Genomic DNA, 72089 nt, shown 5'->3' with positions numbered 1-72089 from the left:
TATATTGTCTGTAGATTGTAAGCTAAAGTCAAGCATGTGTCTGCTGACACTTTTTAAACTGACCTGCCTTTATACTTAGAAATATCTCTTAATAGTGAGCTTCCCTGGTGGCTCAGATGGTAAAGAATCTACCTGCAATTCAGGAGACTCAAGTTCAACCCCTGGGTCAGGAAGATCCCGTGGAGAAGGAAATGGCAATCCTGTCCAGTATTCTTCCCTGAAGAATTCCATGGACAGAGGAGCCTGGTGGGCTATAGGCCATGGGGTCACAAAGAGTCGGGCACGACTGAGCGACTATCACTCACATTAACGTCATTGAACCCTACACTTAAAATGATTAAGATGGGAAATGTTATGCTCTGTGTATTTTATAACAATAAAAAGATTGAAGAAAAGCAATAATAACAAAAGGAAAACCATCTGTATGTCTAGCAATGATGGAAGCATTACAGGATTCTCATCATAACTGACCCACTTCTGCTTGACCAGGAAGGATTCCTACACAAAGCGCATCTGGGATCTGGGGAGGAAGCCAAGTCACACAGCTCTTTCTCCTCACTGCACTGTGGAATGATCACTTCCTGGGGACAGCTGAAAGGATCAGCGGATCAGGTTTGAATGATTGTATCTGGTTCTCCCGTGAGTACATGCTATTTCAGACCCTGCTCCTTTCATTTCTCCTGACTTAGGCATTGCCTCAGAGGCTGTTTCGAAGCTTTCAGAGCATCTAGGGCACCAGTGGCTTATGCTCAATACCTGGCCAGCACGTGTGGGTGCAGCTGCCAACGCCTTTGCTCCAATTGCTCAGGTGCAGAGCCACCAGCCCCCTGGGGAGGAGGGGTGTGATCCATCACACACCACAGCAGAGCCTGTTAGATGACCTCTGATTCCATCACAGACGATTGAACTATGGCTACAGCCCCAGAGGAAAGCGACTTGGCCAACTGCCGTGAAGTGGTTGCAAAGCAGAGAACAGCAGAATCTGTGTCCTCCAATCTCTAATTCAGGGCTCTCCCCCCACTTTCAAGGCAGAGTGGAGTCACACTATGCTGGAGAGGACGGAAGTCAGCGGTCAGGACTCGCTGGCCCTGAAGATGCTCCAATGCCTGTAAGGGGGTGGCATCTGTATGAGCAGAGGGCATCTCTAATGCCTCCACTTGTATTCATCCAGCCTGCCATTTTACTTTTTATTGCCACATAGCAAACCACCCCAAATCTGTCAGCTTGGAGCACTCCTATTTGTTGTTGTTCAGTAGCTAAGTCATGTCCGACTCTGCGACCCCATGGACTGCAGCACGCCAGGCTTCCCTGTCCTTCACTATCTCCCAGAGTTTGCTCAAATTCATGTCCATTGAGTCGGTGATGCCATCCAACCATCTCATCCTCTGCCACCCCTTCTTCTCCCGCCTTCAATCTTTCCCAGCATCAGGGTCTTTTCCAATGGGTTGGCTCTTCGCATCAGGTGGCCAAAGTATTGGTGCTTCAGCTTCAGCATCAGTCCTTCCAATGAATATTCAGTTGATCTCCTTTAGGATTAACTGGTTTGATCTCCTCATAGTCTAAGGGACTTTCAAGAGTCTTCTTCAGCACCATGATTTTTTTTTCCATTTATTTTTATTAGTTGGAGGCTAATTACTTTACATCATTGCAGTGGCTTTTGTCATACATTGAAATGAATTAGCCATGGATTTACATGTATTCCCCATCCCGGTCCCCCCTCCCACCTCCCTCTCCACCCGATCCCTCTGGGTCTTCCCAGTGCACCAGGCCCGAGCACTTGTCTCATGCATCCAACCTGGGCTGGTGATCTGTTTCACCCTAGATAATATACATGTTTCGATGCTGTTCTCTTGAAACATCCCACCCTCGCCTTCTCCAGAGTCCACAAGTCTGTTCTATACATCTGAGTCTCTTTTTCTGTTTTGCATATAGGGTTATCGTTACCATCTTTCTAAATTCCATATATATGTGTTAGTATACTGTAATGGTCTTTATCTTTCTGGCTTACTTCGCTCTGTATAATGGGCTCCAGTTTCATCCATCTTATTAGAACTGATTCAAATGAATTCTTTTTAATGGCTGAGTAATATTTCATGGTGTATATGTACCACAGCTTCCTCATCCATTTGTCTGCTGATGGGCATCTGGGTTGCTTCCATGTCCTGGCTATTATAAACAGTGCTGCAATGAACATTGGGGTGCACGTGTCTCTTTCAGATCTGGTTTCCTCGGTGTGTATGCCCAGAAGTGGGATTGCTGGGTCATATGGCAGTTCTATTTCCAGCTTTTTAAGAAATCTCCACACTGTTTTCCATAGTGGCTGTACTAGTTTGCATTCCCACCAACAGTGTAAGAGGGTTCCCTTTTCTCCACCCCCGTTCCAGCATTTATTGCTTGTAGACTTTTGGATAGCAGCCATCCTGACTGGCGTGTAATGGTACCTCATTGTGGTTTTGATTTGCATTTCTCTGATAATGAGTGATGTTGAGCATCTTTTCATGTGTTTTTTTTTTGCCATCTGGTATGTCTTCCTTGGAGAAATGTCTGTTTAGTTCTTTGGCCCATTTTTTGATTGGGTCATTTATTTTTCTGGAGTTGAGCTGGAGGAGTTGCTTGTATATTTTTGAGATTAATCCTTTGTCTGTTTCAGCACCATGATTGAAACACATCAGTTCAGCGCTCAGCTTACTTTAGGGTCCAGCTATCACATCTGTATGTGACTACTGGAAAAACCATAGCTTTGATTAAATGGACTTTTGTTGGCAAAATGATGTCTCTCTTTTTAATACACTGTCTAGGTTTGTTATAGCTTTCCCTCTAAGGAGCAAGAATCTTAATTTCCAGGCTGCAGTCACCATCAGTAGTGATTTTGGAGACCAAGGAAAGAAAATCTGTCACTCCTTCCACTCCCCCCGCACCCATTTATTTACTGTGAAGTGATGGGACCGAATGCCATGATCTTAGTGTTTTGAATGTTGAGTTTTAAGCCAGCTTTTTCATTTTCCTCTTTCACTTTCATCAAGAGGCTCTTTACTTCCTCTTCAATTTCTGCCTTTAGGATGGGGTATCATCTGCATATCTGAGGTTGTTGATATTTCTCCTGGCAATCTTGATTCCAGCTTGTGATTCATCCAGCCTGGCATTTCACATGATGTACTCTGCATATAAGTTAAATAAGCAGAGTGACAATATACAGCCTTGTCATACTCCTTTCCCAATTTGGAACCAGTCTGTTGTTCCATGTCCAGTTCTAACTGTTGCTTCTTGACCTGCATACAGATTTCTCAGGAGACAGGTAAAGTGGTCTGGTACTCCCATCTCTTTAAGAACTTTGACAGTTTGTTGTGATCCACAAACTTCTGTTTACTAGCTCACATTCTGTACATGAGAGGTCCAGGCATACCATGACTGGGAATCCAGGCACTGGCTGGGCTGTGTTCTCATCTGGAGGCTCCATTAGGGAAGAACTCACTCCTGAGCTCGTTCAGGCTGCTGGCAGAATTCAGCTCCTTGTGACTGTAGGTTGAGGCCCCTGCTTTCTCACTGGCTGTCTTCCAGGAGCAGCTGCCCGTCCTGAAGGCAGACCACATCCTTTGCAACGTGGTGCCTTCCAGCATATATGGAATTCCTCTCATGTTTCAATGCTCTGACTTATATCTCTGACCTCTAGAAACTTCAGAGTCTTGTGGCTAGGTCAGGTCCACACAGTAGTATCTCCTTCTTAAAGTCAACTGTGCCTTTAACAGCCTAATCACAGGAGTGAAACCCTTTATATTCACATATTACAAAAAGGAGATCCAACCACTACATCCTAAAGGAAATCAACCCTCAATATTCATTGGAAGGACTGATGCTGAAGCTGAAGCTCCAATACTTTGGCCACCTGATATGAAGAGCCAATTCATTGGAAAAGACCCTGATGCTGGGAAAGACTGAAGGCAGAAGGAAGAAGAGGGTGACAGAGGATGAGATGGTTGGATGGCATCACTGACTCAATGGACATGAACTTGGGCAAACTCCTGGGAGATGGTGAGGGACAGGGTCTCAAAGAGTCAGACAAGACTTGGGGGCTGAACAACACCACCGTTACACAGGGTGTGTATGTCGGGATGTGATTCGGGGACTATCTTAGGTGTCCGCCTAAGGTGCTATCCCAAAGTCCTGGAAAGCCAAAACACTAGTCCATAGATATCACACCTCATAGCTACAGACATTGTTAGTCTGGAAAGGCCTGGGAAGTCAGACCTGAGGCCAGCCCCGCAGGTCTCCCCATCATGGTGAGTTTGACCTTGAATCTAGCTAAGGAAAGCAGCTCTAGCTCAGTCACAACATAACCAACTCCCTGCTCTGCCTTCTTGTTTGGACTCAATTTTTTAACATTTCAGCCTTTTCCCCCACCTGCAAGAACCCTGTGGAAATTATTCCTAACGGTCCATGAAAAGATCAAGGACCAACCAGACTCAGATGTCTTCAATTGCCATGTTCTAATTTATTGGCAATATGTTCACTAATGCTTTCCTGATTATTTCCTGGGTAGGCTTCTTTACCAGATGAAAAATGGCCAGAGACAGTTATTAATTAAATGAAAATGCAGCAACCAAATGTGAAGATCTCAAACTCTTTTATTATAAAGTATCTTTTTTCTTTTTTTCAAAAGAAGCCCTAGGTAGAAGAAAAGTTTGTCATACCTTTTAGCTTATAAATTTATGTTCAACATCCATATGCAACTAACTTCTGGTTTCATTTCCTATCAAATGAGTCTTTGAACTAGTTTTCGTTCTAAAATCATCCCAAATAAACTTGAATTAACTAGTGAGTCAGGCTGCTTTTGCTAAAGAAACCCTGTGGAAAGAAAATTGAGTCCATTTTCAAAGCTGAAGAGGAAACAGTGGTGAAAAAATATTTTCTAAAGTGCATGGTGCTGCTGAATTGCTGAGTTTGTCTTGTCTTTTTGAGACAATGCTTTGCAGAGGCGTAAAGAGACCAGAGGACGTTCTGATACACCCTCTTTGTCTTGCAGATAAAGAAATTGAGACAGCAGGATGAGGTGACCTTCTCAAATTCCCACAGAGGGCTAGCGGCTAGCCCCAAGAGTCCAGATTCTCAGAGGCTCTTCCTACGGCTAGGTCATCTCCCTGATTCCTGAAACAAGGTCAAGGAGCCACCCTAACATGTCTCCAACACACTATGGTTCCTTGCAGAGGATGTTGCTAACAGAAATGCAAAATGACGTAAATTAGGCAGATTCTCATGTGTTACTGTTTTGAACAAAGACAGAACATCTGTCTTCACTTTGCCCCTTGCAGGAGAATCTTCTGCGTGAGCTGCTTTGGATCCATCCTGATGGGCCTTTGAGGGTGGGCCAGGCAGTGAGAGTGGGGGATGAAGCAGCACATCCCACAGTCAGCAGCCGGCTCCTAGAGCCCTCAGTCCAGACTTCAATGACCATCACTTTGGGGAAGGTCTGATGGATGTCCAAAATGACTTCCCATTTCACTTCATGCCATTTCATACCTTTTATCCTTAAAACTTGTGATCTCTCTTATCAAAGATTCAGTAGTAGTTTAATAAGTTATTCAAAGCTATTTTTCTTATTAATAAAGGACATATTTTGAAGCTTAAAGATGATTTGCAAAAAATCCATTTAGGTGTGATGGATGTATTGGCATAAAGCACAGATAGTACTTTTATGTACAAAAAAAATGAAAAACTATTTTAAAAGCTGATGAGTTTTGGAATCAAGAACTTTTTAGATTGAAGTATAGTTAATTTACAATGCGTTAGCTTCAAGTGCACAGTAAAGTGATTCACACACACACACACACACACACACACACACATATATATGTATTTACATATTCTTTTCCAGATTATTTTCCATTACAAGATATTGAGTATAGTTTCCTGTGCTATTCAGTAGGTCCTTGTTGGAAATAAGAACTTTAAATACAGAGCCTGTCAGTCTTGGCACCACTGACATTTGAAGCCAGATAGATTTGTGTATCTGTCCGTCTTGTGCCTGGACAAAGTTTGGCATCTTCCCTGGCCTCCATCCACTACAGGCCAGTAGCACACTCTCTCCCCCTAGTTGTGACAACCAACCATGTTTCCAGACGTTGCCAAACGTCCCCTGGGAGCCAGAATGGCACTGGTCAGTATCTAGTAGGACTCTGGAGTGCATTTCAGATTTGAGTGGGCATGGCACCTGTTCTACAGACTCAGGGAGCCCTCAAAGGTAGATTTACAATAAAATCAATACTCAATATCACCAACACATGGCTAAATTCATTTAAAGAACTTTTAACAGGCAGTGCTGCCCAAGGAAATCAAGCATCACTTGTCAATAGAATATCAGGAAACTCTGGTCCAGACTGAGGTGGAGAGAGGCCGCAGAGAGCAGGTGGAAGTGGGCCAGGAGGGCACTCAGCCATCTCACTGAGTAGACAGGCATCAGCGTGTTTAAAAAGGTACTTATCTGCAAGACGCTTACTTCTTCAAGCTCAACTTTCCATCACCTAACTTTTTTAGATTGATTAAAGTGATAGCGTCCCATTGTGGAAAATTTGGAAAGCACATAAAAAGTACTAAAAGACACAAAGCAATCACCCTCAATCTGACCAAAAGAACCTGCTGTTAGTACATACGGGTATTTCTGCCCAGACGGTATTCTATGCATATTTTTTTCATTTTTGAACTCATTTGTTTTGCTTTGAAATTCTGTATGCAGGAGTTTTCTTCCTATCAAGAAAAATCTTTGGAAGAAAGTATATCATAATTTAACTATCCTCCCATTGTCGGGATATTATAAACATCACTAAAATAAAGCAATTTTTATTCTTGATAAGTGTGTCTCGCATTTGTCACATAATTAGTTCAACACCTAGCTCAATTCATAGTAAGTGCTCAGGGAACAAGCCCTTGTCACTGTATTGTTAAATTGCTTCCCTGAAAAACTAAACTCTCACCAGCAGTGTCTCATAAAAGCTTCACCAGCATTAAATGTTACCATCTCTTCATTTTTCTGCAATTTATTTGGTGAAAATTAAACTCTTCATTATCTTAGTTTGCATTTCCTGATTACCAATGAGGTTGAATACTTAGGTTGTTTATTAAATATTTTCATATTAGATGATCTGCTTATGATCTTGTTTTGAATTTAGTTCTTATTTGGAACTTAGTTCTTATTTACTTGCATGAGCCCTTCTCTTAATAAGGATTTTAGACATTAACCATTGACTTTTATGGATATCTATTTCCTTATTTTTTTGATTACACAATTAAACACAAATTTGCATGAGAGGAAACTCCCAAGTTAGGTGAAATTTTTAATAAAAAGAATAAAACATTTGACAATATCTACTGCCATAAGACACAGTTACCAGAACCAAATGATGGCAGAATTCATACCTAATGAAATGAGGGAATGAAACAATTTGAAAAGGACTTTAAAATTATATTGCTAGAATTGTTAAATTTTTATAATTTACAGAAATAGAATGAATAACAACTATTAAGTGAGAATAGAAATCTTAGGATTCAGAAGGATCATTTGGAAAACATGGAACTGAAAAACACTGAAATAAAAAATCACTAAATGGCTTACATTACTTTGATAGATAGAACAAAACAGAGGATCAGTGAATTAGAAAACAGAACTAAATATCACTCAGAATGAAGTACAGAGAGATAAAAAGTCAAATCAGTGATAGGAAGCATTGGTTAAATCAAAGTTACATCTAACAGAAGTTCCAGAAGCAGAAGAAAATTGGTGAATCAAACACTTCAGCAGGTAACAGCACAGAATTATCCATAATTGAAGACATATATAAGTCCTCAAGTTGAGGTTCACTGAGAGATGAGGATTAAATGTTTACAAAGGATTTCAATCACAGATATGTATAAGAAACATCAGGGAAAAATAAAATACTTAAAACATCAGAAAAAATTGACAGATGAGCAGCAGAATTTTCATCAACATAAATAGGCATGAAAGCCTTGAAGTAATAGTTTCAAGGGCTAAGGAAAAATAACCACCAACCTAGAATTCAAAGAAACTGTATGAATATATTTAGGCACAACCGTAATTATACTTGGCTTCCCTGGTAGCTCAGCTGGTAAAGAATCTGTCTGTAAGGCAGGAGACCCTGGTTTAATTCCTGGGTATTATTATGACTATTATACTCATACCAATGGTTTCCAAATTTGTCTACATATTGAAATCACCTTGGAAGTTCCATAGAAGCTTAGGTCCATGTCCCACTCCTAGGAATCATGAATTAGTTGAGCTAGGGTTTAGCCTGGGTTTGGGGATTTTTCTAATGTGCATGTTTTTCTAATGTGCCAGCAATTGTCAAACTCTGAAAATCACTGGTATAGACTCTCAAATTAAGTACTAAAGTATGACCTTTAACAAAAGTGAACCCCCCAAAAAAAAAACAATAAAAACAAGTGTAATAAAATACAGTCAGCAAAGAAATCAGCAAAATGTGATAGCCAGTTAAATACTGAATTTTAAATAATACAGTAAGCAATCTAAGGGCTTCCCTGGTGGCTTAGATGTTAAAGAATCTGCCTGCAATACAGGAGACCTGGGTTCAATCCCTGAGTTGGGAGGATCCCCTAGAGAAGTAGAGTGGAAATACCCACTCCAATCTTCTGGCCTGGAGAATCCATGGACAGAGGAACCTGGCAGACTACAGTCTAAGGGGTAGCAAAGAGTCAGACGTGACTAAGCAACTTTCACTTAAACAATCCAAATTGGATCTTTGTTATAAAATATAGTAATAATAGTGAAAATCATATTTATTTGAAATATACCAGGAACTAAAATTCTAAGTAATAAGTGGGAAAGAAAGTAGCAAGTTCAGAGGGAAGTTAATGTATTTCTAGATTCTTCTCTTCTTTGTGAAGAGGGTTTAGAGTTAATTATCAAATTCATTTGAAAATATAAAACTAAATCACTTGTTTAAAAGTTCCAGGTGACCATTTAAAGAACAGACACAATGTGTTTTAACTTTTAAATGGTGGAACAGGGAAATAAAGAAAATGTTCAGTTTAACAAAATCACTCAAGAGGAAAAAAAAAAGGAAAATAATGTTGAATAACAAACAGAGCAACAATTTTGGAAAGAATTTCAACTGAATCAGTAACCACAGTAAATGCAAATAAATTAGAAATCACCTTTCTAAAAACAGATTTTTTTTAACCAGATAGACCCTAAAACTGAAGTTTAAAGTAGATACCAAGATAGGACGTGAAATCCTAAATAAAGCATCAGATTCACAAAAGAAATGTCTGTGAACCAGTCCCCTGCCTTTGAGTTCACACACACCCTCAGGAACGTTGTGAGAACTGGATGACCAAGAGAGCTGGATTTGTGGAGCGCGGTGTTGGTGAAAGTGGTACTTTTACCTCAGGCCTTCCTGAACCCATAGCATGGGCTTGACTGTCACCCTTGGAGAGCCTGATGCATGTATGATGCTGTGAGAAGTCACCCTGGACCAGAGGCTTCCTCCTGCCCCAGAGGTTCTGGTCAGCTGCTTCAGCAGGTGTGTGCAGAGAGGGCCGCTATGTGGTGACTGCGTATGCAACCAGATGTCGCTAGGACAAAGCGTTCTCCTGTGCCAGCTGTGGGCCGTGTGAAACAGGGTGGGGGGAAGCTGTGATGGGGGAGGCAGACCGGAAACAGACACAGACACACACGTGTGCACATATGCACACACAGACAAGTTCAGGTTCTGCCCCAGAGGACCACCTGAAGCATCTGAGGATCTTGAGCAGCAGACGCCCGAAGTTCAGCACAGGAGCAGCAGTGAGGGTGTGAGCGACCCTGAAGCACCCCATAAGGTCCACCAGAGCCTGTGCAAAGCCTCTGCTAGACCCGCAAGGCAGAAACTCTCCCCTCACTTCTCTCTTCTGTCCACACGTTCCAGCTGGTCCACGGGTGGTGCCTGCCTAAGGGCTGACACCACCAACCATGAGACTTAGCTGGGCGAGGGATAGGAAGTGAATAGGAACATTCCGATGGACAGCTCAGCCTCACTTGGTTGATTTCTGAATTGAGAGGTGATGCAGGACTTCAGGTGACAACCTAGAAGTCAGAGGTGAGGCAGGACCTGCCCAAGCCTACAGCTGTATAAGAGGGTCACCAATGAACACACTTTTAAATAGACAGGGAACAAAAATGAAGTCTTGCTTTAATCACAGCATAATGTGTGTTTGTTCTACATAGTAGTCACACAATGTTCAGCTACATACGCCCCATGAAGAAACACCAAACTCAAGGAAACAGAGAAGCTGAATGTAAAGAGACGGGAAATGACAAACAATTGCCAAACAAAAGAAAACTTGAATGGCTTTATGATTATTAGGCAAAAGATCCTAAGAAAAAAATTTATCAGGAACTAAAATATCATTTTTAATAATAAAAGCAATAAATCTCTAAGACTGGTGATCATCAACACATATACATACACATCTAATAAGATAGTCTCAACATACACAAAACAAAACTGACAGAAATATAAGAAGCTGACAAATCTAAAACTGAAGATTTTATGATCTTCACTAAACAGAAGACACTTGGTATTGTGTCTTAGTACAATACACACTTTTTACTAACAACTAAATCAAATGTTCAAAATATCAGCAAAAATAGAAATGATTAAAATACCATAATTGATGCTATCAATATTATAAATGAGAGTGTCTTATCTATCTATGAGATATAGATAGATACATAGAGATGGAGAGAGAAAGACAGAGAGGGGCAGAGAGGGAGAGGTCTCCCAGAGCTCAGACAAAAACAGGCTACACATTCTTTTCAAACACATAAAATATGTTTTTAAAGTTTGGATACATACATAATGGATCACAAAGAAAGTCTTGAAAAATACCAAAGATCTGAAAACATGTGGTCCACAACAAGTTTAGAAGTAAAATTTTAAAGTCAGTTAAAATGCACCCATACATTTGGAAACAAATAACACTTTCAAGTAATTCATGGGTCTGGAAGAAATTGTAATGGAGATTATGAATACTGAGAACTGAATGACGACGAAAGAACTACACACAAAAATCTGTGGAAAGTGGATGAAAGGGGATGTTAGAAAGAATTCATAATATTAGAAAACAAGATATTTTAATTAATGAGCTAGAAATGCAATGGGAGAATTTAGATAATACAGTATAAAAACCAATGTAAAACCAAAAGATAAATCATAAAGATCAAAATTATGGAAATAGTAAATAAAGAAACAGTGGGGAGAAATGAATCAAAAGATTCTTTATAAAGAACTAAACAAAATATGAATTTTTCTTGATAATTAATTTATCAAGACAAAGAAGGAGGAGAGTGAAAAGTTGGCTTAAAGCTCAACATTCAGAAAACTAAGATCATGGCATCCGGTCCCATCACTTCATGGCAAATAGATGGGGAAACAGTGGAAACAGTGGCAGACTTTATTTTTGGGGCTCCAAAATCACTGCAGATGGTGATTGCAGCCATGAAATTAAAAGACACTTAGTACTTGGCAGGAAAGTTATGACCAACCTAGACAGCATATTAAAAAGCAGAGACATTACTTTACCAACAAAAGTCAATCTAGTCAAGGCTATGGTTTTTCCAGTATTCACGTATGGATGTGAGAGTTGGACTATAAAGAAAGCTGAGCGCAGAAGAATTGATGGTTTTGAACTGTGATGTTGATGAAGACTCTTCAGAGTCCCTTGGACTGCAAGGAGATCCAACCAGTCCATCCTAAAACTAATCAGTCCTGGGAAGGACTGATGCTGAAGCTGAAACCCCAATACTTTGGTCATCTGATTCGAAGAACTGACTCATTTGAAAAGACCCTGATGCTGAGAAAGATTGAAGGCAGGAGAAGAAGGGGATGACAGAGGATGAGATGGTTGGATAGCATCACTGGCTCAATGGACATGAGTTTGAGCAAACTCCAGGAGTTGGTGATAGACAAGGAGGCCTGGTATGCTGCAGTCCATGCAGTCTCAAAGAGTCAGACATGACTGAGCAACTGAACTGAACTGATGTGGTAGACAATTTTCCTTAAAAATTAAATTACTGAAGCTTCTATTTTAACTGATAATTACTCTAGTTCAAAGTCTAGAAAGGAAGAAAGAATCTTTTTTTATAAGGCAAGGATCCCTTTGGTAATGAAACAAGATAAGCAGGAAAAAAGAGAAAATTATGAAAAATTCTCTGCACAGCAAAGAAAATAGTCAACAAAATGAAAAGGCAACCTACAGAATGAAAGAAAATATTTGCAAACCACACATATGATAATGGTTTAATATACCACCCCCCCCCCGAAAAATGTATTAGGAACTCAAATAACCCAGTAGCAAAAAATCAAATAATCCAACTGACAGATGGGCAGAAGACCTGAGTAAACATTGTTCCAAAGCAGACATACAAATGGCTGACAGGTACACAAAAAGGTGCTCAGCATCACTAATCAACAGAGAAATGCAAACCAAAACCACAGTGCAATACCACCTGGCACCTGTTAGAATGGTATTTATCAAAAAGATGACAAGTGTCAGCAAGGGTGTGGAGAAAAAAGAACACTTGCACACTGTAGGTGCAAATGTAAATTGGTGCAGGCACTAGGGAAAACCGTATGAAGGTTCCTCAAGAGACTAAAAATAAAACTACCATATGATCCAGCTATTTCATTCCTGGGCATATTCAAAGGAAACCAAATCAGTATCTCAAAGAGATATATGTATTTCCAGGTTTATTGCAGCGTTATGCACATTAGCCAAGATATAGAAACACCCTAAGTCCTAAGCATCCTTTGATGGGTTAATGGATAAAGAAGATGTGATGATAGATAGATAGATAGATAGATAGATAGATAGATAGATAGATAGATAGATAGATAGATAGATAGATAGATAGATAGATAGATAGATAAGTCAGCTAAAGAGAGGAATTAGAAGATCTCACTTATATGTGGAATCTAAGAAAGAAAAAGTTGGACTCATAGAAACAGAGAGTAGAATAGTGGTTCCCAAGGGCTAGAGGTAGGGGAAAGGAAGAGCTGTTCATCCTTCAGAGGGTATAAGCATTCAGTTAAAGATGAGCAAGTTCTGAGCATCTAAAGCTCTTGATACCTCGAAGGTCGAACATTAGAGATGCTTTGGCAACCGTGCCACTCAGAGGGGAGGTCACTGCCTCTCATTTAGCCCTCCAAGCCCCCTGTGCCTGTGCCCTTTCCCGGAGGGGCTTTGTTCATGTGCTAGGAATCTGTGCTCTCAGTGAGAAGAATCCTACATGACAAGGCATTCAGAAAGTGGAAATTTCAGAGGCCCTGAGAAGACGGCGAGAGATCTGGCAAATACACAGGAGGTTCCAGCTGGGGTGGCTGAAGGCTGGAAGATGGAGGGACACGTTTGTTTCTTCCAAACTGTTGAGACCAAAGGGCTTTATTCTCCAGCAACGAGCTCCTTCCCGGGAAAGCCCCGGATCTTCACGGCACGCATGGGATTCCTGTTCACAGTCATAATCGTCTTTGGCACCAGCCTGGTGAGATGGTTCCTGTTAAACTTTAATCTCCCGCATGTGGCCTCCTACTTGGCCAAATTTCCAGCTAAAAATAAAATCTGCCTATCGACAAATATTTTAATATTGACTCTGTTGACTGTGTCCATGCTGGTTACCAGATTAGGGAACCGTGTCTCACAGAACGCCATTTGTAACCAAGTGTTAAATCAAATGACACTCACTAACATGCTCATCTCTGGAGCTTTAATTTTTTTTTTTTCAATATGTAAGACATAATGAACATTCCATTGTGAAGCATCTGCATCACGAATGGAGACCAGGGCCGTCCTGAGCTGGAACGAGGGACCTCCTTGCTTCTCCGCCTCAGCTGGTACCTCACCCAGACCGCAGAATGCTACCTCCTGGTAGCCGCCCTTCCCCGGGAGCCCCCGGTGTAGTCGCCAGGATGACCCACGCAGAAACGGCTCCGGGCCAGGGACAGACAGTACAGCACACTGGATGAGGGTACGCGGGGGCAGAGGCCTGCCTCTCTCACTGGTGCCAAGCCCACCCTGTGCCCTTCTCTAAGCTTCTGCACGTCTGGAGATTCTCACGGGGGTCCCGTCTGGATGGATCTGGAGCTTCTCGACAGCACTTTCTTTAGACGTCCCCGCAGGCTGGGTATCTAGAGTAACTGCAGCTGCGGTTCCACCAGCATCTACTCAGTTTCTCTTACAACTCTCTGCTTATGCTTTTGAGTCGCTTCTTAGAAAAATAACTAGGTGAGGAAACCCTTTCCAAGAAATGGTTTTCCCTCAAACGGTTTTACCTTTCGATCGCCAAAAATCAGGCTCAAAAATCTGCATTCGTTTGCTCATGTGATTTGTCATCTCTGAAGGCAAAGAGTTGAAACATTCCCCGTCCGCCAGCGGCGGCCAAGCTGATGACCTCCAGGGAATGGGCGTGCATGCATGCTCGTCACTCAGTCGTGTCCGACTCTTTGTGACCACCTGGACTGCAGCCCGCCAGGCCATGGAACTTTCCAGGCAAGAATACTGGGAGTTTCCCCGAAAACCCTTAGTGAAGAAAACCTGGATGTCTACACAGTTTCTTGTTGCACTTACTTGGTTTTCTAGAGGTAAGGAAATGAATGTGGTTCAATTCAACAGTTTCTCTGCTACAGTGAAGCTACAGTTAGGGACTCCAAAGCCTAAGCGTGGAGTCATAAGCTGGTAGCGGAGCTCTGTTGGTGGGAGTCTCTGCAGGAGGGACGGGGGAGGACAGAAACCCTGGGGAGATCAGAACAGAGACGCTGTGGTGAGGCTAAAGGGGGTGCAGACGGGGTCAGTCAGGGTGCCAAGCCCGGGCAGTTTCATTTGGTTGTCTGAGGTTTTAGTAAAGTACCTTTTGATTACTTTAGACCGAAAAGACCAAGACAAAGGGGGACGAAAGGAGAAATAAGGTGTCAGAATCCCTCCACCACCCTCTGCCCCTCAGCCTGAGTGACTGTCCACCCCGCGGCTGTACTTCCCAGCTGGGTGTGTGCCATCCCAGTGGGTGTGGGCTGGGGCCCCCTGCCGTCACCACCCGGCCGAGCTCAGAGCAGAAGCAGGGCTTGGAGACCCAGCTGGACCCAGGCACCCCAACCCCTCACCCAGAGGACTGTCTCCTCGGCTCAGGAGGTGTGCTCTGGGCTCACCCCCTAGAGGTCCTTCCTGCCCAGTCTGTTTCCTGGAGAGTGACTCCGCAGGTCTGCAGCTCACCATGACCACAGCTCCCACCAACAGAATGCCTACTCCACCCCACCTCAGCCCCTCGGCCCTGGCGGTTGACAGCACCCACCGCTGCCAGGCTAGGAGGCCGCCCACCCCGGGTCCTGTCATCAGTCTCCACGTTTGATTCCTTGCTGATGACTTCTGATTTCTTCTGAGAACCTGGTCAGAGGACCCAGGAATAAGATCCAGGGTCAGGGGGCTCACACAACTGACAAATGCACAGACCACCCTTCGCTGGGGAAAACGTGATCCAGGGAACTCGCCCCAGACAGCAGGGGCCACGGTCGGCCAAACAATCATCGGATGGAGGCAGCAGGAGATGCAGGCTGGAGGAGAGCAAGGCTGCCCTGACACTGTGATGACCGCAGGTCACAAACTCTAGGTCGCTTTGCTCCTGGATGGCAGGGGAGAACACTTACTTTCGGTGGAGAAGGGGCAGGGACCCTGGGAGTGGTCTGCCCTAGTGCAGAGCCAGTAGCGGGGCTCTGTTGGTGGAGGATTTTAAACTGATACCTCTACTAAGTCCGTCTGCTTTGGCGGTCAGTATGCACCAGCCGTTCTAAATAAGTCAGGGAGAAGGTGTTCCCCCCGCAGAGCCGGGCTCCCCTGTGCTCGCGGGCACAGCACGAATGCCGGCCACGGCTGCAGGGACAGAGGCAGGCCGCTGGGGCCAGGAGTGCGGGGCACAGGCTCGCAGGAAGTTAGGATTATGACCAGCTGCAAAGGAGGGCCACAGCAGTTGTGCATGGCTTTGGTTATTTTTTTCTCTTTCATCCTCTGTCTCACCTACAGCCCACATGCAGGGCATCATGGCTCCAGACGTCAGGTACAGGCAGGGGGATGACCGAGTGACCTCATCCTGCAAGGACACAGCGGCTGATGAGACTCATCCCCCCAGGAGGGGGCAGAGGTTTCTTCATCCGAACAGAGGGCGAGGATGATGCTGGGCAGGTACGGGCACACAGACGCTGGCCACTCTCCAGCTGACACCCTGCCCATCAGCCTCCCCACCGCCTCTGCTGACCACCCCTCCCGTATCCCTGGGTGCTGCTCCCCCAACTGCCCTGGTTAAGCCAGTGGAAAAGGGTTGAGAGTCAGAGCCCGCCCCACTTTGGTGACGCACCTGCCTCCCTCCATGGCCCAGTCAGCCCTGGGTGGGTGGGGCATAACAGCTCCCCACTGGGGTTTCTGGCTGCCCAGACTTCCCTGGGACTCCCTCCCCACACTGCAGTCCTCACTGGGTTGAGTCCTGCTTCTTCTGTTCTTCCCAAAAGCCCAGGCGTCGGCCCCATGGCATCTCCTGGAGCCCCCAGCCAGCTCGGTGATGCCCACAGGTGGACCGTGGGTTCTGCTGCCCCACCCCAGAGCGAGAAGCCCCCCAGCTCCTCACTGGGGCAGCACCTGCCTTCTCTCTGGAGACCATCCTGCCCCCCCACCCCCAGGCACGAGCACTGCCTCACCAAATCCCTCCTTGACTTGTGGTCACCCTGGATGCCTCTGTCTCCATGACCAGAAAGGGTCTCAAGGTCAGGGTCGACATGCAGTGTAGACATCAAGCTGGATCTGCAGGCTTCATGAGCCCCTCGGTCCTTCCCCATCAGTGTTTCTGCTGGAGGAGCCTGGGCCCTCTTGTTAGGTTCTACCTGCAACAAAACAGGAAGAACACTGTCCTGGAGACTGGTCTTCAGGTATGTCTGTGTTTGCAGAGCCACACGATGCCTTGACATCCACGTTCTCAGTAGAAGTTTCGAATTAGACAGGGGAGGGGTTTTTGTCATGAAGTTCAAAGGACATGGATAGGACATCAGAGGGCTTCCCTCTTCAGAAACTGGTTGGCACAAGAGAAAGGACACAGTCATCCTGACATAGGAGAGAATCAGCTCCCCATCACCCCACTGTGATGGGGTGATTCAGGAAATCAGTCCTGAATACACATTGGAAGGACTGATGCTGAAGCTGAAACTCCAATACTTTGGCCACTTGATGCGAAGAGCTGACTCATTGGAAAAGACCCTGATGCTGGGAAAGATTGAAGGCGGGAGGAGAAGGGGATGACAGAGGATGAGATGGTTGGATGGCATCACCAACTCAATGGACATGAGTTTGAGTAAGCTCTGGGAGTTGGTGATGGACAGGGAAGCCTGGCGTGCTGCAGTCCATGGGGTCACAAAGAGTCTGACATGACTGAGTGACTGACTGAACTGAACTGAACATGAAAGGTGGAAACCAAATCAATAAAAAGATAAAAAGAAACTCAGAAAAAAATACATAAAGCAAAAAGGCATAATGAGATTTAAAGAAATATGACGAATAACCTCAGAGCAATAAGACGATTCAGCAACTATGAAATAAGAGCACAATACTACAAAAAAGGAACTTTTCAAAGTTCCTTCTGACCGTGCTTTACAGTTTCAAGGCAAATAAAAAGTAAAGAGGGATCCCCATGAGGTCCCTGTGAGTCACACTTACTGATGACACAAGAGAGCTGGGTGGCCAGGCTGATTCTGAGCAGTTTGGAACCTTCTCTTCCTTCTCTTTTGACACTCTTCTCCCTTAGAAAATTGAAAGAAAAATCCAATACATACCCTCTGTCCTCAACAGCAACTCAGTCCTAGCCAAAGCAGTGGTCTTGGAGTGGCCTACATAGACAAGGGAAAAATGGGGGAAAGGAGGAGGTGACAAACAATGTATTCAAGTTTGGCTTCAGAAAGCACTTTGAAATTGTCAACCAAGGTTGACAAGGATTGATGAGCTGGCCATCTGAACCTGGAGTGGATTCTAAACCAGGATTTATCGCTTACTAAGCACGTTACCTTGGATCTTGGGGAGGGCATCATGGAACCTCTCCAACACTTGGTGTCTCATCCCTAAAGCAGAGATGCTCCGGTCCTCACCCACCTCCTGGGGATGTTGTAAAAAGGCAATGACATAACAGACACGTGGGCAGAACCCTCCACAGCCCCCAGGCACCAGCCCGGGAGGCTGTCAGGCTTAATGCCTTGCAGCTGGGCTGCCCGTCACCCTGGCCTCCACCTGCCTCCCCCTTCCCATCACCTTCACTCTCTGCCTCCTTCCTCTCCTCTCCCTCCATTGCCAGGATGAGGTAGTCACACTTTCCTTCCTTCCAAAGGCAGTTGCAAACTTTAAAGCCCCATTATTTTAAATTATTGAAGATGCTTATGTTTGAAGTGGAAGTTTAAGCCTGTCAGGAAATTTCACCTTCAAAGTCCCTGAGCTGGTTCAAAAATCCCTCACATGTAATGTTTCCTTGATGGGGTTTCCAAGCCCCTCGGAGCCTGTCTGAAGTGAAACGGTCCACACTGGGGCCCTTCTGGAGGATATGATGGAGCCCTCGAAACTGTCAGCATCGTCAGTTTGAAGCAGGGCATCACACACGTCTGAAACATATGTGCACTTTCTGAGCAGTCACTGTGAACGCTGAGCTCTCGGTTAGCATCGTAAAATCAAGAATCTAGAGGTTTCCTGCGAGAGCCAAGAGCAGGCAGTGTGGCTTCCTCGAGCGGACAGTGGGCACCCCACGGCCTCTCCGGGGCTCCGGGCCTCTGCCCTCCAGGCTCTGACGGCCCAGAATCCAGCCAGTGGAGGGGGGCTGCACCTGGAGCAGGCTGCCCAGAAATCCCGTGACTCTTGGACAGCAGCAGAACACTTGCCTCGACAGAAGTTGGAAGGGAGTCATGATTAGTTTCCAAAATTTCTTTACAAAAGGAAAGTTAAATTTTTCACTTAGAAAAAAGGCATGTCAAGTGAATGCAGGTTGGTGGTTGCCAGGGGCTGTGGGAAGCGGGAGGGGAGAAGCTGCTTAGTACAGAGTGGGTTTTCCTTTAGAAAGATGGAAATATTTCTGAACTAGAGACAGGGGCCGAGTGAAGAACACTGTGAATTTGTCCCATGGCACTAAGTTGCTCACTTGAAAATGGTTGCTTTTACATTGTGTAAATTTCACCTAATAAACTTTCAAAAGTCATTTCACAGTTCTCTGCCCTCTGACTTGCAAGGCTCATCAGCCCTGGGTCAGGGTGGTAGAAATGTCTGGTGTGCGATGCAGCAAGCAGAGCTCGAATCTGGCACCTTCCAGACTGGGGTCCCCTTCCCATCTCTGCTCTGAAGCCGTTGGATGACCCAGGTAGGGTGTCTACCAATGCTGCTTGGTCCGATGAGTCCAGAGGATTATTTTTAATAGTTCATAAGTTTTTCTGGTTACTTAAGACATGTAACATAAATATAGTATGTATAATACATAGTAAAGACACTTAAAATCATAATTTCACTATTTAAAGATGGCATTTTATATTTTGATGTATAGCCTTCTATCCCTTTCACATTTATATTTTAAGGTGCTTTTGGATCTCCATACTTTTTAAACAAATCCCTCCTTTTTCGCTTCTTGCGGGTGAAATCCTTCAGAAGTTTCCAGATGCCCCTTTCCCTCGCTCTTAAGATGTGCGTCCCTAGGTGGGCATGAGGAATCAGAAAGGTCTCTGCATTGCCTGCCATTCAGTCTTGCTCTTTTAAATCTCTACGTTTTCCCACTCCTTCCTTTGTCTTCACAGTTTTGATTGAAACAATACCAGTGTTCAACCTCCTCGGAGGCATCTGTTTATTTTCTCTCCTTTGACTTTCAGAAAGCTTAGCGTATGACTCATTTGTATGTGGTATGTGTGCGTGTGTGTGTGTGACTCATCTGTATGTGGTGTGTGTGTGTGTGTGTGTGTGTTAAACAAAGCAGAGTAAAAAGGAAATGAAGCCTGGAATAATTATCCATACTTGATTCTCCCACAAATATTTCAGTAAGAAATAAATCTTTCCCTTGACAGGAATTTGCATCTTTGCTCACAAGAGTGTGAATCTGTCCAAAACAACTTCCAGGGTAACTCGCAGCTCTGGGGGGGCAGGGGGGAGGGGGGGTGTGGATTGCAAACCTGCCAGGACACAGGCCCCCTCCCACGGTGCACACAGAGTGGGCCGGCCCTGCCAGCAGGTGCTGGGAGGGACACTCTCCAGTCCCATCTCTCAGTTCCCCTCTTCCAGCCCCTCCCTGCAGCTTGCTGCTACTTCCTGGCCGACCTTGACCCGAGTGGAGCCATTCATGGTCCGCGGTAACTAAGAGACAGCTGATGGGCATGGTCCCACCCAGTGAGAGACTAAGGTCCACTTCTCTCTGGGCTGGACATCAGAATGACTGAAACAAAGGGATGGTGAACAGGGGAACCTAGGCTTCCGGTGAGAGGTCCTGGGCTGGCCGACCTGGGGCAGGGTCAGCGTGGGGGATGCTCCTTCTATGCACCTGATGAGGGAGGGGCTGCCAGGTAGAGGCCATAGGAAACCCTCGCCAAGAAGAGAGTCCTCTTCAAAGAGACCTAGAAGCTCCACCTGCTGAACTGATGTGGACTGTCCTGGATCCACCCCAGGGGTCTTCATCTGCGGCTTCCCATCATTTTCAAGTTTACTGAAACGGCTCAATGATCAAGTAAGCATCCTCATTGTCTTCTGAGAGCTCTCCCCAAGCCCCAGAGCACCCTCATTGTCTTCTGAGCTCCACACCCCCGCCCCCCGCCACCAAATCCCAGTGTTGCTTTTCCTTCTGCTTGGAATAAAAGCCCCACTCTGGTGTTGGAGAAGGCTCTTGAGAGTTCCCTGGACTGCAAAGAGATCCAACCAGTCCATCCTAAAGGAAATCAGTCTTGAATATTCATTGGAAGGACTGATGCTGAAGCTGAAGCTCCAATCCTTTGGCCACCTGATGCGAAGAGCTGACTCATTTGAAAAGACCCTGATGCTGGGAAAGACTGAGGGCAGGAGGAGAAGGGGACAACAGAGGATGAGATGGTTGGATGGCATCACCGACTCGATGGACATGAGTTTGAGCAAGCTCCAGGAGTTGGTGATGGACAGGGAAGCCTGGCGTGCTGCAGTCCCTGGGATCGCAAAGAGTCAGACATGACTGAGCGACTGAACTGAACTGAACTGAACTGAGAGGCAGGGCTCGTCTGACTTGCCCGCACTTCCCCCCACCGCCTCACGGTGGCGCTCCACCTGAGAGCTCTGCTCAGAGAGACCCGCAAGTAGCAGGCGCTGAGCTCAGTGAGGTCCCGCCCGGTGTCAGCAGGGGTTTAGTAAAGTTCTGCCCGAGCTCGTGCCTGGGGCAGAGCCTTCAACAGAGGGGCTGTCTCTAAACCCCAGTCTGAGCCCCAGTCTTCACACTCCCCTGCACAGGACGAGCTCAGTTGGCGACATCTTCACACCCGTCACCAGCAGCGTCCCTCTTCCTTCTTCCGGAGCCTGGGCTGCCCTTCAGGGTGCCTCTCAGCACCTCCATGCCCAGCAGTGAAGGTCAACATAAAGTTAAGCCACCAAAGAAAAGACAGCACGATCAAGGATCCAGACACTTCCTGGAGGAGAGGATGTCTAGGTGGCTCCGTTACCAAGGAAACCCACCAGCTGAGGTTCTAGCCATGAGTGCAGAAGCACTGAATGGGTCACTGGAGAAGGAAGTCATGGATATCAACTCATGGCCAGTTACAGAATTGCAGGCTTTAGTGCGTGCGTGCATGCTAAGCCGCTTCAGTCGTGTCCAACTCTGTGACCCTGTGGACCGTAGTTCGCCAGGCTCCTCTGCCCATGGGATGCTCCAGGCAAGAATACTGGAGTGGGGTGCCATGCCCTCCTCCAGGGATCTTCCAGACCCAGGGATCAAATTGTGTCTCCTGCCTGGGCAGGCAGAGTCTTTGCCACTAGCACCACCTGGAAAGCCACGAGGGCTTTAGTAGTCTTGTACATTTTCTGTTTTCAGGTTGTGTGTGTGCCTTTTCATAGGTGCTGACCATCTTCTTCTCTCTTGTCATTACCACTGTTGTTTATAGACAGTTTGTCACGGGTTAATTTTATAGTTTGGTCTTTAGGGAACATGATATCCATTGGGACTGTGCCACCTGCTTTCCAAGAAGGTCCTAATGAAAGGCATCCTCTTTCTCCAACTTTTTCTTTGTCCGGTGCTCTGCCTCGGCACCAGAGGTATAGTGTTTGCTCCCTAATCCTGATGTATTCTATGCCTCATCCTCTTGCTCCCTGAGCAGTTAACCTCTCTTCCTAGTTAGAATTCTTTATATCAGTGACAGACTTTATTTTCTTGGGCTCCAAAATCACTGCAGATGGTGACTGCAGGCATGAAATTAAAAGATGCTTGCTCCTTGGAAGAAAAGCTATGACCAACCTAGACAGCATATTAAAAAGCAGAGACATTACTTTGCCAACAAAGGTCCATCTAGTCAAAGCTATGGTTTTTCCAGTAGTCACGTATGGATGTGAGAGTTGGACTATAAAGAAAGCTGAGCACCAAAGAATTGATGTTTTTGAACTGTGGTGTTGGAGAAGACTCTTGAGAGTCCCTTGGACTGCAAGGAGATCCAACCAGTCCATCCTAAAGGAGATCAGTCCTGAATATTCATTGGAAGGACTGATGCTGAAGCTGAAGCTCCAATACTTTGGCCACCTGATTCGAAGAACTGACTCATTTGAAAAGACCCTGATACTGGGAAAGATTGAAGGCAGGAGGAGAAGGGGACAACAGAGGATGAGATGGTTGGATGGCATTACTAACTTGATGGACATGAGTTTGAGTAAGCCCCAGGAGTTGGTGATGGACAGGGAAGTCTGACGTGCTGCAGTCCATGGGGTCACAAAGAGTCGGACTCGACTGAGCGACTGAACTGAACTGATACCAAGTGTTCCTTGATAACAGAACTGGTGTGTTTCTGTCTTCTGACTGGACCCTGAACAGTATAACTGGTATTATATGAAGGTCTTAGTCTAAAGGGGAACTTGAAAATGCATATTAAATTCCCCCAGTACAAAAATATATGCCAAAAAATAGAAAGAGGACAAATAAAACAGACTACATAGGGAAAGGCAGTCTATAGAGACAATCTGGTGGAACTGAGGACACACATTAACCATATTAAATAAATATAATTTGGCTTAACTTGTCCTTAAAAAGGAAAGATTTTGAGCTTAAGCAATAGAGCAGAATCCAACACGGTGTATACAAGAGGCACATTTAAATCAAAGAAATTCAGAAAAAGTAAAAATCTGGACAAAGATGTACCAAAGGCATAAAGGATCTCAATCTTGGTACCTGACAAGATAGAATTCAGGCAAACCAAAATCAAAAGAGACAAAGTAGCACTATTTATAAAACTAAAGGGACTTCCCTGGTGGTCCAGTGATGGAGAATCCACCTTACAAGGCAGGAAACAGGGGTTTGATCACTGATCGGGGAACTGAGGTGCCACATGCTGCAGGGCAACTGAACCAGCAGGTCACAACTAGAGATCTCGTGCACCACAACTTTTTTGCCGAAACTAAGGCCAGATGCAGCCAAATAAATACATTTTTTTTTTTAATGTAAAGCCTACAACTTGCCATGAATGTATACAGGCATACTTCCTTTTATTTTGCTTCATTTTTATTGCATTTCACAGACATTGAGATTTTTACAAATGGAAAGTTTGGTGCAACCACATGTCAAGCCTATTGATGCCATTTTCCTAGAGTATTTGCTCATTTTGTGTGTCTGTGTCACATTGTGGTGATTCTTGGCAAGCTTTTTCATTATTACTACATTTGTTATGATGATATATGATTTTTGATGCTGCTACAGTGACTTGCTGAAGGCTCAAATGATGGTTGGCATTTTTAACAATAAAATGCTTTTAATTAAGGTATATGTGTGTGTTTAGTCACAAATTGTGTCTTTGCGACCCCATGGACTGTAGCCCACCAGGCTCCTCTGTTCATGGGATTTCCCAGACAAGAATACTGGAGTGGGTGGCCATTTCCTTCTCCAGGGGATCTTCCCGACCCAAGGATAGAACTCCCACATCACAGGCGAATTCTTTCACCACTGAGCCACTATGTACACTTTTTAAACATAAACTTATTGCACACTGAGGTGCAAACATAATTTTACATGCACTGAAAAACCAAAACAATGTATGTGATTCATTTTATTGTATTTGTGCTGTGTTCGAAGTTGCTTCAGTCATGTCCGACTCTGTGCAACCCTATGGACTGTAGCCCACCAGGCTCCTCTGTCCACGGGATTCTCCAGGCAAGAATACTGGAGTCGGGCTGCCATTCCCTTCTCCAGGGGATCTTCCCGACCCAGGGATCGAACCAGCATCTCTTACATCTCCTGCATTGGTGGGCAGGTTCTTTACCACTAGCACCACCTGGGAAGCCTGTTGTTATATTTGCTTTAGTGCAATGGTCTGGAGCCAAACCTGCAATACCTCCAAAGAATGCCTATACACACCAACTTAAACACAAACTTAATTAGATGTAAGAAGAGATAAACAGAAATACATTTATAGAAGAATTTAATCCACATCTCTCAGCAAAGATAGGCCAAGTAGAAGAAATCACAGATGTAGATGACCTAAACAACATAATCAATAAACAATAGATAGATTCTGTATTTATATAGAACCCTGAACTCCAATATTGCAGAATGTACATTTTTTCAAGTGTACATAGAATGTTACAAACAAAAAGTTCAATATATTCCAAAGAATAAAATTATAAAAATGGGCATTTTCTGACCAGTATCAGTAAAACTATAAATTAATAACAAAATCAAAAAATTGAAAAGCCCCATCTATCTAGAAAAAAATTTAAATGCTATTTTAAAACTCCTGGGTCAAATAGAAAACACAGACCATATTGTAGGTTTTCTGGAGAATAATAATGAAAACTTGACATGTGTGAATTTATGGTATATAGCTAAAACAATTTTCAACAAAAAATTTATGGTATTAAAGATATATGAGTATATATATATATATATATACAAATATATATGCATAAATATATATATATATATATCAATAGAAATACTAGTAAATGAAGTACAGAACCAATTCAAAAAATTAGAAAGAAAAAAGAAAGCATAAAATAATCCAAAAATGGCAGAAGACAGAAATTAATGATGATGATACAGGCAAAAAATAACAAGCTGGGGTGGGGGAAGCAGCAGACTAATGAATATACCTGAAAATTTGACAAAATAGACCACTCACTAGCAATTTGAATTAAGAAAAAATGAGAGACACAAACACAAATTTTCAATTCCATGCAAATATATTTGAAAACCCAGATGACATTTTCGGGAAAAAAACAATATGTCAGCAATGACCCTCATAGAGACAGAAGCTTAACCGTAGTTACCGCCAGTTACCGTAGAAGAAATAGAAATAGAGTTTCCCTCAAAAAACACTGTAAAAAGTGGTTTCTCAGGAAAATTCTATCAAATATTTAAACACTAGACAGTCCCACTGCTAAGTAAGTTATCTAGATACACAAAAGTGAAGAAAACTCCCAAAGTCTTTCCATTAAGCTAGTATAGAATTAATTCCCAAATCTGATAAAGAATACATGAAAAAACCTGTAGAACAATCTCTTTTGTGAGTTTCAATGCAAATGTCCTGAATATGAAGTTTGCAAACAGAAATCTAAGATCGACCTGAGAGCCCTTGGACTGCAAGATCAACCAGTCAATCCTAAGGGAAATCAACCCTGAATACTCATTGGAAGGACTGATGCTGAAGCTGGAGCTCCAATACTTTGGGCCACCTGATGTGAAGAGCCAACTCATTGGAAAAGACCCTGATGCTGGGAAAAATTGAAGGCAGGAGGAGAAAGGGACAACAGAGGATGAGATGATTGGATGGCATCACCGACTCAATGGACAAGAGTTTGAGCAAGCTCTGGGAGATGGTGAAGGACAGGGAAGGCTGGCGTGCTTTAGTCCATGGGGTCACAAAGAGTCGGACATGGCTGAGCAACTGAACAACAGTAACAAGTTTGTCTTGAGTTTAAACTGGCAATAACAAGTGCATGATTCATTTTATCTCTGTTGTTTCTGCTCAGTCATGTATGACTCTTAAAAAACATAAAAAATTACTATCTCTGTATGCTGAAAATCCCTAGACACAAAGACCGCTCCGGAACCCTGAATACTGCAAGGCTCCGTACTGTTTCCCACTAAATGAAACCAGGGTTACTCAGAGAAGTGGCTGATTCTGGGTCTGGAGCCAGGAAATGTATAGGATGAACCTGAAACACCTTCTCATAGCCAGAGGGAAGGAAGCACTAACCACTGGAAAGAAAGTGAAAGTGTTAGTCGTTCAGTCGTGTCCGACTCTTTGCAACCCCATGGACTGTAGCCCACCAGGCTCCTCTGTCCATGGGATTCTCCAGGCAAGAACACTGGAGTGGGTAGCCATTCTCTTCTCCAGGGGATCTTCCCAACCCTGGGTTTGACCTCGGTCTCCTGCAGACTCTTTACCATCTGAGCCCCCAGGGAAGCCCCATCCTAGACCACTCAGGTGGGGTCCAAAGCAGTCAGGAGAGCCCCTCCCTGTCCAAAGATGAGACAGTTAGAGAGTCAATAAAGGAAAACTGCAATGATTGGAATCCACCAAGAATATTTGAATCTATGAGTTTACAAAGACACTTTTAAAAACACTTCTTGGGAGCTGGGGTTTTCTGAGCATGTACCGCCTGTTCTTCTTGGTTGGCCCTGTAATAAACCTATCTCTGCTCCAAAAAATAAAATAAAAATAAAAGCACTCATTGGTCACCTTTGCAGGATGCCAACAGATCAAGGCATTATTTTGAAAAATAAAAAGAGAGAGAGAGAGAGAAAGCATCAAGTGTTTATCCTTTCCCTGTACAGACTTCCACAGTGTAGCTGAAAGGAAGCTTCTCTTTCTGGAGATACTCCTGCTAATTAACTAAAAGGAAATAGAGATACAATCATTTTACCATGAAATAGCATGTCATAAGAACGAAATAATACACAATCATCCACACCCACTACCATCATAGACAGACAAGCAGATAGTGCATGCCCATAGTGGAAAAATGCACACTCATCTACGAAGTATTCCTTATAGTCGGTCTGTATCTTTCAGTGCCACACCTAGTGGTTATTGGTCCCTGGCCATGTTGGACTCAGGGAGGAGGGCAATTTCTGGGTCGAGAGAGTTTAGGATATTGTTAAGATCCTGGATGGAGTGCAGCCACAGTTGAAAGAAATAAGTTGCATGGTTGGATTTCAGAGTGCAGTAACTCAGGAGACAGAGATCCCTTTGAAGCCTTTTACAGAAGAAGAAAATGATTTCCCTAAAGCCTACAGCTAGTTAGCTGCAGAACCAAGAGTCAAACCAGAACGCTTTTGATATTGAAATACTGGAGCTTGCCCCATACCTTAAGTTTCCTCAATAAAGAGGGGTGCTTAGGATTTTTAAGCTCACCATAAATACCATAATCTCGAGTGTTCTTTTCATTGCAATGGGAATAATCATGAAATCAAAAAGAACATATCTTCAAAAAATGTTTGTGAATTTGCATTTTATTTATAGATATTTTTAATCCCATGTCTCTCACGGATAAGCCATGTTTGTCTTGAAAAGCCTGGCTTTGTAGGAAAAACAAACAAAACAAAACAAAATCTTTGAAACATGTGTGCTGCCCTTAAAAACAAACAGAATCACTGCTGCTGCAGTCATGGAAACTCTGAATGTCTTCACCAACGCATAATTCAAACACATCTGAATACGCTTTATTTCAAGATTTCTCCCAAAGTTGTCTCCTACTGACTGATATCTTCAACATGTCCATTTGTTTGATTCTTAGCAATTGGCTCTCAGTATTATATAAGAATGGGAGGAGGATGTGAGTTGAATTCATGAGTTCTCTGAGCTCTTCCATGTGTCCCTATTTTCTGAGAATTTCTTTAAGTGGTGTATGTGTTGACAAACTGTTTGCCTTTTTTTCTTTTTAGTTAGCATGATTTTGCCTTTTTTCTTTTTACTTAGCATGATCTGACCTATGAGAATCAGGACGGTCACGAAGAACAAGACATGCTTCTCAACTTACCAGAAATGTCCATCTTCACAATGTTTTTTCAGAGTGGTGGAATCTAAAGGCAGCCTGATGGGGTTGGTTCCTAGGAATCCACTGTGCCCTTCCCTAGTACCCTGCTCCCGTAAGGATTCTAAGGTCCCCGTCCATCATCAGCACCAAAGCTGACTGGAACTGTGGTGTTGGAGAAGACTCTTGAGAGTCCCTTGGACTGCAAGGAGATCAAACCAGTCAATCCTAAAGGAAATCAACCATGAATATTCATTGGAAGGACTGATGCTGAAGCTGAAGCTCCAATACTTTGGCCACCTGATGCAAAGAGCCAACTCATTGGAAAAGACCCTGATGCTGGGAAAGACTGAAGGTGGGAGGAGAAGGGGGCAACAGACGATAAGACAATTGGATGGGCTCACCAACTCAATGCACATGAGTTTGAGCAAGCTCTGGGAGATAGCGAAGGACAGGGAAGCCTGGAGGGCTACAGTTCATGGGGCCACAGAGAGTCGGACACGACTGAGCGACTGAACAGGAACAAAGGCGTAAGAAAAGTGAAAGCGTTCTGTTCCTTCCTTAGATTCACAGCCACAAGCTGACGGCAAAGCGTGGAGGTCAGCTCGGACTTTACCATACCAGAAATTACAGTGCAAGGGAACATACAGGTGATGGCTCGGTCTGGATTGCTAGAATCCTCTGGAAAAGTGGAGCTACCCAGGGACTTCTCTGGTGGTCCAGCGGTTAAGAATCCTCCTTGCAATGCAGGGGACACGGGTTTGATCCCTGGTTGGGGAACTAAGATCCCAAATGCTGTGAAGCAACTAAGCTTCTATAACGCAGCTACTGAGTCCATAAACTGTAACTAGAGAGTCCACGCGTCACCACAAAAGATCCTTCGTGACACAGTGAGGATCCCTCATGCCGTGACTGAGATGTGACACAGCCAAATAAATAGATATTTCTAAGAGTGGAGCGACCCAGAATACTCTTCTTTTCAACTCTCTCAATTGAACCATTTTAGTTTGCTGCTCTGTCTTAATTTGTACAGGAAACAAAGGTCTCTGGGACTTTATGTGATAATCACATACTGTGAGTGAGCCCCCAGGAACAGGGGAATGGACACCGCCCAGCGCCAAGTGGGCAGCATAGAAAGAGCAGACATCAGTCTCAACGCAGTAATTTCTTTTAAATGAATCCTCAACGTAAGTTCTACCCCTCACACGTTTCCTTTTGCTCCTGAAAACTAAAATGTGCTATTTTTTCCCTACGTCTTTGAAGGCTTCTCACATTTGAATTCAAATAGTTTCAAGATCTCTTGCCGATGGGCTGAGTTCTAAACGTTGGCTAAGATGAATCGTTCGGCAAACATTAGCTTCAAGGTGAGATGGACCAGGAAATTCTATTTCAACACGCGCTGAAACGTTGGGAAAAGTTGGTACTCAGAACTCAGGCTGTCAAGGGCTGTCTGAGGCAAATCTTTTAATGATGAAAAGATGCTTTGCTTTTCTTCTCAATAACATCTAGCAGCTGAGTGCATCCCATTCAGACTCCCCGGAGAATTGAAGAAAATCCACGTTTCAGGGAGATCAAGCAGAGAAAATTTTAATCTCAGAGGGGAGATTTGCTAAAGTTCTCAGGCAAGGAAAACCGACTAGTTCAAAAGCAGCTCTGAACTGTTCAGAAGCTCACGTGTTTGTGTTCAGTCAACCCCATGGACTGTAGTCTGCCAGGCACCTCTGTCCATGGAATTCTCCAGGCAAGAATACTGGAGTGGGTTGCCATTTCCTCCTCCAGGGGATCTTCCCAGACCAGGGATTGAACCCGTGTCTCCTGCATTGGCAGGCAGATTCTTTACCGCAGAGCAACCTGGGAAGTCCCATTCAGAAGTTCAGTTTCCCTAAAAGGAGCCTGAAGAAACCGCCCTGCCTGAGGGGATGGACACGGCATTTCCCCTGCCCGGTCACCTGCATCTCAGTCTCCCCAGCCTCTCCCCTCCCCTGTAAGGAAAGTGTCTTGGTCAGGCTGTCCTCCCATGGGAGCTCCTAGAGCTGTGTGACTGAGGCCTGAGGTGGCTGAACGCCTTCCTCAACTGTGAGAAACACGTCTATGCCCGCGCGGCCACGAGCCCGCCCACCGCGCCGTGTGGACGCAACGTGCTGCACCCGCCCCTGGTCTCTCCTGATGGGCGCCGTCCCCTTGGTCTTTTGACAGCAGGTCCCACTTCTCAGATGCACGCGTTTCAACCCAAAGGAAGGCGGCCTGCGAAGCAGGTGCTCTGCCCCCCACCCCCGACACAGGCAGAAGTGAGTCCTGTAAAGTCCCACCTGGCTGAGTCCGGCTCTCCCGAAAAACGGTGCTTTGCTCAGCCACATGGTGGATACAGCACACAAGCTGCCTCGGAGGACCGCGCCCTCCACCCCGCTCCCTTGGAGGCTCGGCTCCCTGGGGACCCCGGGAGCCACGTCATCTGATGTCTCACAAGGCAGCACATCCGCGGGCAGTCAGTGCTCTGCGGACTGAAGCTTTTCAAAGGCCCTGACATGGGGAGGGCCAGCTGCAGACAATTTAGCCCATCAGTCAAACTCAGGCCTGGATCACATCCACTTATAGCCCAACATGACTGTTACACGTCCAGATGACAGTTGTCAGGACGAAAGGCAGGTCACAGGGAGCAGATTCCTGAAGTCCTAGACTGTCGGGTGTGACCCCTCTGTGCCACGTGTGAGGATGCCCAGTGGATGGGCTCCACCAGAGAGCGGCGCACAGGCCCACCCTCCGATTCAGACCCGGGCAGTGAAGCTCAGGAGAGTAAGAGTGCCCACGAGGCTGCCCAATCCCACTGGAGTCGAGGCTGCGATGAAATCAGGACACCTTTTCTACTGCGTCATCTAGGATGCCGTGTCTCCACCACCTCTAAGTTCTATTTGCCTGTGGTCAGTGAGACCAGCAAGAAGACCAAGCAAGTCAATCCTAAGGGAAATCAGCCCTGAATATTCATTGGAAGGACTGATGCTGAAGCTAGAGCTCCAATACTTGGCCACTTTTGAACAGCCAACTCATTGGAAAAGACCCTGATGCTGGGAAAGGTTGACGGTGGGAGGAGAAGGGGGCGACAGAGGATGAGATGGTTGGATGGTATCACTGACTCAACGGACATGAGTTTGAGTTAACTCCAGAAGATGGTGATGGACAGGAAAGCCTGATGTGCTGTGGTCCTTGGGGTTGTGAAGAGTCAGACACGACTGAGCTACTGAACAACAACAACCGAGATCAGCCAACAGTGTCCAGTGTTTCAAGCTAGCTGCACACTTGGTCCTTCCTTGCCACAGAAAACCACTGGCCTCGAGGTCCTGGTACCAGCTTCCAGAAAGATCTAAACAGTTAGAGACCTTCTTGTGGACTGGACTGCTGTTGCCCCTTCTCTGGTTCTGTCCACATGGATAGTGGCCAGCACAGAGCCCTCAGCTGCAGCCCTCGGGGGGCTGTTTTACAAGGAGCAATGCAAGATGGGGAAACACAAAAAGGAAATAGCCAGCTCCTTTGGGCTCCTGTGATCGTTTGACCATTCCTCTGACACATCTGAGGTCTGTGTGAAGGAGGGGAAGGTTGCTAACACATGAAGAATGTGAGCAATAAAACGGAGTCCAGAACGCTATGCTCGGCCTCTGGCGGGAGCAGAGGTCCCCACCTCGGCGGCCCCTGCGGGTGTTCCCCACGTGGGGCCGGCCGTGTGTGCTGCTCCCCGGACAGCAGCTCACCTGCGGGCCCCAGCACAGTAAGGGCAAATGCCCATGCGCAGGAACAAGCGGGGGCGGCTCAGAATGGAGATGTCGGTGCAAAAGGGCAGCAGGGACTCCATGCACACGGCCGGAAGGTTCTGTGAACCACCAGCCTGACCCCCTATTCAAGCCAGCCAGGGTTGGACGGTGTTCTCTTTCTATCTCCTTCTGGTTTTTCCAGGAAAACGGGTTGAGGTGCCTCAAGGAAGCAATTGGAAAACAAAAACTCCCCTCTGAGATGGGGACTCAAAAAAAACCTTTATAGAGACCCAGCTCGAGCACCCAGTTAGGTTTACTTCAATTAAGATAACACTGACTGTCCCACCCTCCCATCACACAAAGCCAGAACCTCATAAAGAACCTTCTGCAACTTCTAACCCACGTTCAGTGCCCCCCACCCCCCTCCTAGGACATCTGTTTGTGAAAGCGGATTGCATTCAGCTGATGTATTCACCAGATGAGTGGGACGTGCCCCTCGGCTTAAAACTGTTGAGTGTGTGCTGCTGGGGGGCTGTGGGGCGGGGGGTGGGGACACAGATGTCAAGCAAACCTTCGCGCACAGAACCTCTGACGCACAAGTGTCAGCTGATGTTAATTCAGGCCGGCATCTCTCCCCATGAGTCACCGGTGGGTGGACGCGAGAGCCGTCTGCTGACCTCTGGAGCCATTTGGGCCTTTCAGAGTGTGAAATTTCAATTTCTACATCAGAGTTTTGCATGTCAGGCCCGAAAAAATGCTTCATATGAGAGCAGTGTTGATGCTTGCCAGGCCGGCATCCTGGCTGGGGAGAGCAGGCGAGAAGAAAGGGGAATAATTCCTACCAGGCACACATCAAGTCTGCAACTGTGTTTAGTAAACACGGCATCCTCCCAGTGGGCCCCAAGTCCAGAAGGACCCAGCTCCCCAGCCTCTATGAGATCCCTGGGCTGCGTCCAAGTCCGGGGGTTCCACTCGACTTCAACTCGGGGCACCCCATTCTGCCCTGTCTGCACCCAAACTTGAGAGGGCCCCAGTCCAAGGCAGAGCAGAGCCTAGGAAAGCTGAGCTGGCCCTCCTGGCCCACAGGGAGGCAGGGGCTTGCTGGAGGGCTCACCTGGGACCCCAGCCCTGCAGGCTGCCACAAACCACATCTCCCTGCAGGTCACATCCTCTGATTCCCAAGACCCCCTTCCTGCTGGGAACTCCACGGTGCAAACTCTGATGGCCCCGGGATCCCCTGTGTGTCCCAGGAGTCCAGGGGCCTCCCTGCCTCCTGAATGCCCCCAGTCTTCTCTGAGCAGGAAGAGAAGCCCAGGCGTGACCGGTCTACTAACAAGGGAGCACTTTTTAAGCAGTCTGTCCTGGCCACGCTGGCGGGTTCCCCTCATGGGAGCTGCAGATGTCTGCAAGCAGGGTGTACAGGCAAAGGCACTTGCCTGAAGAATACGGAGAAAGTAAACTCCTCGGGCCTCAGTGTCCAGGTGCGCAGAGTGAATAGAGGAGGAGAAAGGCCTGGGGTCACTCTAGGTGTCGGCCTCCAGCATGCGGGCCACGATGGCCCCGTTAGCAGAAGAGAAAGGCCGGCAGTTGGTCGTGGTGGTCGAGGTGGCCCTCCCGGGAGCTCCGGAGCCTCTGATGGCCGACCTCCTAATGGCTGGGGGACGGGTCAGAGCAGAAGGTCCGAGCTGAGATGCGTCAGCCATCAGGGTAGAAAGGTTCTGCTGGGCCTTTTACAGAGTCTTATTACGTGAGGTGTCGGGACTGAGAGACACGCATCTGCATTTGACTCAAGTGTCTTTAGCGCTGCCTGAGAGGTGACAATTCAGTGCACATGCAGCTAAAGGGACAAAATCCAGGGTGACAATATGGGGCAAGCCACGTTCTTGGGCTCACGGTCCCCAAGTAAGAAGTGACAGCCTGAGGGCACACCCTCCCTGGGGTCAGGGGGATACCGGGTTTCGGAAACAAGAAATGAAGTGTTACCAGTATCTGAAGTCAGATGGACTGGTACGTGTGTAAAATGACTAAAGCTGGTGCTGGTCAGGGCTTGCCGGCACAACGGTGTAAAAGAGAGAAACAGCTGGCTTGAAACAGACAAGCCCCAGCAGGGGCCACCGCCCTGGTCTCGTCCGGAGCCCCAGGGAAAGCCCCCCGACTCCCTCGGGCGGGCACCCGGCCGCTCCCGAGAAACTCGAGAAGAGTGGAACCTGAGGGAGGGTCACTCCACGCGGTCTGGGGCCAGGGGCTTCTGTGGCTCCTCAACACACACTCACCACACACCACACGCCCCACATACAGCACATAGCACACACACACCACACACACCACACAAAACACACCACACACACCACACACACCACACACACCACACACACACACACACACCACACACACCACACACACACACACACACACACACCACACACACCACACACACCACACACACCACAGACAAAACACACAGCACACACAGCACACACACACACACACCACACACACCACACACACCACACACACACACACACACCACAGACAAAACACACCACACACACACCACATACAAAACACATCACACACACCACAGACAAAACACACCACAGACAAAACACACCACACACACCACATACACCACACACACCACAGACAAAACACACCACACACACACCACATACAAAACACATCACACACACCACAGACAAAACACACCACACACACACCACATACAAAACACATCACACACACCACAGACAAAACACACCACAGACAAAACACACCACACACACCACATACACCACACACACCACAGACAAAACACACCACACACACACCACAGACAAAACACATCACACACACCACAGACAAAACACACCACACACACCACACACACCACACACACCACACACACCACACACACCACACACACCACACACACCACAGACCCAAAACACACCACACACACACCACATACAAAACACATCACACACACCACAGACAAAACACACCACACACACCACACACACCACACACACCACACACACCACATACACCACACACACCACACACACCACAGACAAAACACACCACACACACACACATACAAACACATCACACACACCACAGACAAAACACACCACACACACCACACACACCACATACACCACACACACCACACACACCACAGACAAAACACACCACACACACCACAGACAAAACACACCACACACACCACACACACCACACACACCACACACACCACACACACCACACACACACACACACACACACCACACACACCACACACACACACACACACCACAGACAAAACACACCACACACACACACACACCACACATACACCACAGACAAAACACACCACACACACACACACACCACACACCCCACATACAGCACACACCACACACCACACACACACCACACAACACACAACACACACACACCACACACACACACACACCACACAGCACACACACACCACACACAGCATACACACACACACACCACACACCCCACACACACACAAAACACACCATACACACACACCCACATACAGCACACACAACATACAAAACACACCACACACACCACATACACAAAACACCACACACTCATACCACAGATAAAACACACCACACACAAAACACCACACACAAAACACACCACACACAAAACACCACACACAAAACACATACAGCACACATACACAAAAAACACACCACACGCACACACAAAACACCACACACACACACCACAGACAAAACACACCACACACAAAATACATACAGCACACACACACCACACACAAAACACACCACACACACACCATACACAAAACACACCACACACAAAACACACCACACGCAAAACACACCACACACAAAACACACCACACACAAAACCATACACATGTACACATACACTCCACACACCAGATACACTCTTCCCCCACACATACACACCACACACACACCCCACCACACATGCACACACACAAACACACACACACCTGGTCAGGGAGTGAAAAACTGGTCTAGGTGTATGGGGTTCAGTGACACCTCAGGTGTTAAGAAAGAGCTTCTACCTAAGATCCCATGTGAGAAGGTGGCCTTTGGCCACATAAAGTGGGTACCCTCTGGTCTGGAAATGTCTCCCACAGCTAGACCATGGGCCCCCCGGCGCCTGTGAGGGCGCACACCAGCCAGTCGTGTCTGGAAGGGCTCGGCCTACCCCTCACTGGCATCCTCTGAAGACCAGCTGGGCCCCTTCCTCCAAAGCCCTCCCTGATCAGCTTGCAGCCCCCACCCCAGCACCCTGGGTTCCCAAGGATGGCCCTGACGTCCGCGCACCGGTGTCCTGGAAGGCCCACCCCCACCCCGTGTTTTAGGGCGGGGCTTCAGCTGCAGCGAAGCCCACCCCCAGGCCAGGGATGCGAGCTGCCTGGTCCAGGCTCCATGCCTCTACCTGTACCGTGCATGCGGATCCCCCTCCTGGTACAAGAGCTGAGCTCAGGACCGGCATCACATCCCAAACCAAAAACAGCAGCCGTCTCAGTCCTGTGGATACTATCAATCTCACCCAACCCAGGCAGTGTCTGAACACTGAGAAGTCACCTACACAGGAAACCAGGCCCAGGACCCTTCCTAAGCCGCTGGCTGACCCGGGCCTGGCCTCCAGCACAGTGGAAGCAGCACCAGAGAGGAGGCCGGGCTCCAACCAGCTTTTCCACCGTTTTCCAAGCCGCTGCCATGTTCTGCTGCATCTCCCTCACACCTGTCTCTGAGCCCTGTTCCCCGTTGGTCCGAATCAGATACAGTAGCCTTTCCCCAGCTGGAGGCAGAGGTCTGGACCCACGTGAGAAAGCAAGGCCTTCCTCTGGGCTCCGGGATCCACGTTTGATCAGTTAACTGGGGGGTGGGATGGGGAGTGAGGCAGGAGTGGGCCACGGCTCAGGACACACCCTGCTCCAGCCGCAGCATCAGGATGCAGTGTCTCCCAGAGCCCACCCGCCCTGTGTGTCTGCGTGCCAGCATCACATCCTCCCAGCAGCTCTGCCGGGCAGGAATTACAGCCACCACTTTGCATCCCCAGGAACTCATAGCCTCACCCCATCTCTCTGTGGGGAATCCTGTTCAAACTCGGGTCTGACTGGCTTTAAGTTACCTTCCCAAGCACAGAGACCTGCTGATGTTGCGTACTTCAGTTCAACCGATTTGCCTGCCAGGCTGGTGCAGCGATGTCGAGGGAGCAGGAGTGGGCAGTCTGCCTAACCCAGAGGCCCAGGTGGGGGCAGCAGTAAGGCACATCGCCCCCGGTCTCCGTCAATGGCTCCTCACCAGAGTCCCGCAGGGTGCGAGGTCCTGTCTAATCAGCCCCAGACTGCCTGTCAACCACTATTTGGCACTCTGGGATCTCACCGTGGAAGGGAGCCCCTACCTCAGCTACAAAGGATCAGGTCAGAATCAGCTCCATCTTGAGTTTGAGCTGTTTGTGGAAGGCTCAGAGCATCTGCCTAACAAACACATTCCACCAGCATCTCCTTGGCAAAACCTTCCCCAGTACGAATCTCCCAGGGGCAGAACCCTTATGCACTAGGAGCTAGTTTCTGACAGATTAACAGATGAGCTTATTTCTTTAAGCAATAAAATCGATATCGCCTGTTTCCCTGTGAAATAGCAAGGATATTTTTTATTTTTTTCAAAAATGAATTAGGAGTATAAAAGAGTAAGGAATACGTTATTTAAAGAAAAACAGTGAACACGTTTTCAAATTATGAAATGCCAAGTTCCTTCAACCTGTCCCCTGATGGGACCTAATGCCACTTGACAAGGAGAGACTAGATTCCTGGGGAGAAGGGATTGTTTTTAAGACACAGGAGTAGTGTATTGGTTGCATTCCAACAGACTTCCCAAACTAAAGTCTTTAGGAAAGCAGAGGTTCCTAATGATACTAAGGGGAAAAAAGTTCTCTGGCCCTGCTGATTGAGGAATCTTGTTTGGCCCAAAGTTAAACACGCTTCTTTTCACTGCAGGACTTATCAGAGGCTTTAGTGTGCTAATAAGCACAGTAAAGCTCCAGGATGAAAATAAGATAAAGTGTTTTCAGACTTATTTGATCCCTAGGATCCTTTGGGTGTGATAGTGGTGGTGGTGGTGGATCCCATAAGACCATTCATTCAACAGAACGAAGTTTAGGAATTTGCACAATTCTGCATTCTGCTACAGACAGTTCCAGAGAGTGTCCAAACAAAGCTGTCTCCTGGGATCAGTAGGTGTGCTCTTCCCAAGTTTGCTAGAAGATTCCAACTCCTGTCTCTTCCTGGACCTCACTTGGAGCTGGCCCTGCAGTTTCCCAGGAAAGAACAACTCCATCTCTTAAACCACGGTCAGATTTGAGCACAGTTCCATCTGCCTGCTATACCCACACGAGTTCTGCTCATCTGTTTATTTAGAGGTAGTGATTATTTCCTTCCCTCATCATCCACCACGAAGAAGAGTGACCAACATGGCCTTCACCAACAGCCCAGACTCCCACTTCAACCTCACCACTCACTCTGCAGGATTTTGGTGCACGTTTGCAGGCTTGGGGTATAAGGGTTCCCCACCCTGCTGCCTCTCCTAGGGCTCATGGTTGCACCTGCTCAGGGCCTCCAGGTGGACTGTAAAATCTGGGACCTTAAGACATACATTAGGATGCTTTGCTCTTTCTACGGCTCTTCTGTTAAAAAGAAGAAAACAATCCAAGGCCATCCTGCCATGAATTACTTGTGTGGCCAATAATGAGCCACTTAAATTCTCTGACTCTCCCTATCCTCCTCCCAACAGTGACCCCTATAACCCCAGTATAACATCCCACAACTTCACAACTTCTTGAGCACCAAGAATAGATCATACTGAGAATAAATTCAATTCAATTGGCTGTATCTCTATTCTTTAACAGCTTTCAGGCAGATTTTCCACTGCCAGGACATCTGTCACCTACAGAGTGGTTCCTATGACCCAGACCCAGGGCTAAACACTTGAAATCCTTCCTGAATGCCCCCAACAGCTCTACCAAGCCGGCCATGTCAGCCTCAGAGCATTCATCTCAGTGCAGCCATTCCCTCAAGGCACTGTGTGAATTGCATCCTGCCGACTCGTAAGGAACAGAATTGCAGGGCCGTGTGGGGCACACTGGGCCGCGTCACCTCATCACCACCCACCCCCCCCCACCAGAGCCCAGATGCCGGGGGTCCTCAGACTGAAATTTGCAAAGGGTCGCACAAAGGGGACAGTAAGGAACACAGAGCTGCACCGTGCCGGAGGCCAGGAAGGTGTTAGGATCTGCAGATATTTAAAAACTGCACAATTGAAATCATCTGCAATGAGTGTGTTTTAAATAAGTCATGTAGTCACTGAAAATGTTTTTCCTAAATGTGAAACAGATTCCGGTATCTTGTGTGTCACTGGTCCGAGAACCCGCGTGTAGAGCTGTTTGTGAGGTCCAAGTGGGCCTTCGAGTTGGTGTCCCCCATCCCCTGGGATCGGAGCTCCCTCCCCCTTCTTGGCCCCAGGAGCTCTGTTTCCAGAAGAGCTTGGGCGGCTGAGCCCAGTGCTGGCCACGTCTGCTCACTCAGCTGGATAACCGAATGGAAACTGATTAACTACTTCTTCAGAACTTAGGCACAACATATATTCAAGGGGGGAATTTCGTATTTAGAGCCTCCTTAGTATGGTAATGTCACGCCATCACATTCTCATGAGATGGAGTCAGAGCGGGGCCAAGCTTTCCATTAGTGTGGAATCCGAGTCCGGGTTTCAGAGCTGGGAGGGGCGTCAGCGTCCACTTCTCAGATGGGTCCCTTTACAGACGGGGAGACAGCAGCTACGTGATGGGTTCGTCTCATCTACGGCCACCAGGGCTGGTTCCAGTCTTGGGTTGTGATTCCCGGCTTTCAGACCTCAGACTCAGGTCCCAGTGTCCGGAGATCACATAAACACGGTCTTCGGGCCACGTGGGAATTAGATCACAAAACAATGTTTAAAAATGCCTCCAGTACGTCTTCTGTTGCTTCACAAAAGCAGCGTGTTTACGGAAAATCACCTCCTCAAAAACTTAATTTTTTTTAATCCATCCTCATCTGTTTGTGGAAAAACATAGCTCTATGATAAACAACAGAATAAAAGCTCCGGAGCAAACCAGAGTTCTTTGTTTGGGTTTCTTTTGCTGTATACAGAGGATTTTCATTCTTGCCACCCTTGTTTACTGTGTAGCTTAACATTTCATCCCCAGCTGCAAGGCTCTGAGCTAAAGATAACTATCGTTTCATGCTGAGTATAGAGCAGATGTGAGAAACTTTCTCTGTCAAGTGCCAGATAGGAAATAATTTGGGCTTGAGGACCATCTGGTCTCTCCTACATCTTTTCAACTCTGCTCTTCTAGAATGAAAGTAGACAATGTACAAACAAATGGGCGTGGCTGTGTGCTAATAAAACTTTATTTAGAAAAGCAGGCTTAGGGCCAGATTTGGCCTACATGTCCCAGTTTCCCAACCTCTGTTTTACATGACACCAATGTATTTGAATGGAAAGTTCAATGAATCTATGTAGTATCAGTGGACATAATTTGAAATTTTACAAGCATTAATTAAGAAATTTAACAAATTACTGATCTTTTAACATTTCACCTGAGCTTGCTGTCACTGTGCATCACAATCTCTGTCACCTTTGAGAAAGCTTTCCAAAGTACAGTGTTGTGAATACCAACTATAGGAATACCAACATTCAGGACTTTCAAGGTAAAGGATCAGGAATGAGGGAGCCAGGAGTATTTTTTCCAGATGTTGTCAACTGCAAATTGGCGCTTGCCGTTGGCCCTGGCCATCTACCTTGACAAAGATTAAACTATGAGCCACTGAAGGAGCTGAGCTTCAGCACCCCCTGAAAGGAGTTCAAGGTGGAGAACAGAAATGAGGTGCTCCAAAAAAACTGGCAGAACACGTCTTCAAATAGTTAGGTATTTTCAAGAACTGACTTTATGAGCCAAATTCTTACATGTCCTCCTCCTTACCAAATTTCTTCATGGTGCTGTCTGCTCCTTGTGACTAATAGTAACCCTCATGAGACTTTCTGCAAAAATATGTGTTTGATTGTGTGTACTCCCCCTTCATCAAAATCAATATATACTGACCTTCCCCCTACCTCTTTGGAGCAGTTTCTCAGAGCTGTCTGAAATGCTGTCTCCCAGGCTATAGTCCTCATTTTGCCCCAAATAAAATTTAATTTGAAACTCTCATGCTGTGCACTTTTTTTAAGTCAGCAATGTTCTATAAAGCTAAGAAGCACTCACAGACACACCAACAACAGTAAAGGTCCAGGGCCACGAATTTTTTTGTCTCTCATGACCAGTGTGTGAAGTAACCCTAAGTACTGAGAATACTTCCAGTGACCCCATGGAAAGCCTTGGGCTTCCCTGATGGTTCAGTGGGTAAAGAATCTGCCTACAATGCAGGAGCTTCAGGAGACACGGGTTTGATCTCTGGGTCAGGAAGATCCCCTGGAGTAGGAAACCACAACCCACTCTGGTATTCTTGCCTGGGAAATCCCATGGACAGAGGAGCCTTGTGGTTACTGTCCATGGGGTCACAAAGAGTCAGACACGACTGAGCACATGAGCTAGAAATCCTTGCCTCTGGATTTCCACTGTGTGGATTGCAATACATTCATGTAATAATGCAGCATAATGCCAGCCATCTGACACAGACAGCATGTTAGGGAAGATCCCACCACAGCCTTCTTAAAAACAATGCACCTTCCATGAACACATGCCACCTGAACCTGGCTGTTCCTTACAGATGTGATGGCATCAGGGCAAGTCTTTGTTCCCTGGGAGCCCTGGGAAGAGCAGGAGAGAAAGCCCAGAGTATCAGGAGCTGCAGGCCACCGTGGACATCCAGCCTCTGCTAAATCAGGTAAGTCACTCACCTTTCTGCATCTCCAATCCCTCCTCTGCAGGTAGGGGTGAGAACCTTCACCCCACCTCATCTCCCAGGGTCACAGGGCAGTGCGGTGAAGGTACATGTAAAGTCACTCCTTCCTGCAGAGAAGTCTGTATCTAAGTTACGGAAAGATGGAGAAGACAGAAAACTCTCGCAGTGAAGCAAATGTTACATGTAAAAAAAAAAAAGCTTATTGAGAGAATGAATATACAAATAGACAATGTCCAGATCATGTGTGACACTTGAACTCTGACCCACAAGCCCTGCAGTGACTATCCCAGGAAGCCAGAGCACCAACTGGGCCAGAATAGCCAGGATTGGGCAATGACCACCCGTTTTCTTCTTTGCACTCATTCTTGCTCCCGTTTCCAATTCAGGACCCGCCAGTGAAAGCCAGACATGCTCCCCAGTCACCTAGGATGGCCCAGCCATAGGGAGACCTCCTCCATTTTCCCCACACCAACGCTTCCTGTGTCCCAACCTGCCTACCTGTTTATCTCTGTGTGGCTGACCCCCCAGATCCAGTCAGTCTGAGTGAGCAGTCTCTGTCTGGCTGGGATGGTCTCCATCAATTTCCCCATCATCAAGCAGTTATTCTCAGCTCCTCTGTGGTCACCAGCCAGCCTCTCACAGATGGCAAAGGCTCGAGTCATCATGCCCCAGTCACCAAGACCTGGCCCCGTGCTCCACTTACGTCACCAGAAGATTCTTGCCTAGCTTTCCAGAAGTCTGACCTCAAAGCCCAGATCCGAAGCTTGGGGTGCTGCCTCCTGTGCCCCTGCCTGCATCCTTCCCACACTCGTGACTTCAAGTGCCTCCGTGCTCAATCTTCACCTGCTCACTAACCAACAAGAGCCTTCCCTGCTCAGCCTGAGACCCAGAGTCTGTCTGTGTCCCCCTAGAATCATCTAGAATCAGCCCTACCAGCTTTATCCAGGTACACACCCAGAGGCAGGTAACCCAGACATGGTCTCCCCTATGCCTCTCTTAGCAACTACACATGCTATGGCACGGATTTCACTTATCCCTAGCTGAAACTAAAAGTTCTGTCCTTTCACTCCAATTAATTTTTAATCCACTTACTTGTCTCCATCCACAGCCTTCTCCCATCTCTGCCGTCTCTAGCACTCGACTAAAGAAACCTTCCTAATGGACTGGCATCCTTGGGGAAGTGGTTTGAGCTGAAGGAAGGCCGTGCAGGGATTAACCAGGTGAGAAGACAGAGGACAAAGCTCCAAGCACAGAAAACCAGGGCAGAATCCCCACGGCAGGCTGAGCATGGACCAGAGGAAGCCTGGAAGGGGACACCCCGGGCAAACACAAAGCCAAAGAAGCCGGGAGGCCGTGATCACGTCACACAAAGTTCACTGAGAGCAAAATCACATCACAGACAGAGACTGTAGCAGCAGAATGGCAAAATGTGTGCATCGCCATAAAGATAATAATTGTAAACTTATAGAAACCTGGGGAAAATGGCTTCAAAATTCGAGACAAATTCACAATTATTGTGCGAGTGATACCACCATCTCAATTAATAGGCCAAGCACAAAACAGATGTTGGTCAAAACATAGATCAGAACATAACTAACAAGCTTAATTTAATAAACTTAAATAAAATAAATTAAATTAACTTAATAAACAGCAGTTAAGAAGATATACTCATTCTAAAATAACTGTAAATTAAACTTCTACCCCAAAAAAAGTTTATGACTACATTGTAGGTCACAAGCAAGCTCTAACAAATTTCAAGAACTATCATATGCTGTGTGACGTGGGGAGCTCAACTCAGACTCCATGACAACCTAGGCAATTGGGATGGTGGGAAGGTGGGAGGGAGGTTCAAGAGGGAAGAGACATATGTACACCTATGGCTGATTCATGTTGATATAGGGCAGAAATCAAACCAATATCATAAAGCAATTATTCTTCAATTAAAAATAAATAATTTTTTAAAAAACTATCATTATGCAGACCATTTTATTGGGACACAATGAGATTGAGTGAGAAACAGGTATTTCTTTACATATGCTTAGAAAAAATTTTTTAAAACTCATGTCAAATCATAAATCATTTTGGAAGTTTATACACTCAGAATTAATGAAACAGTTAAATGAAAATACAATTAGCTGGGTTGCAGCTAAAGTAGTTCTCCATTGGAAAGCTATAGAAATGACAGATTGAAAATTAATGAACTAGGTGTCCAACTGAAGTTAGATTTTTTAAATGGAATAAATTCAAAGAAAATAAAGAGAAGGCAATGTACAAGATAAAGTTTGTTTACAAAAGTAAAGAGAAGATAAATATGCCATAGAAAGGACAAATAAAATCAGAATTTAAAATAAACAAACGTCCAGCTAGGTGAGATAGAGAGAAAACAGAAATAAGAGGAATATAAAAAGAAATATAACTGTGCATGGAGCATAACAATTGTGAACAACTTACATAAATAATTTTAGTGATGAAGAGTTTCTTTGTTAATTTCTGAAAAATAACATTTTTCTATCAGTCAATTTCATCTATTTTTTATCTTATAGGACCAATGTAACTTTGATATTAAAATTCAGACAAGGACAATATGAGAAATGAATATTGGGGTTCATAGAATCTGCACCTATGAACATAATAGAAAAACAAAAAATATCTACAGCCAAAGGCAAAAATGCTTAAAAAAGATAAAACATAATGACTAGGTGTACCTATTAGAAGTGTACACAGAAATCATTGAATTTTATTTTTTAACTCAATACACATTTTAAGGAGAATTTAGGTTGTTTCTATCCCTTGTAATCAAGACTACAAATAATTTTCTACACTTTGTATTATGTCTCCTTTTTGGGTTTTCTGTCTCTTCGCTTTGTTTTCTCACCATATGGGTTAGTATTTTATTATTATAGTTACCTAGAGTTATATTTTTGAAGAATATGCACCCTATTTTAAAATCTATTCTTAAAATATTTATTTACACATTTACTTCTTTAACTACCAAAAGAGAGCTGTGACTCTCTGCTAGATGCACAATATATAATTTGACACACTTCCTCTGCCCACAGCTTTAGTTATTATTCTAGAATTATCACACAGACCTGGAATTTTCCCCATTCTTAACTCACTTACCTATGTGTACCGCAATTATATAACCTAAATGCTAAGTGTTTAACAGGTGGTGTTGCTTATTGCTTATATTTTTATGTTAAGTCTACTACTTCTTGGTCTTTCTCCCAGTTAGCTGGGCTTCCCAGATGGCTCAGGGGCAAAGAATCCGCCTGCCAGTGCAGGAGATGCAGGTTCAGTCCCTGGGTCGGAAGATCCCCTGGAGTGGGGAATGGCAACCTGCTCCAGTATTCCCGTCTGAAGAAACCCCTGGACAGAGGAGCCTGGTGGGCTACAGTCCGTGGGGCCCAGAAGGTCAACTGACCGACTAAACGACTAAACGGCAACAACCGGGTTAGCTGGAGTGTGTCTCAGGAATGTTTCAGGGAAGGCGTTTTAGTGTTGAGTCTTGCCAGCCCTTGTCCGCCCTGAACCTCCTCCCGCTGCCCTCACCTTGGACAAAAGGGCAGCTGTGGGCGTCTAAGCAAACACGCCCCTCCTCCAGCACTCAGGGCTGACACCCAGTGCGTGCCTGGCCTCCCAGGCGGCCTGCCCCCAGCTCTGCTGACTTCTGTCTGCACAGAGTCTGAACTTACACAGCGGAGCTGAAACAGATGTGAGGGGCTGGGATCCAGTGAGAGCATCCTCAGAGGTGATCACCTCCCTGCTTTCCAGATCAGAGAAGCTCTCAACCCCAAGACAGAGTCAGGAAATAGGAGTGAGGGAGCCCAGAAGGTCCCTGACCATCCCTGTGATCATCCCCATGCTACGGCTCAAAGAAAGGAGAGATGCTCTAATGAGTGAGGAGTGTGAGAAAGTATGTGCTTAAGATGAAAATCAATAACCAAAACATAGGCGTCAAACAAAAATGAAGATGACCAAAAAAAGAGAGTCCACATGAAAGGAAATCCCATGGACAGAGGCGCCTGGAGGACTAAAGCCCATGAGGCTGCAAAAGAGTCGGACACGTCTTTGCGACCCAACAATAACAAGACAACAACATGTAAGGCAGAATATTGTGTGTGTGCGTGTGTGCTCAGCCGTGTCCGACTCTGTGCAACTCCATGGACTGTAGCCCACCAGGCTCCTCTGTCCATGGGCTTCTCCAGGCAAGAATACTGGAGTGGGCTGGCACGCCCTCTTCCAGGGGATCAAACCTGATTTCCTTACCTCTCCCGCACTGGCAGGTGGGTCCTTTACCACTAGCACCACATGCAAAACCCAAGGCAGAATATTAGGCTGCAGTAAAAATCATGATGCAGAAAAAGGCTTATCCCAAAATCTTAATATTGACTGAAGTTGTTTTCACTGGGAATTAATTTATGATATGTCATATAGACATGAAAAACCATGACAAAAATAACATAGAGTTACTAGCGGTTTGAGGACTATAGGTGAATTTCATGTTCTTCTTTTCAATTAATGTATTTTCTAATTCCTACTATAAACATGTATTCCTTCTATAATAAAAATGTTATTTTTAAAATGAGATTATGAAATAGAATATACTGTGTACTTTCTAAGTATGTTGTTACTCAGTCACTCAGTCATGCCTGACTCTTTGCGACCCTGTGGACTATAACCCACCAGGCTCCTCTGTCCATGGGATTCTCCAGGCAAGAATACTGCAGTGGGTTGCCATTTCCTTCCCCATTCTAAGTATGTAGATGAATTATAAGTGCAGTCATAAAAATATAATCAGATGTCAGAGGAAGGACCAAAATTGTATACTACATACAATTGTAATTGATGAATGTTAGAAGGCAAAATAAAGATGTGGCTACTTCAGACTTCCCTGGGGACTCAGTAAAGAATCCACCTGCAGTGCAGGAGACCAGATTCGATCCCTGCATTGGGAAGATGCCCTGGAGAAGGAATGGCTACCCACCCCAGTATTCTTGCCTGGAGAATCCCATGGACCGAGGAGCCTGGCGAGCTAGTCCACAGGGTTGCAAAGAGTTGGACACGACTAACCCTTTCTTTCACTTTTTTCACTATTTCAGCGCCAAATAACGTAACACTAAAATATTTAAAGTGTAGACTCTTCATGACACAAGGAGAAACTGACAAAACATGATTGTAATGGAAGACATTAATAAGCATCCTACAAGTCAAAGTCAAATCTTCAATAAGGATACTGAGGATTTAAATGATATAAACAAGAGTGTTGATTTAATAGATTAGTGAATAGACTGTGGCCTCGCCCTCATCTGGAGGAGAGCGGAAATGAAACCCAGGGCTTGGAGCCTGTAACAGACTAGGAGAGGAGTGGACTCTCAGGTGTCCCCCTCCCCACCCCCAGCCCAGGGGAGGTGAGCAATAAAGGAAGAGGAGTTGCCCAGACTCCCCCACCTGGCGTGGAGCCCATGAGAGGAGGCTGCCTTCTCTCAGGCAGTTTGGGCAAAACAACGAAGAACAAAGAAATTGAGAAGAGAGAAAAGCAAAAATCTTACCTCAAAAAGTGAAGATGGTCTTACTGGAAAATTATGTCAAGTTTCAAATCACATATAACTCCTACGTTAAATCGTCTTTCAGAATACAGTAGAAAAAAATAAACAAATAAAGTTAAAATAAGTAGAAATGTTTACAGTTCATTTTAGAAGCAAGCATAATTCTTTCTCTAGATTTCTCTTAGGAACATGCATACCGAATTAATATATAAAGAACTAGAAAAGGAAACCCCAATGGTCTAGGGAGGAAAAAAATACACTATCACTAAGTAGAGATTATTCCAGGAATGCAATATAAGCAATCTATGAATATAAATCATGTCAATTGGGAAAGGGATAAAAACCATATGATAATCTCAATAGAAGCCAAAAAGGCTTTGATAAAAGTTAATATGCATTCTTCACTTTATGTCAACACACACACTCCCCAAAACGGGTTCCCTGCAAGCAGAGAAAACTGCATCTTACCCCATGATGAGCCTACTTTTAGACTATGAGAGTCTGGTCTGTTTATGTCTGAAAGGGAAAACAGCCTGGAGAGAGATGGCCATGAGAAAGAGGGGTGGAGAGGAACAGTGCAGACAGAACACGAACCCCCCAAATCAAGCACCACCTTCCCAGCAGGACACCCAGAGGGGAGCCTGCTGATAAGAGGAGGTGAAAGAGGTAGTGTTGCCAGAGAAAACACAGGACATCCAGCTAAATTCAAATTTTAGTAAACAAATAATTGTTTAAGTATGTCCCAAACATTCCATGGGACATATTTACACTAAAAAGTGATTCTTTGTCTGAAAGTAAAATTTAACTGGGTGTTTTATATTTCATTTACTAAATCTAGCAAGCCTACTAAGAGCCAAAGAACCATCACTTCAGAGAACCACCCAATACAGCAGGTCAGAGGGCGCCCAAGAACTCAAAAATACTAAACAGGGCGAAAAAGCCAGCATTTTTTTCACCTGCCCCATGGGATGTCAGTGACATGCTCAGCCTAAAGGGTAGCAGTCAGATCTCCAGGTATTCTCCCACATTCCTGAAAGCATAATGTTCAAGCTGTTCCATGAACACTCCAAGGAGGAAGAGGGAGTGGGACACAGAGTAAGTCAGGCCATACCCCTTCTCACTTTAAGGCCTTCAGATCACAGAGTGAGGGGTGGGAGGACCTTTAAAGGCAATTTTGGATTGGATGGAGTTTAATAACTAAAAATGACCAGGAAGCTGTAGAATTTGCCCCAGATATTGTTGAGATATATGCTACCATTCAACTTGTGATCAGAGAAACATTAAATCTTTTTATCCTTTAGCCCAACAGCCAATGTCTTGATCAATGATAAAATACTTGAGCTATTTCCGCTGTAATAAAAAATAAAACCAAGCTACATCCACTGCTTTATTAAATATGAATTTTAAAGTAGTGAATATTAGGTATAGAATTGCTAGCCAATGCAGTTAGAAAAGAAAAAGAAACAGGGAAGAGTATATTAGAAAGGATGCTGTAATTACTACTATTTGCAAATGATAAAATTTTCTAACTGAAAAATTATAAAAATAAGAGTTCAGTAAGCTGCCAAATAAGTATGTAAAATCAACAAGTTCCTTCTTCCACACTGAGGTCTGCAGACCATGAGAAGGAAATAAAATGTATTTTCAAGAGTCAAAGATCCATCTACAAGTGCACAGGATGAAATATCTGGAAATGTATTTGTGTGTATTCTTCTGCATTTTGGGGCATCTCATCTCTTCCTTAGGGGTATCCCCTGCCCTGGAAAATGAGGAATAGAGATTAGTATATTATAGTAGTAAAGCAAACTTTTCAAAAAGACTTAATATTCATCTTCTACTTGAAAAATAGGAGTTTTATATCTGCAGCAGGAAAGCAAGACTTTGTTGAGATAGCAAAAGGGTTTCCTGAATTAATATCCCACTTTAGATACTCAAGAGGCAATTCAAGTGGTTTCATAATGTTGTTGCTGTTCAGTTGCTAAGTCATGTCCAACACTTTGTGACCCCATAAACTGCAGCATGCCAGGCTTCCCTGTCATTCACTATCTCCAAGAGTTTGCTCAAGCTTATATTCACTGAGTCAGTGATGCCATCCAACCATCTCATCTTCTGTCACCCACTTCTCCTCCCACCTTCAATCTTTCTCAGCATCAGGGTCTTTTCCAATGAGTCAGCTCTTTGCATCAGGTGGCCAAATATTGGAGCTTCAGCATCAGTCCTTCCAATGAATAGTCAGGGTTAATTTTTTTTTAATGTTGACTAGTTTGATCTCCTTGCATTCCAAGAGGCTCTCAAGAATCTTCTCCAGCACCACAGTTCAAAACCATCAATTCTTTGGCTTCATAATGGTTCTATATAAACTAGACCCTGCCCCACCAGGGAAGCCCAGCATGCTGCAGTCCACGGGGTAGCAAAGAGTGGGACATGACTGAGCAGGTGAACAACTACCAAGAGAAAGAACTCCCCCTGCTTGACAGAGAATGAAGACAGAAGGAGAGGAAATGGGTAGACAACAGATGCACTGAAATTCCAGCATGGAGACGAACGTGTCTGAGGCTGAGGGAATGCTGGCAGCAAGGAGATTCTGCCTGCCTTCCTGCTTGGAGCCCCAGAAGAGAAAGCCTGGCACATTAACCATCACAAGTAGACACATTTTTGTAAGCCAAGCATCATGACTGTGCCATCAAAGAACCCCTGCATGCCTTGTGGAGGCCAGCTGGAGAGTATTCCATTCAGAGCCAGTGGCTGCCTCTAGCGGGTGGGCTGGGGCTGCAAGGCCCATAGTAAAGGATCCAAAGGGAGCCGGCGCAGGTGTATGAGGGGCCAAAGCAGAGGGTCTCTAACGTGCAGCAGCCAAGGTGGGTCACACGGCGAAGGGCAACGGCAGCGACCACGGGGACACGATCCAGCACAAGAAGTAGCTCCGCACTGACCCGCACGGAGGTCAGAAACACACGCCACCAACGCCTCATGGAGGCCGAGGGGCAGAGGGGCCAGTCTGCAGCAGAGGTCAGTAGGGCTCTGGGGACCCCCAAGCACTATCCACACACCGGCCCCAACCCCTGGTACCTGCTTAAGGCAAGACGGGCAAGGGTGATGATGCTCCGAAGATGCAGCATCTGTCTGAGTAACCCCAGTGGAAGCTGGGAAACTGCTGAGGTTACTGCAGAATATCAACAAATTCACAACCCTACTAAAAATAATGTCTTATGTTGTTCATGTGGATTATACTCTAGAAAAATTTCAGTGCAAGCATATCCAGAGCCATATGGATCGTTCATTTGGACCAAGTAATGCCATGTGATCTGAGTGCCTACATTTGGGTGTTAAAACCGCACTAAGAGCTTTAATTTTTTAATTGAGGCATAATTGACATATAATATTGATAGTATATTAGTTTCAAGTATACTTTAATTATTTTACATAACAAAAGATAAGAGGGAAATTGACATTTCCACATTTATTCTCTCAACAAATATTTGCCAGACATATGCCAGGCACTAGTCTAAGTGCTTAGGATCCAACAATAGTGAGAGAGATGGATAGGGCAGATACAAAAATCTGGTCTGGTCTGGTCAGTCACTCAATCACGTCCAACTCTTTGTGACCCCATGAACTGTAGCCTGACAGGCTCCTCTGTCCATGGAATTTTCCAGACAAGAATACTGGAGTGGGGTTGCTATTTCCTTTTCCAGGGAATCTTCCCAACCCATGGATCAAAACTGTGTCTCCTGTATCTCTTGCATTTGCAGGCAGATTCTTTACCACTAGCACCACCTGGGAAGCCCCAGAAACGTATATACATACATACAATAGATTAGGTGGATGGGTGATATATCCATTAGATAGATAGATGAGTAGGTAGGTACTTAGATAGATGATAGACAGAACAGGAAGCAAGGAATGTAGATACTTAGACACATAAAGTAAAATATGTAGAAACTTATGTACATATATTCTATGTTCAGTTTTGGTAAGTGTATATAAAAATTCGAGAGGAATAACCCTAATAAGGATATCCAGGGCAGGAACTGGGGAGAGCTGTCTTTCCTCATTCTACATCAGCTATCTTACTCCAGGAGATAAAGCAGAGGGAGCGCTATGATAAGGTGACATATGAGCTGGGCTGGTGAGGAAGGGCAGGCAGGAGCCCAGGACTCTACCGAGGTCACGGACAAGCCGTGCACCCCAGTCCTGCTGTTGCTCCTGTCACCGAACAGACCCCAGAGGCAGGGCAGGTCCCAGGTGTGAGGGTCCCTGCACAGGAGCCCAGCGCTGACAGTGATCAGGTAGTGCCAGACGCAAGACTCAAGGAGAGGACACCTGACACTTGGCTACAAAGCTTTGAAGCTACATGATGACAACGTAGCAGCTCAGCCTGGTGGGATCCAGGGCAAGGATACAACAGCAGTGAATGTAACAGAGCCTCGGCCCTAGCACTGATCATGGTTGGTGGGGGCAGGGTTACTTGAAGAAATGTTCACATTTTATTATTTTGGAAGGAAAAGGTTGAAAAAGCAATGCTCATAAAATTCTAATTTTAACGAATATCTCTATATGTTTATGTAGGCTTAGTCACTTAGTCATGTCCGACTCTTTTCGGCCCGGTAGACTGTAGCCCACCAGGCTCCTCTGTCCATGGGATTCTCCAGGCAGGAATACTGGACTGGGTTGCCATGCCCTCCTCTAGGAGATCTTCCCAATCCAGGGATGGAACCCAGGTCTCCCGTATAGAAGGTGGATTCTTTACCTTCTGAGCCAACAGGGAAGCCACTATATGTTTATAGATACATGCAAATATTTATGCATCAATATAGAGAGAGCAAAATGTATAATGTTATATGTATTATCACTTATAAAGAGAAAACATACACCATGCTTCCCAGGTGGCTTGGGGTGGAGAATCCACCTGTCAGTGCAAGAGACGCAGGAGACACAGGTTTGATCCCCAGGTTGGGAAGATCCCCTGGAGAAGGAAATGGCAACTCACTCACGTATTTTTGCCTGGAAAAATCCTATGGACAGAGAAGCCTGGCAGGCCACAGTCCACAGGGTCGCAAAAGATGGACACTACTGAGTGACTAGGCGTGCGCATGCGTGCACAAACACAGACTGTATTTTATGTCGTGTGTGTGTGTGGAGGGAAGCCAGCTATAACAGATATTACTAGTGGTTACTTTTCTATGATTGGGTTGAGGGGAGTTTTCATTTTCTTCCACATTTTCATCCATGATTTCTGCACTGCACATTCAGTTCAGTTCAGTTTAGCCCCTCAGTCGTGCCTGACTCTTTGTGACCCCATGGACTGCAGCACTCCAGGCCTCCCTGTCCATCACCAACTCCCAGAGTTTGCTCAAACTCATGTCCACTGAGTCAGTGATGCCATCCAACCATCATCTTCATCCTCTGTCGCCCCCTTCTCCTCCCGCCTTCAATCTTTCTCAGCATCAGGGTCTTTTCCAATGAGTCAGCTCTTCGCATCAGGTGGCCAAAGTATTGGAGTTTCAGCTTCAACATCAGTCCTTCCAATGAATATTCAGAACTTAATTCTTTTAGGATGGACTGGTTGGATCTCCTTGCAATCCAAGGGACTCTATAATGAACATGAATTCTGTAACAAGAAAAATGGGAATAATTATTTTTCTCACTTTTTAAGTTCAGGTAAAAGCAGAGATCAGAGACACAACCTGAAGTTTGTGTCACGTTGGAGTTGGTGAGCTCAGGTGTATTCAGCGAGGGCCCTGGCAGGCCAGGTAAGCTCATAGGAGCTGGTTAAAGCAGACCAGACCGGAAGCTGGGGTGGGTCTGTGGGATCCCAGGGAGCTTCGTGGCGCTTCAGCATCTGCCTTCCTGACACCGAGGAACCCCTGGCTCGTCAACCTGGAAAAGCTCGCTTCAGGCAGAGTACTGGCGTTTGCCCCTATAGTCCTCCGGCTGTGAGGCTTCCCCATCGTTCTGGCAGGGATTACATGTGGCTTCGTGGTGATTTGTGCCTCAGAAACTGTTCCCTCTAAAGAACGGCTACTGATTCAGGTTTGGTAAGTGACTAATCCAACTTTGTCCCGACTTATTTCTGCATGTTCATTGCTGGGCCCCGTATGTTGCAATTTTGTCTAAACATTTTGCATCTCCCATCATGAGGGCCTTTAGCCAATAATTTGATTTTCTCTTATTGCTCTCAGTCTAGTTTGGGCGTTAAGGTCACACATATACACAAAATGAAGCAGCAAGTGTTAGATCTGTGTTCTCTGGGACAGTTTGTTTAAATTGAGATTATATGTTTCTTGAGTATTTGGCAGAACCTATCTCTGAACTGTCTGGGCCTGGTAGAAATCTTGTGGGTAGACTTTTTAATTACTGATTCTATTTTCTTAATAGATGAGTGCAGGTTTTCTACTTCTTTAGTCAGTTTTCGTAATTCACATTTTTCTGGGTGGTTGACAGCTTTGTAATACATTTTCATGGTTATCCATAGTATCATCTTATTGTATTTTATCAAACATCTATACCTGTGTATCTGTGCTCTTTTTTATTCCTGTCACTGTGGTTGTTTATTTGCTTTTCTCTCTCAGTATTCCTGTCTTTCATCCTTTCCTGCTCTCTCTGTGTGTGTCTGCCTCTGTCCCCATCTCTGCTCCTCTCTCTCTCTCAGAAATGTAACCAGAAAATTTTCTAAACTACTAGTCTTTTCAACAAACCAACTTTGGCTTGTCCGTATCCCTCCAGCTCCTACATACATGATTTCCTTTCTTCAATTTTTTTAAGTTTTCTCGGTTGTTCTCTTCCTCTCTGTTGAACAATGTCAAGTCTTTCCTTTTTCCTCATAAATGTATTCAGTGCTGTTAATTTTGTTCAAAAGGCTACTTTAACAGCATCCCACAAGTCTGGATATGTGATATTTTCATTATCACTCAGGTATTAATACATTCTTATTTCTATTATAATTTCTTCTTTGAATCTAACTTATTTATTAAAAAATGTGCTTTAAAAACCCAAAAGTATCACTTTATGCAATTGATTGGCTTCTAACAACTGCATTGGGCAGAGAAAAAATGACCTGCATGATTCCAGATTTTGATATTTGTTGAATCTTATTTTATGGCCTAATATGTGATCATGACAGTGGTTACATGTGTGTTTGAAAAGAATATGCATTCTTCATTCTTAGTTGCAACATTCCAAATCCAGTCTAATCATTAAACTTCCTGTTGTGCTCCGTCAAGTCTGACACTTGGTGACTCCATGGACTGTAACCCACCAGGCTCCTCTCTCCATGGAATTTTCCAGGCAAGAATACTGGAGCACGTTGCCATTTCCTACTCTAGGAGGTCTTCCTGACCCAGGGATGCAAGCTGACTCTCTTGAATCTCCTGCATTGACAGATGGATTCTTTACCACTAGCGCACCTGGAAAGTTTCATGTCCATACCCTTACTTTGATCATAATGCAAGTGTAGATTGTAAACCTCTCCTTGTACTCCTGTCAAATCTTGCTTCATGTATTTCAAGGCTATGTTTTGGGGGTATATAAGTTTATAAGTTTCTCCTAGTGAAATCTTCATTTTGCCATTTTATAATGGCCTTCTTTGTCACAGTTAATGCTTTATTACCATAAAGTCTATTTTAACTTTAACTGCCAATGTAGTTAATAGCTTTTCTTTTCACCTATATTTGTTTGGACTATCTATTTCTCCACCTTTATTTTCCACCTTTATGCTTTACTTATGGTTTAAGTATTTGTCTTACTAAAACATAAGTAAAGCATAAAGTTATATGTTTTTTAATTTATCTAATCCAACAGTCTCTGTCTATCCAACTAAATCAATTAATTTATTAATACATTTCTTGAGGTTACTAATCTACTTGAGTTGTTTTGTTGATGCTGTCTTTCTCCCTAGATTCTATTTCCTTTTCTATCTTCTAGAGCAGGGACTGATGAACTACAGCTGCCAGCTCAAATCCAGTCTAGGCCTGTTTTGTAAATAAAGTTCTGTTGGAACACAGCCATGCCCATTTGTTTAAATCTTCTCAGCATCTGCTTCTATGCTGCAACATAGTTGAATAGTTGGAACAAGAACATCCGGTCAATCCACAGAATCAAAGCTATTTAGTATCTACCCCTTTACAGAAAAGTGCTGACCCTTGTCCTACAGGATTAGAAGGCTTTTTTTTTTTTTTTCCATTTCTTTCTTTACTGTTTTGAAGTTACAGATTCTGCTCTGTTTAGTTCGGTTCAGTTCAGTTGCTCAGTCATGTCCGACTCTTTGTGACCCCATGAACTGCAGCATGCCAGGCCTCCCTGTCCATCACCAACTCCTGGAGTTTACTCAAACTCATGTCCATCGAGTTGGTGATGCCATCCAACCATCTCATCCTCTGTTGTCCCCTTCTCCTCCTGCGCTTCAATCTTTCCCAGCATCAGGGTCTTTTCCAATGAGTCAGCTCTTTGCATCAGGTGGTCAAAGTACTGGAGTTTCAGCTTCAGCATCAGTCCTTCCAATGAACACCCAGGACTGATCTCCTTTAGGATGGACTGGTTGGATCTCCTTGCAGTCCAAGGGACTCTCAAGGGTCTTCTCCAACACCACAGTTCAAAAGCATCAATTCTTCGGCACTCAGCTTTCTTTATGGTCCAACTCTCACATCCATACATGACCACTGGGAAAACCATAGCCTTGACAAGACAGACCTTTGCTGTAACTTGTGCACTTGACAGCATCTGCAGTTCCTCCAGTCATTCATGGGGTCCTTCAAGGATTTTAGAATCCTTGGATTATTCTCCTCCCACCTTACACACTACTTAATCTCAGATGCTACCTGTTTTTATACATTTAAAATAAGTCACCAATATTATTACTGTTTACACTGTCAATCTTGTTTCGGTTTACCCATACATTTACTAAGTTATTTGCTCACCACTCTGCTTACAGCTCGTTCCTTCCTTCTGGGTTCAATAATCGTGTTGCCAAAGTGCATCCCTAGAAGTAGTTGTAGTGAAAATCTGTTGGTGATTTGCTTTTCACTTCTTCCTGATTCTTATATGACAGCTTCAATTTCCTTCAGTACTTGGAAGACATAACTTTACTGTCCTCTGGTTACTGTTGAGAGGTGGAAGTCAAATTAATCGGTTTTCTATTTCAGGTGAATGTTTACTTCTGGCTATTTTTAAGGTAGTCTCTCTGTCTTTGGGGTTCTTACATAACTCACTGTTATATGAGTTATATATCTAGATGTAGATTTCCTTTTATCTGCTCTTGTTAGGACTATTTTTTCCCTGAATCAGAAAGCTCAGAAATACCCCCAAATTGGGGGGAATTTGAGTCATCATCTCTTCGCACACTGGCTCACTCCCCCTCTCTCCCTTTGTTCCCTGCGGAATCCCTGCTGCCGTTTTCCTGAACCTTCTTAGCTGATCCCCCATCCTGTTAACCTGCTGCCATCTCTTTATCTCCATGTGCGCAGATGGATCCTTCACTTTGCTAATTCTCTCTTTAGTTGTGTCTAATCTGCTCTTTAACCTAATCATTCTTGGTTTGTTAAATTTCATGCTCTATATTTTTTTATTCCTACAAGTTCTCTTCTATCTTTTAAATTTTCCTTGTCTTTTGTTTTCCATTACTGGTGGCTTGTTTTTTTCTCATTTTTTAAAGTTTTCATTGTGTCGTTAATCTTAACTATTTTATGATCTCTATTTGATGCTGCTGTTTTCTGAACCACTCAGGGATTTAAGCCTATTGTTTGCTATGTCTATGAACCCTACCCACCTTATTTTTCTCCTCAGATCAGTGCTTCATCTTCACTGGGGTTTATTTGTAAGAATTCCTTATGTCCATCACAGAAGTTTTGTGTTTTCTCCTGGCAGGTATTCCAGAGGTATTATGAGCCCAGGGTTAATTTTACCCTAAGCTCTCATACTGGGGCTCCATATCACTCAACTGGTGTAAATTCAAACTCCAAATACTCCTGCAGACAACCACTGATTACAAATCTCCTAGGCAACCATTTTCTCTCTTTAGAATGAGACCAAGGTTGACAGGCCTGTAGTCTCCCTGTGCCAACAGCTGGATTTTTTCTGGTCCTCCTATTTCTGGTCTACCTTCACTCTTCAGGAGAGCAAGATGACCTTCAGATCCAACCTCCAGCTTCTTACGAGCACAAAGATTCATCTGCTGTGTCTGCACAGCCATTAAGCAAATCAATAGCTTAAAAGGCACATGAATAACCTCTAGTCTCATCTTTGCCACCCCCGTGTCTGTCCCCAGCACAGCTCCGGCGTTAGTTCCCATATATTTCTGGATTCCATTCCTTTTTTGCTTTGGGTCCTTATGAAAGATACCTTCAGTGAATGGTGTCTATAGTATTTGTTATACTTTAGCCAACATTTCCAGGCATTTTGTATCAAGATGTCGTTCAAGTTCTCTGATCCACCAGATTTCATCAAAGATATAAAATATATATTAAAGGAGATCAGTCCTGGGTGTTCACTGGAAGGACTGATGTTGAAGCTGAAACTCCAATACTTTGGCCACCTGATGCAAAGAGCTGACTCATTGGAAAAGACCCTGATGCTGGGAAAGACTGAAGGCAGGAGGAGAAGGGGACGACAGAGGATGAGATGGTTGGATGGCATCACTGACTCAATGGACATGGGTTTGGGTGAACTCCAGGAGTTGGTGATGGACAGGGAGGCCTGGCATGCTGCAGTTCATGGGGTCACAAAGAGTCAGACACGACTGAGAGACTGAACTGAACTGAACTGACTTTAAACATTATAAACTCTAACATCCAGATTAATTTATCTCTAGCTTAATCATAAGAAACACAACATAGGTGGGCCTAGAGACTATCACACTGAGTGCAGTGAGTCAGGCCCAGAAGGACAAATATCATGTGCCGTCACTTATGTGGGTTCTAAATCAAGGGTACAAATGAAACTACTTATAAAAGAGACATGGAGTCACAGGTGTAAAAAGCAAACTTCGGTTACTAAAGGTGGAGGGGGTGGAGGAGGAATAACCTGGGAGATTGGGGTTGACATATACACACTACTACACATAAAGCAGATCACTAGTAAGAACCTACTGTATAACACAGGGAACTCTATTTAGTACATGCAATGACCTCCATGGGAATAAAATCTAAACAGAGGGGATATCTGTATATATATAACTGACTCACTTTGCTGTACAGCGGAAACTAACAACATTCTAAATCAGCTATATTCCAGTTTAAAAAATTAATTAAAAAAGAAAACTACTTCAAACCTGAAAAAAATCGTGAAAAAAGAAACGTGACTTAGGGAAAAGGATCTCCCACACTATGAGCAGTCTCCCTCACCGTGTTCCTAGGCCCCTCTTTGCCCCACAATCTTGCCAGTGAGTTTTCTGTCATTGTAATTTCTGAGAGAGATGGGGAACATGAAGAAATAATCTCCTTAGGTGAGTGAACATCTCAGCTGCCAAAAACAATAATGGAGGCGAGAGAGCTGCTAATAAGGCGGCAATCTCGGATCTTTCACGGTGCTAGAATGTTGCCTTGTTTGCAAAACACCAAAGACATTTGTTCCTGATGAAACCATGTGTGTGTGCCCAGTAACGCAGTCATGTCCGACTCTTTGTGACCGCATGGACTGTAAAGGCTTCCAGGCTCCTCTGTCCATGGGATTCTCCAGGCAAGAATACTGGAGTGGGTAGCCTATCCCTTCTCCAGGGGGTCTTCCCCACCCAGGGATCGAACCCAGGTCTCCTGCATTGCAGGTGGATTCTTTACCAGCTGAGCCACCAGGGAAGCCCCTGATGAAGCCCTGCCTCCACACAAAAGTTCTCTCCAGCACCTCGGTCATAATGATGGTGTTTAAGCAGCAGTATCTTTACGGTTTAAAGTGCACTTCAACCGACCTTATCCTATGACCATCTCCTTCTCAGGAATGAAGAGAATGAAGCTCAGGGGTTGACCAAGTGCATGCCATCAGGCAGCGCCAGGGGCTGACTATTTTTATAAGAAAGAAAACTGTGTTCCTGTGTCCTTGTAAGTAAAGGTAGGAGCTGGATCCACCCCACACCCACACCCACTGTCACACCACCACAGACACACCCTCCAGGAGCTCACGCAATGTCGAAAGTTAAACCAAACAGCTTTTAAGGTCTTGTCCTAAAATGGAAATTGTGCACTTTCTAGCCAAGTGATGCTTAGCCAAGGACAGATCATCTAGAGCTTGGAAGGAAATAAGAAGACGGTGAGAGGTGTCCAGGAGCTGGGAAGCGGGTCCGAGAGGGTGAGGTTGGAGGGACTGTATAGTGCATCAGGCGGGGGTGCAGAGCTGTGGCTGGCACCTGTGCCTCGGGCTGTTCGCAGGGAGAGGAGTGTCACTTCTGACAGGGATGTGGGGAGCTGGTGTGGAGTTCCCCTGCTTTCCCTCTGCATTTCCTTCTTGGCAGTAATGCTTGTCACTGGACATAACTCAGTATGACCGGACCTCAACTCTGCGGGGATGCACTCAAATTGCTCCTTGAGGAAAAAGAGCTCTCGGCTTCCAATTAGAGCTTTCACTGCTTGAGTCACGGCTTCCTGGCTTTGCCCCATCACAGACTGACAGGAAGTTGGCCACGGAGGGCTGACCACCACTGTCTTTGCACCTCACCGGCCACAGGACAGGGCTTGACCGATGGAGGGACCAAAGCCCAGGGCTGTCAGACCAAGGGGTTGGCAGAGGTGGACAAGTGGGGGACATCCCCTCCTCCCTGGTCTGCATACATGTGAGCCAGGAAACTGAAGAGGGTCTGGAGTTTCCCTACAACATGGCAGTTGCTGGCTGGTTTTCCTTGGGTATCGGGACACAAAGCAGGAGTGGTGGGTCCAAGTATGAGGTATCAAGGATGGGCAGGCAGCCACTGGGTCACCAGCATGGGAGGGGTCAGCATGAGCAACTGGTGGTGCATGTATGTGTTGCCCTTGCAAGGAATTCTGTGCTCATCTTCCTGGCTTGATTTCACACTCTCCCAAGGGGGGCTAGGGTCATAGCATGGAGACTCTTCTGGGTTCCTGTCCCCCTCCAGCCCAAGCTGTTAGCTCAGCATGAACCCTCCGTGTTCATCCAAACGTTCATTCCCCTGCCCACCCACCCTTCATGCAATAGATGCCAGGGTACCACTCGAGCCAAGGACAGGGGTACATTTGTGGGTTAACCTGGGTCCCGAACTTGGGCCAGTTGTTTGACCAAGAGGAGAGCGCCCACCCTCCCGCCACGGCCAGGTTCAAGCCCCGCTCAGGCAACTTGCATGCCCCAAACCCCTGAAGGGCATGCATGCATGCTAAGTCGCTTCAGTCATGTCCAACTCTTTGTGACCCTGTAGACTGTAGCCCACCAGGCTCCTCTGTCCATGGGATTCTCCAGGCAAGAATACTGGAGTGGGTTGCCAGGTCCTCCTCCAGAGCATCTTTCTGACTCGGGGATCAAACCCAAGTCTCTTCTGTCTCCTGCACTGGCAGGTGGCTTCTTTACCACTATCACCACCTGGGAAGCCCCAGCCCCCTGCCATCTCTCCAAATCTGCAACCACCAATAAAGGAAGGGGAAGGGCTCTGTGAAATAGACCAGGCACAGAGCCTGACTCCAAGGCACTCACAAACAGGAAAATCAAAACAGTGGCAGAGGGGGAGCAGACCAAGTTCCCAGCCCTCCACGGACATTGAGACCCCACAGGCTCAGGACAGGCTTTGAACCTCGACGAGCCCCTTGAGTGGTGATTAAACTCACTTTCTGGAGTTGCTACAGGATCAGATGGAAGTGACTATAACCGGATTCAAGGCTGTACATTCCTAAAGTAATTTCAAGAGAAACCCAAGCAGAACGGGCAAAGGAAGGGCAGCCTCGGTCAGATGTGGGTCTTCTGTGAGGTCCCAGGGAGGCATGTGTCTTTGAGTCTGCAGGTGGGAGCCGGGGAGACCAGATCTGACTTCACTAGGGCCAAAGTAAGACCGCCAAGCTGGAGCCGCTCTGGGCCGCGCCTCTTCCCCACGTGCCCCCCTACCTCCCGCCTATCCCAGCGCCCCGCGACAGCATCCGGTGGCCATGGCCGACCATCCCCTCCGAGGGAGCCTCCCAGTCTTTCCAGGCGGGAGGAAGATGCCGGTTTCCTGTGGGCTCTCGCGCAGAGCTCCCTCCAACGGCATCGCCCGCGCCCAGGGCGGTTTCCCGGCGCATTCTTGGCAGGCCAGGCCTGCTCATCCTGCCACATCGTACATGTGGGCCCCATTTGCGGGGGGGGCCCGCGCTGGGGTGGCTGTGGGGACTGGGTTTAAATGTTTCCACCTGAGAATGTGAGGGAGTACCCCCCAAAGTGATGAAAGGGAGCAGAGTGCACGGCTGCACCCGCTGAGAGAAGGCAACTCGGGACCCTGGCGGGAGGGCAGTGGGTCCTGGGAGGCAGCCACACAGAGCTATGCCCCAGACCCCCCAGCGAGAGGCTGGCGCGGGGAGAGCGGGGGACAGGGATGTCTAAGCACCAGCTGCCCCCTCCATCGTGGGCGCAGGCTGGCTCGCAGGGTATCCTCTGCCGCTCCGGGTCCCCTCGGGGAGGAGGCCAGCCTGGGGAGCGGCCGACAGACCCTCAGACCCGTCAGGTCCCTGTCCCGGCCGCCGCCACCTCCGTGGCTGCCCGCCCGTTGCTGTGTTCCGGGCAGCAAGCGGGCTCTGTGGTGGGCATGGAGCCCTGCCTGGAATGTGCCCAGGACCAGCGCTTCCAGACAAGCGAGGGCGGGTGGGCTGTCCTACATCAGGGCGGTCAGGCACCGACCCGCGTAAGCCCACGAGTGCCCCCCGCAGCCCTCCCTTCCCCAACCCCAGAGGCCCAGCGAGTGTTTATCACCGAGGCCTGCCGTCCGTCGGCTCACATTTAAACGAAATGGACAATGGGCAGGAAGGGCTCAGATCCTCCCAGGTCTGGCCGTACCTGGCACCTGGGTTCAGGCCTCACTCTGCCAAGGCCACGACCTCCAGCACCAGAGCATCCCCCCCCCCACCCCACCCAGCAGCGGAGCTGTGGCCGGGAGGGCCGTGGCTTCTCAGGGTGTCTCACGGTCCCCCACCCCAGGGCCAGCCCTTCCAGGAGGGCCAGCCCTTCCCGGAGGGCCTGCCGCGCGTCTCTGCATTCCCTGTTTCTTCCAGGCAGCATGGGCCCATTAACCTTTTCCCATCAACCCCTGTCCCTCTTTCCGAGTTCCATCAAAAATACCGTTGGGGTTCCAACCCATCCGGGTTCAGAAGACCAGCGGCATGCCGAGACAGAAGGACTTTGGTCTTCTCTGCTTTGGTGGCTGGGCCGTTGCCAAAGCTGAAACAAACTGACGAAGATGTACTGGCCTGTCACAAAGGGCTACAAAGTGCTGGTCAGCCCCGTGAGGGGGCTACTAGCAGGTCCCCCATTTACAGACAGGGTGCAGAAAAAGAAGGGTTCAGAAAAGACCCTAGGAGGGCCTGAGGCGGGTAGTAACGGTGGTGGGTGTCGGGGGGGTGCAGGGGGAGACCCAAGAGACACTGTGTGACCAGACAGGGACCCCGGGAGGGTCTGGGATGACTCCGGCTGCCAGGGTGGGGTCGGGGGGAGTTTATTTAAAGGAAAAATGAGGTCGACAATGTGGGGGCATTCGCAGGTCTCAGAAGAGCTGACCGCTGAGGACACGATGTGCCAGGCTGGAGCTCAACAGACCCGGGCTCAGGACACTCAGGCTGGCCCTGCAGGCAGAGGGCCGGGTGGGGAGGGGGCCAGGTTCCCCTCCAGACGGCCCCACATGGCCTGGGAGCTGCCCCCGGACTTTGAGTTTGAAAGCCAAGGGGAGAGGGGCCGGGGAGGGGTTGGGACTCATCTTCAGCGCCAATCCCCCACCCGACTTGGCCAGTCCAGGGCGGGTCAAGCGGGCTGGGACCCCCGTGAGGAATCAGCCTCAGGGGCTGCAGGTTCTGGTCCAGTGGAGCGCTGCGGAGGAGCCCTCGGCAGAGGACATCCGCTCAGGAAGGAGACCCCCGAGGGGCAGCACAGCACAGGGGAGGCTGGGGTCCCCCAACCCTGAGGAGTCTCCCAGAGGAAAGGCCCCGAACTTCCAGTAACTGGTTTTCCCTTTTAAAAAGAAAAAAAAAATTTTTAAAGGAAGAACTTTTACTAAGGGAAAGGGCTCTGCTCACTCTCCAGGTACATAGTGTGGAGATGCAGGAGGCTGGGTGGGGGGGCTCTGGGTGCAGGAAGGTGAGGCTGGGGGGCACTGGATGCAGGAAGGGGAAGCTGGGGTGGCGCTGGATGCTGAGAAAGGGAGGCTGGGGGGAGCTCTGGGTGCAGGAAGGGGAAGCTGGGGGGCGCTGGATGCTGAGAAGGAGAGGCTGGGGGGGAATCTGGGTGCAGGAATGGGAGGCTGGGGGGGGCGCTGTGTGCAGGGCCACAGAGCCCCCAGCACAAGAAGCTGCCTGGTGCTGGCTCAGGGCCGCCTGCTGACTGGGGTTTTGAAAAACAACTTCCTTTCAATAAATGTGAACAAAAGTTTGGACCTATCTTCAAAGTGATGAGTTATGCTGAAAATATGTTCCTGCAAACTGGGGGAATGGGTCCTTCCTGGCGTTTGGCATTCGGCAGAGTTTATAAATAACCACTCAGGTCTGCTTGGGTTACTGCCTGCCATGGGAACCGCAGCGCGCCAGCGGGGGGACCTGGACCCCCGAGCAGATGTGGTCCATCAGGAGGTAGAAGGAGCCGGCTGCCGCCCGGCCAGCCTCCGGGAAGGCCAGGCCTCGCCCCAGCAAGGGAGGCCGAGGGCCGCCTCCAGCCTCCGTTCCTCGCTGAGCAGGGAGGCGGACCCCCAGACCAAGACCAGCTCCCCCATTTGCATTTTGGAGGGAAAAAAAGGAAGCGATGTCTTCTACATGTGGTTTCCATCGCAGAGGAAAGTAAAAACATGTGCCTGCATTCTAGCCGACATGGTCCTTGTTATTTTAATGAGAAAGCCCGTAATTAGGGCCAAGAGTGAAAGAGAAGCGCCACCAGCCTCTCTCTGGTGTCCGCTGTCCACACCTCGCCCCCCGAGGAACCCAGCGGCCCCTGCTGCCCCGTTGATCTCCATCCCTCGACCTGCCCTTCAACCAAGGTGAAGGAAGGGCAGCCAGGAGAAGACAGACCTTCCAGCCCCAACAGTTCCCATCTCGGTGTGGAAGGTGCAGCCCAAGCAGTTCATTTGTCAGCGTTTAAACATCATTGTAGCATTAACAGCCTCCTTCAATGCCAAAGAGCTGGCTTTGCGCGCCTATAAATTAGAGTACATCAAACTGGAGTTTATTGAGTCTCCGCCAATCAGAAGTAAAACGTCCATAACTTTTTACAATTCTCTGCATTCTTCCAATCATATTAAAATATTTATTTGTACCCTGCATGATATATATAAACGTTTTATTAAGAACATTTGAAAGCTGGCTCTTTAAACAGAAAAAGAGATATACTGCATGAGGGTGGGGACAGCCGGGGTGCAGCCTGTCCAGTCGGTTTCATGCGGGGAAACTGCTCTGATTGGATTTGCAGGGATTATTAGCAAGAACACACAGCTGGGTGGGCAGCCCGCTATTTATTTATGGCTGCTCGTCTTCCCAACCACTTCTCTTCGAGTCCCTGTTGGTCTCCTCTGGTTCAGTGCTGGGACTTTATTCCAGGGGGAGCAGAGCACCCCCACCTCGGGAGCTGCCCACGAGCTACTGGTCACCCAGAAAGCAGGGCGCAGAGGGGCCCAGGGCACTTCTGCAGCTGTCATTCTGGGAGAAGAACGCCAGGGCGAGCTGGGTTAGGAGCCCCAGGCCCCCGCCTTTGCCCCCCACCCTTTCCTGGCCATGTGAACGCCCCCTCCCTGAATCTCGAACACCATCCATCCTCTCCACCGGTCCCAGATGGTGACCTGCCTGGAGTATCCTTCCCTGTCAACTCCATCCCATCATTACCCTCCTCAAGGCGTCAGTACCTCCTCTGTTTCTAACGTGAAAGGCCAAGCTCTCGGGGATGGACCACGGCCCAGCAGAAGGCCGCTGAGGCCTCAGTGAACCTCTGCCTCCAGCTTGAGGACTGACTCCACCACCAGGAGTGCCTCCTGTTTATGGCGTGCTGACACGTGCTGAGCCCTTGAAGGAGCGCCATCCCCACGGCACCCACCCCAGCCCCCCACGGGAGGGCCTCTAGCTGCCGTGAGGGGTCAGGGTGGTTGAAGGGCTTGGCCAAGGCGTCACAGTGTTCCAGGCAGGCCAGTGCCAAGGCCTGGCAGGTGACCACAGATCCCCACTGCCAAGCATCACAGCAACTCCCGGAGAGCAGAGGAGCAGTGTGGCCCACGGCTGGGGCGGAGTGGGGAGGCCACAGGCAGGCTCCCCAGCCCGGCAGGCCAGGGACAGCCATGTGGGGCTGGATGGCAGCAACAGCGAAGGAGGTCTGCTCCCCGGGCAAGCCCCTGCCTGCAGAGAGCGCCCCGGCGTGGAGACCCATTCTTGTGAGCAGGTCCCCTGCCGCGAGAACAGGCCTCACCAAGCATAATGGCTCCGGGCGGGCTGGAGACTGACTTCTTGTTCTCATCATGTCTAAGGCAGGTGTTTCTGGTCAGCTGACGTGCTGGTCCTCCAGGGATTCAGGAACCTGCCACCTTCATCCCCACCGTGGCCTCGGCATGACGCGCACCCCCAGCACGGAGAGGAGAAAGAGGCTGGGGTGTGCAGGGGCCAGGCCTGGGAGGGGCACGCAAGCCTCTCCATGGACTAGAACCCAGCCCCACAGCCACACCTAACTGCAACAGCAGATGGAAATATGGTCCAGCTGTGTGTCCAGGAAGAAGGGGGAAATGTGGGCAAATGTCACCATCTCAGCTGCAGGACTCTTCCCACATAAGAAGAACTCCAGAGGCAGGTTTGGCTGCTCAGTGATGCCTTCACAGACAAGGCTCTGTCTGTTACTTCCAGACACCATCCCACCAAATCAGCTGTTGCCCTCATGGCTGCAAGTGGCTGCTAAAGAACCAGACATCACATTTGCATTCTAGCCAGAAACACAGGGGAAGTGATGGGGAATGGCAGCAACTGCTTCTGCTTCCATTTGTAGGAAAGCACATAAACTTTCCTAGAAACCCCTTCAGTACATAGAGCTTCACCAGATTGCATGGCCTCTCCTACACAAAAGTGAAGCTGGGAAACCAGGGACAAAGACTCCTATACTTTCCCCGGGCTGACAGTGTTCCCTGTCTGAGACAAAGGGGAATGGGGTAGGTCATTGGGAAGACAGACCTCTGCATAATGCTGGCATGGTTGAATAGTGCCCCAGATCCCTGTCCACCCAGAACCTCCAAACACAACTTCCTTCAGAAATAGAGCCCTGCAGATATAATTTGCTCAAAATCTTGAGATCTAACTAGTTAAGGGGTTGGGACCTAACACAGGCTGGGTGCTCTAGAGGCTCCATGAACCAGAAGTAGCCCTAGAGCAGAGTTGGGAGCTAGTCCTAGAAGGGCCAGAAGTTGTATCTGGTTGAACAACAAACAGCTCAAACCTTGCTCTGAGCCTTCAACCAAACAGAATAATTTTTCTTATTGTAAAACAGTTTAATCTCTGATTTCTGCTCAATCAAATCAACAGCATGTCATATGCAAATTAAATTGATAATAGTCAATAAAATAAAAATTTTTAACATACCAAATCTTTCAGTTTAGAGTTTTTCCAACCATAATTTATGATCTAGAGTAAAGAAAGATAATGTCTTTCTTTTTTTTTTATAATGTCTTTCTTGACAATTACATTAGATATGTTTATTAAATTAGAATAAGATAACTTGGCGTTTTGAAATCAAGCGTGTCTACAAATATCTGGATGTCTTAATTATACTACCAACAGAAATCTGCACATCACAGAGCTGACTTTGTAAACAGTAATCATTTACACTTATGTGTAGATCTTAATTAAGTTACAATGCTGGTAAAACAGAATGCAATCTAATACAGGAAAAGCACAGAGTCCATTCTCATCGGCAAGGGGTGTGTCCTGTTGTCACACCCCTGGTCCCAACATTTTCACTGACTAATTCATGACCTTGTTTAATGTGTGTCTCTATGCAAAGACACCTTACTTAATACATGCAGTTGGTTCGCTAGTGTTGAACAGTCACAGCCAACCACCCTATAACTCAGGGTTGAACCAAGTTTCTCTAGCATTCACTTTCCCCATAAGGCACACATAACTTTTGTGCCCTTAGGAACCCAGAAAGTTCTTCACTATTAGGCTGGGGGCCGTTTTAAAGAGCAAAATCATCAACAAAAAAGCACAAAAATATGAAAAATGTTTTACTGAGTGGGTCGCGAAAAGGACGCTTATTTATAGGGTCAGAGCTGAACCAAAAAGGCAGAGTGTTTCCTGCTTTGGGCTCAGCTGAGAGAGAGCTGCAAAGAGCAGCTCAAAGCATAGGCTGCTCTGCACGCGTCTGCAAAGGTCTCCAAAGCACATTGGCATCAGTCCGCGGGCCAGAGATGCATTCCAGCAAACAGGCCACATTACAAATACAGAATCTGCAAGTAACAAGCATCAGTGATACTGGTTTTGTTTTGTTGTTGTTGTTTAAACTTTTTATTTTATATTGGAGTGTAGCCGATTAACTGCAGTTTCAGGTGGACAGCAAAGGGACACAGCCATAGGTATACATGTATCCATTCTCCCCCAAGCTCCCCTCCCATCCAGGCTGCCACATAATATTGAGCAGAGTTCCCTGGATGATGTTGTTGTTCAGTTGCTAAGTCATGTCTGACTCTGAGACCCCATGGACTGCAGCACGCCAGGCTTCCCTGTCCTTCACCAACTCCCGGAGCTTGCTCAAACTCATGTCCATTGAGTCGGTGATGCCATCCAGCCATCTCATCCTCTGCCGCCCCCTTCTCCTCCCACCTTCAATCTTTCCCAGCATCAGGGTCTTTTCCAATGAGTCAACTCTTCGCATGAGGTGGCCAAAGTACTGGAGTTTCAGCTTCAGCATCAGTCCTTCCAAGGAACACCCAGGACTGATCTCCTTTAGGATGGACTGGTTGGATCTCCTTGCAGTCCAAGTGACTCTCAAGAGTCTTCTCCAACACCACAGTTCAAAAGCATCAATTCTTCAGTGCTCAGCCTTCTTTATAATCCAGCTCTCACATCTGTACATGACTACTGGAAAAGCTACAGCTTTGACTATGGGGATCTTTGTCGGCAAAGTGATGTCTCTGCTTCTGAACAGGCTGTCTAGGTTTGTCAGAACTGTCCCTGGATGATACTATTATATAAAGAGTTTGAATAGCTTCTGCTCTGCACAGGTGCCAGAGGGCCCTCTGGCTTTGGGGAGAAATCCAGCAGAATCCTCCCAATGACCACAAGCTTGGAATCAACTGGCCCAGCTATAATCGAAGCCAGGAGCAGTCATCAGTAAAGCTCTGGTCTGCAGAACCCCTTGCATGTTTCTCATCCAATTAACCTCTTTTCATGTTAATTAGCCACTTACTTGCACACCACATGAAATAACTGCCTGTTCCCAGAGCTCAGCAAGGAGATCAGACTGGCAACAGGATCTCTGTTTGGGGCTGAGTGCACCAACATGATCTGCTGACCACCAAGGAAGAACTGGTCCCGGCAGAGGTGGTCTTCACTTTTTTAATAGGCTGGGGAAAGGGAGGGCTCCAGGGACAGGTAAGGGCTCTCTCTCCCGTTACACAAGGTACTTTACTAGTCGGTTTCCAGTTGTGAAGGTTTTGGAGGTTTGGGAAATCAGAGCCCGGCAATCACAACTCAAACTGTAAAACAAAGCAAAGGAAATGCAATCAACTGATCAGTCTTGTTGCCTCCCTCAAAGGTCGACTAACTAACACCAGATTTTGTGCGGGACATAGGTTTGTTTCTTTGGGGACTGGTCAGTTTACTTCCTGGTTCTTCGAGGAGTTTCTCTGGCCTCTTGTAAAGGTTTCAGCATGCATATCAGAAAGAAGGCTGTGAAGACAGAAACCGTGGAGCTGAAACAGGATTTTTACCGCAGAAAGCACCAACCAGCTGGGGTGTGGTATCAGCCGGTCAGGCCATTCTCTTGGGTAGGCGGGCACCGTCCTCTGGGCCCATCTTGTCACCCATGCTGCCTTTTGCATGTGACCGTCAAAAAATCAGCAAGGATGCTCTGCATTCATAAGGGTGGTGGAAACGGCCGCTGTATTCATCAATGGTAAGAGTGCAAAGTATTACTTTTCTGCTTACTCTTGTTCAGTTGCTGGGTTGTGTCTGACTCTTTGTGACCCCATGGACTGCAGCACGACAGGCTTCCCTGTCCATCACCAACCCTTGGAGATTTCTCAAACTCATGTCCATTAAGTCAGCAATGCCATCCAATTATCTCATCCTCTGTTGTCCCCTTCTCCTCCTGCCTTCAATCTTTCCCAGCATCAAGGTCTTTCCCAATGAGTCAGCTCTTTGCATCAGGTGGCCAAAGTATTGAAGCTTCAGCTTCAGCATCAGTCCTTCCAATGAATATTCAGGACTGATTTCCTTTAAGATTTACTGGTTTGATCTCCTTGTTGTCCAAGGGACTCTCAAGAGTCTTCTCCAACATCACAGTTCAAAAGCATCAATTCTTCGGCTCTCAGCCTTCTTTATGGTCCAGGTCTCACATCCATACATGACTACTGGAAAAATACAGCTTTCACCATTTGGACCTTTGTAGGCAAAGTAGTGTCTCTGCTTTTTAATACACTGTCTAGGTTTTGTCATAGCTTTTCTTCCAAGGAGCAAGCGTTTAATTTCATGGCTGCAGTCACCATCTGCAGTGATTTTGGAGCCCAAGAAAATAAAGTCTCTCACTGTTTCCATTGTTTCCCCATCTACTTGCCAAGAATTATCAAGATTGCTGGGAGAAATATCAATAACCTCAGATATGCAGAGGACACCACCCTTATGGCAGAAAGTGAAGAGGAACTAAAAAGCCTCTTGATGAAAGTGAAAGAGGAGAGTGAAAAAGTTGGCTTAAAGCTCAACATTCAGAAAACTAAGATCATGGCATCTGGTCCCATCACTTCATGGCAAATAGATGGGGAAACAGTGGAAATAGTGTCAGATTTTATTTTGGGGGGGCTCCAAAATCACTGCAGATGGTGACTGCAGCCATGAAATTAAAAGACGCTTACTCCTTGGAAGGAAAGTTATGACCAACCTAGATAGCATATTAAAAAGCAGAGACATTACTTTGCCAACAAAGGTCCATCTAGTCAAGGCTATGGTTTTTCCAGTAGTCATGTATGGATGTGAGAGTTGGATGGTAAAGAAAGCTGACAGCTGAAAAATTGATGCTTTTCAACTGTGGAGTTGGAGAAGACTGTTGAGAGTCCCTTGGACTGCAAGGAAATCCAACCATCCTAAAGGAAATCTCCATCCTAAAGGAGATCAGTCCAGGGAGTTCATTGGAAGGACTGATGCTGAAGCTGAAACTCCTATTGGAGTTTTCCTATGGCTACCTGATGCAAAGAGTTGACTCATTGGAAAAGACCCTGATTCTGGGAGGGATTGGTGGCAGGAGGAGAAGGGGACGACAGAGGATGAGACAGCTGGATGGCATCACCGACTCGATGGACATGAGTTTGAGTAAACTCTGGGAGTTGGTGATGGACAGGGAGGCCTGGCGTGCTGCGGTTCATGGGGTCGCAAAGAGTCAAACATGACTGAGTGACTGAAATGAACTGAACTGAATGGGGCCTAATGCCATGATCTGATCACACGGACCACAGCCTTGTCTAACTCAGTGAAACTAAGCCATGCCATGTGTGGCCACCCAAGATGGCCGGCGCATGGTGGAGAGGTCTGACAGAATGTGGTCCACTGGAGAAGGGAATGGCAAACCACTTCAGTATTCTTGCCTTGAGAACCACATGAACAGTATGAAAAGGCAAAAAGATAGGACACTGAAAGATGAACTCCCCAGGTCAGTAGGTGCCCAACATGCTACTGGAGATCAGTGGAGAAATAACTCCAGAAAGAATGAAGGGATGGAGCCAAAGCAAAAACAACACCCAGCTGTGAATGGGACTGGTGATAGAAGCAAGATTCGATGCTGTAAAGAGCAATATTGCATAGGAACCTGGAATGTGTGGTCCATGAATCAAGGCAAATGGGAAGTGGTCAAACAGGAGATGACAAGAGTGAACATCAACATTCTAGGAATCAGTGAACTAAGATGGACTGGAATGGGTAAATTTAACTCAGATGACCATCATATCTACTACTGTGGGCAGGAATCCCTTAGAAGAAATGGAGTAGCCATCATAGTCAACAAAAGAGTCTGAAATGCAGTACTTGGAGGCAATCTCAAAAACCGACAGAATGATCTCTGTTCATTTCCAAGGCAAACCATTCAATACCAAGGTAATTCAAGTCTATGCCCCAACACCAAAGAAGCTGAAGTTGAACAGTTCTATGAAGACCTACAAGACTTTCTAGAACTAACACCCAAAAAAGATGTCCTTTTCATTATAGGGGACTGGAATGCAAAAGTAGGAAGTCAAGAAACACCTGGAGTAACAGGCAAATTTGGCCT

The sequence above is a fragment of the Odocoileus virginianus genome, unplaced genomic scaffold (assembly GCF_023699985.2).
Source record: "Odocoileus virginianus isolate 20LAN1187 ecotype Illinois unplaced genomic scaffold, Ovbor_1.2 Unplaced_Contig_5, whole genome shotgun sequence".
Classification (NCBI taxonomy): domain Eukaryota; kingdom Metazoa; phylum Chordata; class Mammalia; order Artiodactyla; family Cervidae; genus Odocoileus; species Odocoileus virginianus.
The sequence above is the reverse complement of the archived record's forward strand: the minus strand, read 5'-3'. Positions refer to the sequence as shown.